Below are 60,948 nucleotides of genomic sequence, written 5' to 3'. Positions count from 1 at the left end.
TTGGAAATGTTGACCGTTCCAAGATGGCTGACACATCAACAAAACGAATGGAGCTGACAAATTTGACATTAATGTATACATTATCTATGCTTCCAAACTAAGTGTAGAAAATAATTTCCCATTTTCCATGTTTTACAATAATTGCCTTTTTTAGTAAATCCAGCTAGATGAAGCTTTGCAAGTATTAACAGTCCATAATGTTGTTTTGCTGGTTTTAGAGAAGAGAAGCTAAACCAACCAAAGCCTAGCTTGGCCAGGCTTGAATACTGTACCTGTTTACCTTGAGCTGATTGTTTATTCAGCATTTAGAGCTCTAGAATCCTCTGTTAAATAATGGAAACAGTTAATCTAACTCAGTTTTTTTGGTCAGTAAATTAAATGATAAATGCATCCTTTAAAGATTATTTATCATGGTTATGTTTAATATGCAGTGCTTTGAAGGCGTTGCCTGTTGTTTAAGCGCAGCCGGCTGTGTCACGGCCTTGTGCTCTTCTTAAAAGAATAATAACATTGCTTTTTCAGGAGATGTAACATTTGCAGAATGATGCCTGCATAAATTAAAAAAAAGGAAGAATAGTTACAACGGTGCGTTGCTGCCAAGTCAGAGTAATGATTTTAAAAAGCTAAATGCCCTCCGGTCAGTGCTCGCAGGATTTCATAATATTTTAAACTCAGTCGTCCGATATGAAAGCCAGTGTTAACTAATGACATTTGAATTAGCCGCTGTGATCGAGCACCATAATGGATTAAATAGGCCTGACATTTCAACACATGCGGCATATTTTACCCCTCATCTGTCACTGTTACACCACATGACCTCTGTGCTTTTAATCTGTCTCTCTCTTTTGATGTCCGGCTCATTTGAATGCTTTCTCTGCTCTCGCTGTCTTGCTGGTGGCTGGAGCCAAAGTCCTGGGATGGGAGACATTTTAATAGATTTTAGGAGGAATCTCACCATATTTTACACATTTCGGGAAAAAAGAAATACAACATTTATATAAAATAAGCTTTCTAATAACCAATTTGTAGGTTGATTCTGTAAAAGGCAAAAACAGGGGTACTGTCAAAATGTTGATCTTGTAGTACTTGTTGAATTGACTCTTATTTATGACCAAAGTAAAGAATAAACTATTGCATTAGAAAGATTTTCGCTGTTACAATAAAAATGCAAACATCTGGTGCAATATGAAAACGAGTTTGTTTAGAGAATGTGCGAATTCTCACAAAGACCAACAAGGCATTATTTTCTTTATACAGAGTATTTCTTTATGCAAAAACGTATGTGTGTGAATTTTGACCTTTGCATGTTTTGCGAGATTTCCTCCGATATATAGGAAGATAAAAGCATCTCGCATACGATAGGGTGTTTTGTTCTCATGCGGGGTCAGTCTTGTGTCAGATGGGGAGAACAGAATCAGCTTTCATCTGTGGTTCGGGGAGACAGGGAGGCCAACGGTCCCCTTCCTAGCCACTTTAGTCTGGGTACAGAGAGAGGCAGGGAAACAGGAGAGGTGGAGATCTGAAAGTTTCAACTCAAGCTGAATACTGATGAATCCTGGTTGTTATGATAGATGCAGACTGGGTGTCTCTTACAGTAGCAAACGGACACATTCATTACTATGTGAACTCTTCATGTTCTTTGCTATAATGACCAACTGGACATTATATTGATTATATATCAATTTGAACAACTTAAGAAAAAAAGAGTGTGTGAAACTGGACAATGAATATGCCACAACACCTAACCTATCAAAATATGGCATTACCGTCTGATTCCATCACCATACCATGTTAACAACACTTGGAAAGCTGACACAACAAGCACAAAGATACTGAATTATAATAATAATACATTACTACATTTAAGTATTCACGAGGAGACATACAACAAAGTAAAGTCTAATGTAAAACACAGAAATGGCTGTGAAAACAGAAGCAGCAGACTAATTCTTGTCGTCTAATTGTAACATACGGCGCTGACGCTTTAATGAAGGTTCTTATGGCTGCAATCAAAACATCCACATGAAATGTGATTTTAGTGCTAAAATGATTTTAATTAGGGAAATCAAGCTGTCCATAATTACAGGAGCAACACAGGTCTCACTCCTGTGTGTCAAGAGACCACAGGACACTTCATGTACGTCAGGATTTCATTAGCACAGACATGAACTCCGCTAAACACAAACAATACACCAAACTCTGTAGTGTATTTTCGGTGAACTTTTTAACAACACCTCATCACAAAGTGAACTCGCATCTTATGCTGTGTAACGCTCTGTAATACCATCAGTATTCTTACTATGATATTCATTTATATAGGACGTATAGGCCTGCTGTAGGCTACATAAGGCAACCCCCTCCCAATATATTTAGTTACATTTATGTCATGCAATATGCTACAGTTTATTTTATAATTCCATGTATAGACAGTTTTATCTTGACAAAATAAACAAATGTCACTGCGCATGCGCACTTTTGTGACCCCAACTGAATTTCCGGTACACATTCACAAACAATAGAGTGCCTGTAGATTATTTATAATAACAATCAAAAGAAGCCGAGAAGAATCGTTACTTGACTAAACTTGGGTAAAGTCTCTCCAATACTTTTAATTTATAATGATGTTATATATATGTCAATACGGTCTGTTTAAATGCGACCGAACTAAAAAAACTACTGGACCGAACTGGACCCATTCAACAAATTGTTTATTTATTCAAATGAACGTTCAACAAAATTCAACAAATCGTTTATTTAATACATTTATTATACGGTTAAATAATAATACAATTTAATATTTACATAAATTTAATAAAATAGTTATATTATTAGACACTAGCCAAACACAATCCGGAAGTTATACTGGGCGTCACGCGCGCGTCCATCTATTCCTTATTTCCGATTTTTTATTTTTACCAGTAATGTTTTATGTCTGTAGCTACTGTTGGGTTTTGTACTGTTTTTAAAGCTTTTATGGAAGTATTCAAAAATTGTTATAAAGTTTTAAGTTTGGGGCTTTACTGTAGTACTATTATTAAAAATACTTTGTACAACCTTGTCTGGCTTTTGGGGTTATTTGTTTATAAAAATATATTTATTTTCATATTAAATCTGTATTGTTTGTTTGTAGAGTTTATATTCTTTATTTGTTTTAAAACTCTTGAAAGTTGTCACGAATAATAAAAAAGTAACAATCACATGCGCGCACCCGAGGCTGAGCGCGAGTTAAACTCTCGTCTCCAACAGCAACACACCAGGTACCGCGAGAGGACGCGTTACTATAGCGACAAGCAAACAGTTTCCACAAGCGCTGTTTCGGGCGAGAAACGTGTTGAAGTAAGTGGCAATTCGGTACTTTAAAACCCTAACACAATTTAAAACATCATCACAACTTAATTATGTTTTAATTTAAGGCCTTTCTTCTCTGTTTCGTTTTAAAATAGCTCATTATAAAAGCCCTGCACGTTTGGAGTCTGGAAGGATAACAACCAAATGCACTGACAGCGAGAGCAAAACATATTTAAAGTTTCTATTCTATCCGTAATATTAAATAGATTTAAGTTTATTGTGTTTGTTCAGAGTCCAAGTGAAATGCAGTTAGCATCTAACGTTAACTAGAAATGCAAAAACGGTATGTAACGTTATATTTAATGAATATTTTTATGGGTTGCAAGGTTATACAGAGACGAGCTCAGTGCAAATGTCTATGAATACATTACAAGGTTATCACAGAAGGTGCATTATACAGAATGAGACATACTATATGGCTGATGAACATAACAGTGCGAATAGAATCATGAGGAAAAATGTCCAAGCGATAAAATCTGAACAAGTTTGTTAATATTTACTTTATTTCGTGTACACTATTTATTTGCCTGATGTTGACTTCATTGCCCTACATCTACTGTGTTGAAGAGTCAGTTGCATGTGTCCTGCTGTGTATACTGTGTGTGTGTCACTCACAACTCTATTTCCTCAGTACACTTGGGTGGAAATTACAGCCTGTGAAGCTTATACAGTCCGATCCGAGGGCACCATGAATTTAAACAACTTTGTGATTCTTCCCAGCAAGCCGAAGTCAATGAAGTTAAATGTCAGGTTTGCACAGTCGCTTCCCTTCGGTTCATTTTCACGGTCCAGATTTTACCCATTATTATCATGTCAGATGTAGTCTTTGCACATGTAGGAACTCCAAATGGTCATAACATTCTGTAATGCACAAAAAACCACTGGCAAAGTAATCAGATTTATTTCTTATATTAAAATAGTGTTCTTGTACTTTTGAATCATTGAGATTGGTACACTGCATGACCAAAACTATGTAAACATATTATAATTTATGGTTTTGGCTAGTTCGGGTGTATCCATTACAGAAAATTAAGCTACAAGTGCATAAAGTCAAGCTTAATCAATCCTTCGACAAACATTTTATTTTAGAATAGGGTGTACATTTTCTGTTCCAGCATGACAATGCATTTGTGGTATGAAAAAACCTTTGTGATGAATTTGAACTGGAACCCATTACTCAAAATCGTACGCCTAAAAGACATGTTCAACAAGCTGCTGTGACATGATTTGAGTTTTACGATATCCAGATGCATTTTGCCATGTAGGGTGTCAAAGAGACTGAATCAGGTTTGTGCATTTTTCCTCAGGAACCTTCGGGAACTCCGTATGGAGAAGGTGCAGTTGGATAAACAAACCAGAGACATGGAGATCAAACTGGAGGAGCTGAGAGAGCGCATGAGCCAGGAAAAAGAGGAGAGAGAGTGAGTAAAACACGTGGAGATGAGACAGCTTGTAGAGTGAACGAATGAGCAAGTCGATGAATAAGAGGTTTGAAATAAACATAGACATGTCAACAATGAAACAGTTATGAATTAAATAAAAAAGTATAAAACGTGGGTCAGTTTTACGAATCTGTACATCACACAGAGTGTGTAGCATGCAGGCTGGTCTGGAGGAGATCTGTGGAAGGGTTTGGTTTCTGTGCGATCTTCCGTGATGGAATCTGCTTAGCCATCGAGCCGAAGGAAATTGAGTCATCTCGGCTCCAGTCTCTCCGCTCCGCCATGCTTGTCTTCCCATTTCTCCCAAACAAATTAAGATTAAGTGGAACCCTACGCCAAAATGAGGAAGCAAGGAAATTACTTTCCTGTCAAAATAAAAGAATCAGAAAAATTAACATCAGTAGTTATTAATTTGACATCTCTCTCTCCTCTCAGCAAGGGTCCTTCTCTAATACCTCATTATTAATGCTAAAATGTGACCTGTGTAGGTCAACCTTATGAATTTAGAGTGGCGGAATTTAGGGCTTTGTATCAGCTCATAACTCATAGTGGAGAAGGAAACACTGTGGTAAAATGGTCGATACAGTGAATCGTTATATTGCCACGTGGTTCCGAGCCAATTTAATTGGCCATGATGAATAATGTTGGAAAACCTTAAGTAAAATATCAACTTGTCTGTGACGTTGAAGAATGTTTCTGGTCAATATACGTACATGTTAAGGTCTTAAATATTTGCACTTTTAGAAAGCAACAACTGGAAGCGGTAAGACACTTAAATACATGGCAGGCAATAATTAAAAAATTAGTGATGCCAGTAATGCACATTCAGTTCATCCAGCTAGAAAAGTATTTTCACTTTACAGAACAATAATTACACAAATAATTCTTTAAAGAGATAACAAGCTTAACAAGTTCTGGAACATTGGCCTAGGATTGTAAAACACAATCTACATGATTTTTTTATAACTACATTTTATACTTTATAACTATAACAACTTTTTTTATAGACACCGAGATTCGAAATCATGGTTTTAATCGACGTCATGCATCAAATGCTTTTAACTCGTATGGAACCCGATGGAAAGGCGGAAAGCCAGCCGGAGACAGTACGATAAAGCCATTGTTATGAGTTCTTCTCGGGAACTGACACCGCCAATTATACCCCCATATATCAATAACACGCAGCCCATCGCAATAATCTGATGAATGCAACGGCGATGCAGCAGGCCTCAATGCCTCTGAGATCCAAAGTCGCATCCTCATCCTTTCTGCCATGCACAGGCACTGTCATATTAAGAGATGTTAGCGTTCCTATATCTAAATTATCATTGGCTCCATACGGAAGTTTTTAAACAAAACTGTTTTAGATGAGCTTTTACCAGAGGTCATTAATCAAAGCAGAAGTTCTGTCTAGGGCGCAGTGCCGGGAATGCTTGATGTTATCTTACTCCTGCGCCGAACCTTCTCTGTTTATCACAGCGCAGGCGAAGCATCGAAGGGCAACAGGTGAATTTATACCAGCAGATGAGAGCTGATAGACTCTGGCCTTCAGTGTGCTCAGTGGGCGTCCGAGATGCCTTCGTTAAAAGTGGGCCGCTGGCACAAACTTGGTGTGTGCCGAAGTGTATTTTTTATTGTTGTTTGCGTCTGGTGAAATGACCTGCATAAGTTTTGCTCCATTCTTTAAACTTTGGTCTGCTTGCTGATTAAAAGAATCTTGATTCGGGTAAATTTAATGGCAAATGTTTGAGTTCATAATATTAAGTTGAATATTGACTAAAATCCGAGCTTAGTTTGTGTGATTGAGATCTCTCCTGAAACTCTAAGGGAGACATTTGTGAGATTTCTGACTCTTTCTATGACATATATGAGATGCAGGAGATTTAAAGGGACAGTTCCCTTTCATCATTTACTCATCCTCATGCCATTTCAAACCTGTACGACTTTCTTTCATCTGGAGAACACAAAATAAGATATTTTGAAGAACATTACTAACCAAACAACATTATCCTAAACTAAAATCTCCAGCATCAAAAAAACTCCCGAACTGGCTGATCTTGTGTAGTTTTCATCACTCCAAAATTGAATCTAACACAAGGTTAAGTGTGCAGTCATGTGACCTCTCACCCGTGCTGTTGTCTCCACACAATAGACAATCTGACAGGTGATAAGTGCCTGTCTTGTTGGTTGACACTCCATGTGTACTTGATGGTTATCCGCTGGTTGTTAGTAGCACTGCCACGTTTCCCTATAGCGCTGACAGGCAGAGTCGAGCGCGGTTAATCCTCATCCCAAACGCCCATCTCCATCAGACTGATAAAGGCCAGAACATGAACAGCGCTTAATGAGAGTGGACAGCGTGCAGAGGGAGCGTCCTGTCTTCCTGCAGGCCCCCTTCCAAATTCTCTCTCTGACTTCCTTCGGCTGCATAATATAAGATGGGTTTTAGTGGAGCTGGTGAGCTGTGTAGATGTGTGTTTTTAATTATTAGCGGTGCTTGCTAAGGCAAACATCACTGGTTAAGTGAATCTACAGTATCATACTTAAAGGGATAGATCATTTACACAACCTCAAACCTGGTTGACTTTCTTTCTTCTGCAGAACATAAAAGAAGATATATTTCGAAGGACGTTAAGAACCAGACAACAATGACCCCCATAGACTTACATTGTATGAACAAAATCACAGCTACATTTCTCAAAATATCTTCTTTTGTGTTTCACAAAAGAGTCAAATACAGGACTTGAACCACATGAGGGTAAATAAAAAATGACAGAATTTTTTATCTGTGAGTGAACTGTTACTTTAAAGGCAGAGGAAAAATATGAGTGAAAGACTCAAATGAGCATGTGAAACACGCATGTTATCAGGGTTGCTGTAATTCTGACATAATGGTGTAAAATGTCAAATGACCTTCAGTCATGCAGTGAGTACACACTTTTTTTTTCATTTTAGATAACAGAAATGTCTGGCACAAACATGCAGGAAAGACCATTATAAGAGCATGGTTACCGTGTCAAATAAAATCATATTCCACAGGCGCATAATATACATTTCCATTCTTTGAACATACTGAGCTTTGCGGCTCCATGGCAACATGACAAGCCGTCCTAACCAAACAGCCTCCTCCGCAATCATGATGTGAATTATTTACGCTGTTGATTTGATGTGGCAACCAAAACAACAAATCAGAAAACAGACTTCCGTCTCTGCGCGTGTATGAATTATGCAGGACAAACGCTGTAATGTACTGTTTGTGTTTGTTTTCCACACCATGATATGTGCATAATTGAAAGTTATCAGTCAGTTGTTCTTGTCTCGCGTCACTTAGGAAATTAATAGGATACCTCTTCTCAAAATTTGAGGTTTAATTATTGTCCAGCGTTCCAATGCTTTGAAATTCTCTCACAGGAAAACTGGCAGAGCTCGTTGGCGGTCCTCGCAGCCCGGAGTTCTCGGCCCCGGGTTTCACGATGCCAAGACTAACAAGGAGAACGCAGCTCACACAGTGAGTCTTTTTTCAACAAACATCATCTTTACTGCTGGCACATTAATAAAGTAAGTCCGTCTATCTTTTGGAGATATCTTTTGTGAGTCAGACTCAGCGCACCCTCGTTCATACCAGAGATGGTCTAAAACCTTGGACACGCCATCTAAAATTAAGTGCAAAAACGATTCCCTGCCGGATTTGGTGATAATGTGGTGTTTGAAATATGTTGTTTTGGCCAGCTCTCTCCAGGCAAGATGAAGATTAGAGTGCTGAAGGATGAGCCCTTGCCAGGTGGGTGGACTTCTGAGATGTGTTTCGCTCGTCTCTTTTTGAAGCCTTTGTTTTGCTTCCAAATTTATTACGTCCCCACTGCACACCCTATTTGTTCAGTCTGAAAGCTTGTTTCAGGATAGTTCTCTGCAAAGTCAGAATCGTGTGTAACTTTCTTTTAGACTTGAGTGAGCTGACTACCTTGACTAGAGCTAGGCACCGTGTATGTGATTATGTTTTTGTTAGGAATTTAAATGGATAGTTCACCCAAAAATGAAAATTCTGTTATCATTTACTCGCCCTCTTGTCATTTCAAACCTGTATGATTTTCTTTGCTGTGTGTGTTGTGTGTTGATTTGTATATTAACACAGTCGTACAGAAGCAGACGGTAGCAGAACCAGCTGTCAAGACACAAGACACGATCCGGAAGCTCAGACTGAGGGGTAGAGTCTGTGGACAGTGTGAAGTTCAGCTGGCTGGATTGGTGAGTCCTCATATGTTCCCCCATACGAAACATAGACTGATTTCACTCCTCTGCCATGTTGCAATTGGAATCCGAGCCAGAGGTGTGAAGAAAACCAAAAGGACAGATAGACTACAATGGTATGGACGATCATCTGTGTCTGTGGCATGAACATACAAATGATGCGTTTAAAAACAACGTTATAGTGGCTATGTGTGCACACTATAAATCCAAATGTTCAAAATAATCAAACAGATTAAGTAATGGAAACTTAATTTCATAAGAAATACTGCTTACTTAAATATTTAAAGTTCCTGAAACACTTTTTTACTTTTGAATAAAGTATAATGATTATTTTTGATTAACTTGAAATTTTGACTAAAACTCAAAAAATTGATTTGCTCTTTGTTCAATTTACTTAATTTAAACACGTTAATTCAACACAACTGGTCAAGAAGGATTTCTGATTCCCAGCATGCTATGCGTCAGACTGCATTAGGAGAGTAAATTTTTTTATTTTTTATTTTATATGTTTTTAGTAAAGTTGATGACTTGTTAGTGTTTAATGTTCACTTCTCTTAGATATTTAGAAGAGTTTGACATATTTTTTCAGTTTTGTGGTAACCATTGTTTAGGAGAGTGTTGCATGTTCTTAGGCTCTGCGAAGCTACATTTTACCTGTAATATGTGTTATGTTAACAGTGAGCAGTAACTGTACTAATGCCAGTACTGAGATCGGTCTTTCATTTTGGATTGCATAAATCAAGGTGTTTGGTTTATGCATATTATGTAAAATAAAGAAACTGAAAGAATTTAGTTAACTTATAAATTTAATTTTGGTGTACTTATTTGCTGAAGTTCTGTCTATTTCACATAATGGATCATTTAAATATTTAAGCCGCACTTGCTAAGATTTGGTAAAAACTTTAACTTGACAGTAATTGAAATTTGAAAGTACTGCTTACTTAAACCAAGAACCTCTAGAACTCAAAAAAATATTATTTCAAATATTTGAGTATTGCCAACTTATCCAGGTTCACAGTGCACGAATAAAACCCGCCTATGGAAGTTTAAACAGTCACTAATATGTTGGTACGGGTTAAATGGTCAAGTAAAGCAGCTCGTGTGACATGCATTCTACGCTTATATTGACACATTTAAGATCATACTGTAAATCTTTTTAATAACTATAGTTTGGTTGTCCAAACCATTGCGGCCTATCAATCCTTCAGGTCTTCCCACCTCTACCTCGCTTTCGATTTCAACATTGGGAGGGCGTGAATTCAGTCTATTGTAGTAAATTTACTCATAACACGCGGCTTGTACGGCACGCCAATGGACCATGCACGACCTAAAGCCTATCGTGTACATAAACGACAAGAGCTGTCTCAAAATATCCACATCCAGTCTGCCCGGCCGCATATGATTCCAAAGAGTCAGAGAGTGCAGGTTTTTATCAGGCACATTTGCAAATTCCCAGACATCTGCTTTGAGCACTTCAGAAAGAGAACCGATAACCGGATTTACCAAAGTTTGTTAGATTCATGCCATCATGCTTTAAAAGATATTTAGAATTTACTCCGAGGAACTTAGTAGCAAGGAAACTAGATATCCACAAGCAGAATTGGATATTCACTTGGTTTTTGAGTGTTTGGGAAATTATCTTTATTTCTTACCTCTGGACATTTCGTAGACATGTTCTGTCGACTCTCTCAAGTAGATGGTTACAACCAGATCAATATAATAAACACGCAGCGTAGTCAATTGCGTTTTAAAAAGCAGAATGAGGTGTTTGCATTGAAATGTTTGTGTGATGTGCAATCCTTCACAATCTAGCGCTTAGAAGCGGCCTGCAAGGTGGGAATTGCGTTCAACACTAATTTTGTTGGTGCATTTGAACCTCAGTCTGATTTACATATTATTTTAGTGTATTGGGAGCTAAAACATGTAAACACATTGTTGTTTTGGTGGGTACAAAGCACTTTTAGTGAATTTTCCCTTTAGTCAAAATGTACAACATCTTTGGCCTGTCTCAAAGCATGTTTTCACTGCAAATTTAAAAAGAATTATTGCGTGATTCATGATGGGCAGAGGTAGACTAAACCATTCCTAAATACAGCGTGATTCTAGAGGTCATGTAGCCCTCTTCGCAAATCAGTTTATGGCGAATGCCACAGCAATGTGCCGGGGTAATTTATTTCAACGGTGGTGGGCTGAAACGAGACCTATTTTTATGTGGCCATTAAAGGTGCCAGTAATGGACACAGCTGTAGATTCACAGAGCAGCACTGTATTTCCTTTTTTCTTTATTCACCGAGTGTGTGTGTTTGTGCGGGTGTATTAAAGGGAACCCTGTCACCCGTGGGAGATTTGATGCTTTCGTGCGCTCCTCGGGTGTGTGCGACGAGGGATAACTCTTGGGCACTCGAGTGCTTTGAGATCTAACGTCTCCAGGGAAAATGTACCTGTGGAGTTTGCACGGTGGCATTTGGCTGTCAAGGACAACGTGTGTGTTTCAGTGGATGTATGGATGTGTAGAACCGAGGGTTCCTAAGGGTTCCCTTTGTACTCACAAACAAACACACACACGTACACACAAAACCCTAAAGGCACATTGGAGCAACTGCAGGAACTAATCTCAGACCGAAATCTTTGGCGGTCTGTGTTCAGAATGGAATACTAGTTCTACTAGTTAATGCATACTGTGCACTATTCAACGAATACTAGCTAATGTTTTTATATTATAGTATGCCAAAAATGCATTATGCAATGACAGACATTCTGAACGGTCTTCGTACTTTGTGGTTTTACTCCATGTCTTTTAGCTTTAAATCAACTGTATGTACAGTATGTTCCCTATAGGTTTTTGTAATTTGCATATTTTAATAGAAATACGGTCCTAAAATATTCATGGTTTTCAGTATATCCCACACAAATGTGAGGTTTTATTACAAATTTTCTCACTAGATGAAAACTAAACTTGTTAAGCAATTTCATTTTTTTTATCCTAAAGAGGTCAAGAACATGCTGTTGTAGGATATTAAAAATACCATTGAATAATGGGATACTCAGGTATAACATACGAAAATATAGTAAAAATTATGTATACTGTGATGCTTGATGTTAGAATAGTATGAGTTTGTTAGTATGCTGTTCCAAACATTGCCCGAATTTGTCTTTCAAAGCTTAAAATATCATCACATACAAAGATGTTCAGATGTCCATCAAACGGCTCTCCTATAGTCCATCACACAAAATAATAAGCTCCCTTATGATTCAGACAACCCAATCTTTCATTTTATTATGCACCGTGTTGTGCATGTTAAAAAGAGAAATGTTCAATGTTCTTAAATATGTGATGCTCATATTAAAGTTATTGTAAGGGTACCTTGCCTGGAGTGTTCTGTGTTTAATTGTTCATGTCTGTTTCAGATGTGTTCTGAATGCGGAGAGGATTACTGCGTCGGATGCTTCGTCAGATTCCACCAGAAGGGGGCACTGCAGCGCCATCGAATGATACCTATACAGGTAAGGATGTGTTTTTTCTAAACCTCCGTCCATCCCACACAAACATACATAACCACGCATACACAACTGCACAACTACAACAGAGAGCAAACGCCGCTACACACCAGATTCCATTTCTCAGCACGCCGAATGGCCGATCACCATTAGCGACAATCTGCTCACTGTAACCCAACTCTGATTACACGCACCTGTTCTCGGGTTAGAGAGCAGACACACACAAACACACACACACACACACACGCGGAGGACAACAGATGTGTGTTCACACCCACAGTCGCACCTATCATCTGGAGTTTGTTTTAGAAACTCGAGTGGCCCCGTGGTGAGGTGTGTGATTGAAGCTTTTATCAGATGGTCAATAACATCCATCATCGCACCGGATCAGACCATCAGAGCCGTTCCTGTTCTGATACAACAGATTCTTAGCATAAAGCTGTAAGGATGCTTTCCCTTCTCAAAAGGCAGCTTTACACGTGAGCTTTAAATGTAGCTAAGCAAATATTGAACGAATGCAGTGCTTATTTCTTGATGAATATTTGTTAGGTTGTCCTTAAGACATATTTATGGTCAACTCGATTTTTTTGTTTCTTGGAAAATAAATCTTGCCAAAACCTGTCAGTTCAGCGCTAGGGTGTCAGGTGTGGGTGGTTGTCAGGGTGTTATGCAGTTAGTTGGATGCTCTTGGTGGTTGCTAGGTGATTGCTTAATGCCCCCCGTGTCCGTCACATTCTGGTCTATGGCCAGAGTCGGATACACAACTCTTCTCAACAAACCATATTTCAAGGGGTATCATACATGTCTTTATGATTTGCACCGTAGGGAAAACCTCCCACTTGCAGAAGTACTACCCTAGAAAACGAATGTATAATAGTATATTCTTATTTCTTTTTTATGCAGATGTGTGCTCAATAAATAAGCTTTATGTGATTTTAATATACACTTGCATAATTAGTATCAAATTAAAGGTTAATGTTGTTTTGTGATTTCTGCGCAGCAACCGGCATGAACGTGTGCTTGGATTTTATATACAGTAGTCTTCTAAGATAAGAGAAAGTCATATAAAACATCCATAACAAGTCCAATAAACCTCAGCTCATAGCTCTCTGGTGTTAAACTGTTCATATGCCTGCTAAGAGCTGTTATCAGTCTGTGTTACTGTGTGATTGAGGTACAAATCACCTCATTACAACTTCCATTGCAAACTCACCCTTAGTTCACCCAAAAATAAAGATTCTCTCTTATCGTTTATTCACCCTAATGTTGTTCAAAACCTGTGTTTGACCAAGACATTTTGAGAAATGTCTTGGTGGTTTTGTGTTCAAAATACCTTCTTTGATGTTCTGCAGAAGAAAAAAAATCATACAGGTATAGAAGGACTTTTGATTTTGAGGTGAATTTTCCCTTTAATCCTTTAAAGAGCATCTGTACGAGCACGTTTGAATGTCCGCATCCGTGTTTTTGTAGACCACTCTCTTGTTACTGCACAGTCAACGTTTGCTGGCAGGGTGTGACGTGAAGATGACCTCACGTGTGACCCACGCAAACTCCCTGCATCTGTCTTCATGTTTACATCCTACCATGCAGCATCGCCCCTGTGCTCCGCCGCATGCTGGAAGATGTTAAAGTAGTTACACTAACGCAAGGAAACAAGCCCAGATGAAATAGAAACAGAAAGAACTCGAAGGCTCTTGTCCAATTCTTACGATCTGCAGTCTGCTTCTGCCTGCATGTCCAGCTGCAGCAGAACTGATGCAACTTTAGTGAATGATCGACATTACTTTTTAACTTTGATTGTCCTTGTACTGCAACACATCTTACAGTTGATGTTAACAGAATTTAAAGAGATAACATACATTAAATTGTTAAATAGTATGTTTTTCCATGTTTGTTTGTACATCACAGTATTATGTCAAATCTGCATTTCTCTCTTTTTTACACTAAGCTTGCAGCAGTGCATTGTGGGATAGCCTTCCCCGGGAAATGATCCTGCCCGTAGCGTCTTTCACACTGACAGTGAACTCGGCTGCCTTTCCGAACAGCCTTGAAGTTTCAACTGATTTATTAAAATGCGCTATACAGCTCATGTTTAAGAAGGGAGCAGAAGAGAGAAATCCGAGACAGAGCGAGCAAAAACAATCCGACGCAACTTTGCGCTCTGCATTAAGGGAATACACAGGGTTGGCAGGATACAAGAATCGCATTTATAACTCACTCGGCTTAGATGCAGCTCCGCACGTCCTAATCCTGTTTAATTTGCCTCAATGGGGTGATAAAAAGAGAACAAATATAAATATTACTGTCCTCCGGGTTTTTTTCTTTGCAGTCTGGATTTGTCTGATGACTTTCGTCTGTTATAGATTCCCACACACTTCTTTACTCTTTAATAGTTTTCTATTGTTTTCTTGTTGTCGTAAAACGTTAACCGGCGATAAGAGTCGATTAATGATTTAATTGCGGTAATGTGGAGTCTGGCTTGAGCATGTGATGAAAGTGTATTCACGAGATTGTTTTATCTGCTGGGGTACGAGAGAGCGTCTCATGTCATTCAGCACACATCCCCACCGTAATGGCCAATAACAATGTTATCTTAAGCACACGATGACATAGAGAGGAATTAGTCGAATGCCTACCGGTTATTGGGTGAATTACGTGATTTAATCACACTTTTCTCCGGGGCTGTTATTCATGTTCACTTTTTATTGTCGAGCTTTGATCATGTTTGCTGTATTGAGAGAAAAGAGCAATTGCCTGGTATGAATGTGATAAAATTAGAGGAAGAGAAAAATGTTTTTACTCCGATCATTTTCATAGCTCAGCAGACTCCACAGAGATCTCGATTACAGTATTTGTGGTTTGAGTGTTTATTTTGTGTTTGATATTTCTCCTTAAAGTCCTCTGGAGAAATAACAATTGACACAAAATATTGTTTTAATTATTATTTTTTGTTTATTAAAGAATATGACGAGACATTTTTCAGATTGACTTCATATTATAAATCATTATATACTTAATTATATACTAAAATTATATTATACATTTTAGTGCCTTGAAAATGTCTCAATAAAGAGACATCTTTTGAGATTTTATTTGAAAACTTTCAGAAAGTTTGTAATATGTTAAAATGCAAAGATGTCATGATAGGGTCTATAATGAATACATTTGTATATTTCTGCTCAGTTTTGTTTAGCTTTTAGAAACAGAAGACTCAAACATATTGTCTCTGGGTATTAACAGCATGACACAGAAGCTCTTAATCGAACTGAACTGGTTTTGAACCCGGAACAATTATGAATGTTTTAACTCTACGTGATATTGAATCATTAACAGGATGAATTTGTGCACTTAGAAACATAAAAAGGTCAGATTGAACTCTACAGTACTTCCCATGCTGCGAGCAGGCACAGCTCCAGACCCCTGTCACCACTCGAGATGTGTTGGGCCGCGTCCAGGAGCAGGTACGACACCAGCAGCGCCAACTCACCCCCGACACCGTCCCCAAATCTGCCCAAGAAAGAGAGACGCCAGAGCAAATCAAGATAAAACAGCCCGATGAACAAACACACCGCACACAAGTGAGTAACTGTACTCTCATCAGGTGTATAAATAAATCATCTTCAACGTTCACAGTAAAAATGTAATTATGACCGATTTCAGTTTGCTAGATATGAAAAGTTTGGATGTTTATTGAGAGAAATGTTCTGCACTGTGTGCCTGCCCAACTGTGGTTTCTCAAAGCATGGCCGATTTCATTTATCCGTCTTTCTCACTCGCTCATGCCCACATGTTTTCTGTATCACCGCCTCAGGTGTTGTTTGTAAATGACGGAGTTGACGTTGACGATGAGGAGGGCGGCAAGGTAGAAGACAGCTCTCTGTTGAGAGGGTACTTTGATGAAGAAGAGTCAGCCAGGTTCTTCCAGGAAGCTCTAAAGGAATGGAGAGAGAAAGGGCGGACAGGAGACGCTTTCAGAGCAGGACCAGCAGCAGCACGACCAGGTAACACACACCTCTGTTGAGTGAGTGTGTGTGGATGTGTTTCAGTCCAAGTACTGTAATTTAAATGCATGATATCAGGTGCATGTGAGCTGTGACATGTATTTTTTTGCCAAGCTGTCAGAACACACGCACAATCTTTCCCGAAAGGCAAGCTCGAGTGAGACTTTGAGTGATGTAACACACTGAGAGCGCTCTCGCTGATTGGTTGCCAGGTAACTACATGCTGGCATCACAAACATGTGATCATCATGTGTGCTTCCAGCTGTGCACGGTTTCCAGTAACGCCTCCGTGATTGGATAACACAGTATGTGATGAGTTTCATTCTGAGATCCTTGAATGATGGTCCTGGTTCAGTGAGTTGAGTCAATGAAGGATTTTAATAAAGAATATGGAATATGGAATTGATGGTAAATAAGAGCGTATGTCATGCCTTGACTCAGCATGGGGTGAATCTCATGAAACAGTAATGAACACACCTGTCATTTCCCCCTCGGATTGTGGAAGAAATAAGACATTTGTTTTGCATAATGAAAATTAATCCTGATTCATACAGGCTATTACAAAAGCTGTACATTTGGCCAAAGGCCTTCCCTTTAATTTACCTGCTGTGTTATGACCCCCAAGATGACCGTTCATATACCCAGAGGAAAATGTTATTGGTAACCGTTTGCTCTTTCACAGCTCAAGAGATTCAATTGGGTTCTCTTTTGTGTTTCATTTGATATCTTTTTTCTCAAGTTAAGAACTGAAACAAATGAGAGTTGATAAATCCATGAAGAGTAGAGGCTTGAAATTAATGTTGATTGTAATAATCTGGATTTGGGTAAATTTGATGAGAGATGTTTGTGTCGATATTGAGATCTTCAATAATACTGAGTTTTGATCGATTAGGGATGCACAATAAATTATCTGCCATGTCGGTATCGGCCGATAAATTGTCATTTTTAGTGTTATCGGCCGATAATAAAATTTAGGCCGATAAATTGTAACCGATAAATGAGGAATCATTTTCTCTGGTTAAACCACTTCAGCTGCAGGCTGCTCACAGTTAAAATCCAAAACATTGTTAATGTAGGTACAGTGTGTAGATATTTATAAAAGTGTAAATAATCAAATTATTAAAGCCAATTGCTGTCTGAATGCTTTCTCTTTTGACACCAGTTAGACATGTGGCTATTAAGAACACTTTTCTGGGTTGCTCTGGAAGAACATCTATAATTAGATTTATTAAATAAACATACCAGAAAACTTGTCCACTTTTTGTCTTTTGTTTCGGTCTCAGAAAATGTCATATTAATATTAAGAGTCTATATATCGGCTAATAAATCGATTATCGGCTTCCAGTGTTAAAAAATTATCGGTTAACGGTTTTGGCCAAAATGTAAATATCTGTGCATCCCTAGACTTGATGAATCTGAACTCAGTTTGAGACATCGTTGACATCTTTTATGAAACTCCAATGACAGACATTTGTGAGGCTTCTGGTTCTTTTTCTCGGGAGAAATATGTGAGACACGGGAGACTAAAGCAAATTTTCCATTTGCTCTCCATTTACTGACATAACCTCATCATCTATAAATTTTCATACTCTTAGGTTTACATGAAGCAGAATAACAAGAGTTCTTATAAAACGAGAGGTCGTAAAATACAGAAAGGCAATTATAAACCATTTGTTGAAGCAGTTAAGTATGCACTTGTATTTGTTGAGTGATATTGACATTGCAGCAAAGTTCTTGAATATCATGTATTGTATGAAGATTTTCCAGTCTGTAAATCTCTCTCTTTTGTTTTGTGCATGGTCTTCAGGCGATCCATGCGACAGCAGAGCTGTATGGCTTGTGATAATCACTGCTGTGTTATGGGGGTTTCAAACGCACTGAAGTCTAACCGCTCTTTATACCCTCGATACAGAGAGAAAGAACACTCAAAACAGACAAGACAGAATTATGTCAACATTAAAGTCTGCTCTAGACAGCTTATTACTTTTAATATAAATTCTTTAGTGGTTTGCTTGAAGTGTGAAATCTTGCATATATGCATTAACCAAAGTGAGTGACTCCTGCACCAAAACAAACCTTCTAAATTTAAATTGACCAATTTATACAATGTGACATTCTGCTCTGAATCTCTTCACACACAACTGACTGATCTCTGTCTGTTTCTCTCAATCTCCCATAGTGTCTGCAATGGAAACACAGACAGAGAAGAAGGATCGGCAGTTTATCCATCTGGAGTTCAAGGAGGACACTCTGAGCTACATGGAGAAACTCCTTCTCAAACAATCCCGCAGGTTAACCCTTTACATTCTAAACCAAACATAATGCACATCGAGAGAGCATTGCAAGGCTCATTTACCTCCTCGGGCCCAAATTAAAGTCCATTTAAGATCAATTAATGACTAATGCTTGCTAATTGCAAAAGCCTCACCTTTTAGGGGCATCACAGTAGATTAGCTGGAATTTATTTTGCCAATCTGCTCTCGAGCAGTTTCAGGGTTTTTGTGTTTGGCTTTGAGATATGCTACTTGAAAACTTTGGTTCCAAAGTCATGAGCTGCCTTCATAGGGGTCATAGATTTGAAGTAAAAGGCTTCCAAGATACCTTATTGGCCAAAATTGAAGGCAGAATAGCATTGATCTTTCACTGGATAGTCAATGCCATTATGCATCGCAGTGACGACGATGGAAAAAGTGACAATGGAGTAGTTCAATGTGATTAAAAATATATTTTTTTTACTGATACTTGAGCATTAAATTAGGCACCTATGAGATTTCTTTTCAACAAAACCAGTCTTATGGGTACATTTTTCGAAATTGAGATTTTTACGTAATTTGAATTAGGTTTGAAAGAATGAATAAGATTTCTATTGATGTATGAGTTGGTAGAATAGGACAATATCTGGCTGAGATACAACTGTTTAAAACTCAGGAATTTGAGAGCGCAAATAAGTGAAATATTGAAAAAGTTGCCTATAAAGTTGTTAATCAGGGGCAGTGTAGCAGGCCATCCACTCACAAAAATAAAGCTTTTATATATTTAAGGTAGGACATTTACAAAATATCTTCTTGGAACATGATCTGTAATTAATATCCTGATGATTTTTGGCATAAAAGAAAAATCGATAATATTGACCCATACAATGTATTTATGTATTTTACTAAAAATGTTCCTGCGCTACTTAAGAGGGTCGCAAATTGGAAAAGCTTTAAACATTTAAAAAATCGTGCTTATTGTATGCTTAAAATAGTGTGACACTTTAGTCAAAGACATGCGTAGATGAATATAGATGAATTGCCCCAGGGAGATGCTTATGCAACAAGGCATATGACTACACGATTGTTCTCCAAAAGTTCAAAATTCTCACATAAATAAAAAAGTACTAACATTCGCAGAAACTGTTCATTAGTCTTTATGAGTATTATGGTTTCCATGGCAGCGATGGTATTTTAGGTCGGCCATTTAAGAAGAGTCTAATTGTGAATCCGTCAAATTGTCTTTCTTTAAATCGTGTGTGAAAAACCACCGAAAATGAAGCTCGATTTTAGACGTGCGTGTGTGTGTTTTGGATTTGTGGGAGGGATGGCAGACGTGCGGCCCCGGGCTTCAGCTTGTATTCTGAAGGAATGGAGTGTGTGATAGGGGTGTCTAATCCTCTCAAACACACAATGTGGAAAGCAGGTTTTCCTGATGAGGCAGCAATGTTTGGTTTCTGGGAGAGAGAGAGAAGAGCAAAATTAAGGAGAGAAAGAGAGGGTTTGTTTTTGGGTAGACGCGGGTTTGAGAGCTTTTCTGTCAATGCGTCTATGGTACATTAGCAGTGAGAAAAGGAAAAGGGTTTAGAGGACTAAACCTAAACCTGTGGGTCAGGGGAATCAGGCTGAGCGGGGATTTCCTTTCAAACAGCAAGTCTGGGTTATCCACTCCATTCTCACTCTTTTGTTTTCTGTTGGCATGACATGATGAAGCTTTCTCTCTGTGTATTGACAGATGATGTATGCATTGTTTCAAAGGTCACCATGAAACAGCTCTCACGACTCATAATGTATCGGATGCAATAAAAATCAATTTAATGTAGGAATTAATGTATGGATGGTACAATAAGTGACTAGCTACCTGACTGTGGTAACATTCTGCGCTATTTTCAAATGCAACTCATGTTTAAGCTACATCATGATGCAGTATTATTTCATTGTTTTATACTAATAAATTGGTGTCTCTGTAAAGTATTTCTGCTCAACTTTTTGTTAAAACACGACCTTAAAGCAGACTCTTTTTACTGAGCTTCCTTAGTCCATTTTTTTATAATAAGTTACGATATGGTTAACTTTCTTTTTTCTGTCTTGAATTGCTGAATGTTTATTTCTTTAGAATAACATGCATCGATGAATTGTGCACAATAATAAGACATTTATTATGGAAGTAAATAAGGATTAATTTTGATGCTTCATGCTGAGCTTAGTTATGGAAAAGGAACATGAATAATAAGGCCTTATTTTCTGTGTGGGATTTTGAATTTTCTTTCAGAGGCCTAATTGAACATTTTGAGTCACAGTCTGACACCCGCCGTCGGCCGGATCCGACCACACCTCCATCCGCAGAGACAGATGAACAGAGTCAAAAACTGACAGGTGTGTTCCTTCTCGCACGCATACAGACACGCATGCACACACTGGTTTTCAAGGTGGGAAATTCCTTAGACCATAAACCTAATAATCATAAAACTTTATAAATATCATTCTGTATGATTTATAAGCTTTTATAAAAAATGTCTACAAAATGTATTGGTATTACTATCTTTGTTGGGACATTAGGCCCACTCACAGTGATACATACCAGCACACACACACACACACCAGTTCATATCAGTCCTTAAACTGTATATTGATTATAGTCATTTACACCTCGTGTCAAAATCTTGACCTTCCTTTTTTGACCTGCTCGATAAACAAGTTTCAGGGTGCCAGACCAGGGATTGTTGATCAATTTAGACCCAGATCTGTAATGTGATAAACATATTTCTTGACATTTCTTGAATAAGAGAATAATAAATGGCCAGCACTAATAAGTCTTAATAAAAGTCTTGGTCATTTCTGACTCGTTCACTAGATCTCTTTAAAAGAATATAAAAACATTTAAAGTTCGGAAGCCCACAGGGGTCATTCATTAATGTTTTTCTGTCTTTTATTGCAATAACCCTACAGTGTTCGATTTTAGAAAACAATACAAAAATAAAGACGATCTATAATCTCAAAATGACATCAAAATCATTCATAGATCTCTCTCTCTTTCTCAAACTTTTGACTGTGTACCAGCCAGCAGGTGCCATTCACAAAGGAACATACACGTGCAGACTCACAAAAGTTTGAGAAATGAACTCTTTTGAGTGAATGGTGTGAGAGGCGCTCTTCTCTCAGAGCTCTGATCCATCACCGCGTTCCTGAAGGGTAATCACAGAGCTCTTATTACACCGGGAGGGTGATGCTCTGACGGAACATTCTCACAGCTGATTGAGAGAAGCTTCCAGGAGCCGGCGGGCACAGCCCTTGATCACAGCTGTCAGGGAACTGACCACCTTCAGCCTTTCCAGAAAAGACCCATGACGAGGGGCGTCTCTCTTCATGTGTACCAGCCCTTGTCACTCTTTTCTGAAGCCCACCTTCATGATCCACACGTACAGTCCGCTTTCTGTCGGGCACATGTGAGGGTGTGTTTCTGATGCCTCGTCTGATTTGTTCTGCAGGATTTTGATTACCCACAACCATTCTGTCAACGGCTCCTAAATACAACATGAAATGGGTCTTTCTGTGTCAAGTCAACCAGAGGTCGATAATCTTTCTTTTTAAAGTGCTCGAATGATGAAAAAAGACCAAAATATTAAATGTCATGGTTGAATGTTTGTAGAGTATCTATTATTTAGAAGGGGGTCAAAATGACAGTTTGCACCTAAAAAGGCCATTCCAATTTACGGGGGGTTAAAAATGACTTCCAGCTCCATTTTTTTATTTTTTCAAAGAGACCGGTAGGGCTGATAATAGAATTGGTTGATTTTATCAGTGTCTGTTGCATTACATGAGAAAAAATGAGAAAAAGGTACTTTTTGTGATACAGTTTCCAAAGTTTGCATGTCTGTAACTCAAGAAGGGGATCTCATTTTGGCTCCATGTGCAAATGGTCCTCTTTGTTCCAACACAACCAACATTTGGTTGATTTGACACAGAATAACCCAAATGCAATGTGACTTTAACCCGTGATGTATTTCTGAAAGAAATTCATATTGAGTTCAGTCGGACATAATGTACAGGGGGAGTTTATTTTGTCCAGGGAAATTCATTTGGATCTGTGCAACTATTGATTAATGTTAACGATTAATATAATATAATATAATATAATGCACAATATTCCATCTAAAACATTAATTTAATTAGCAAATAATGATTTCCCAGTAATCGATTCAACAAAAACAAGTGGTGACATTGGATAGGTCAAGATGTGGTCTCGGGTGAATGTGACCGTTTTGGCTCCGTGTCACAAAGCTTTCTGGTTGTTAGCTGCGTGCCGCAGTCCTCTACAATCCAGAAACTCACATTACGTTTTTTTCCCTACGATCAATGGGTGAAATGGAGTCCAGCACCTCATTTCTTTCCCTGTTGAATATCACGCTTCACTCTGAAACGTCACATTAGGGAAATACAATAGGTTGCGAAAGCCATTTAACGTTGGCTAACAAATCTTCATGTGTTTTTAGTCGAAGATCTGTCACTTTGTATTATGACTGAAGAGGCACATTCACAACAGTTAGGCATTACTGATTATTGCGCTGGTTATGCTTCAGTGTTTAACTGGGAATATAAATCTGTTTTACTGCCGCTCAGATCATCTGTTCATTTATTGGTCTCTCTGATTTGCAGCGGAGAGGATGGAATTACGAAAGTACTTCACTTCTCTCTTCGCAGTCGCTCTCGCTGAGGATGCTGGGAAAGCGAGCGGCCCTGTGGAATCCTGCTTGCGCATCGTAGATTTAGATGAGGTAATTGTGAATCTGTCTCTTAATGTACGAATGGACTGTGGCCAATGATCGACTCTGTATTCCGCTACATCTCTCCTGTCAGATTTTATTGTTAGTTTGATTTTGGGTGTTGAGGTTTAATTTGGGTGTCTTTCATTTTTCAAGATGGAAACAGATGATGCAGCAAACAGACCCTTTGGAGTGGAGGAGAAAAATGAAAGCAATATGTAAGAAATGCAAGACTTTTTGAAAGGAACCGACAGAAAATGTAATGTCACCTTGAACCGAGAGCTCACTTGTAACTGATGTGGCTGTTTTTACATGAATGCAGCGTCATGGTGACATTAATGCCTACTGTATATCAATCACAACACAACTTAAAGTACGCCTGTTAACCATGGCACAGATCTTTACACTGACGTTTTAGTTTTGAAGATTGAGTCAATTTAGAACGACAGTTCACCCAAAAATGACAATTCTGTCATCATTTTCTCACCATCATGTTGTTCCAAATCTGTATTAAGTTATTTTGTGCTGATGAACACAGAGAAAGATATTCGGAAGAATGCATGTTACCAAATAGATCTTGGCCACCATTGACTATCATAGTAGGAACAATTACTTTTGTCAAATTTCTTTGTTCTGTTGATCAAAAAAATAAGATATTTTGAAGAATGTAGGAAAGCAAACAGTTCTAGGGCACTTTTGACTACTATTGTAAGTTTTTCCTACTACAGTAGTCAATGTTGACCAAGAACTGTTTGGTAAGCATTCTTCCGAATAGCTTTCTCTGTGTTCATTAGAACAACTATATATTTTTTAAAGGTTTATTTTTGGCGTTTTTGCCAAATGGACAGACAGTAATTGTAGAGAGGACAGGAAGCGAAGTGGATGAAAGAGTGGGGTTGGGGTCGGGGAAAGGACCACGAGCCAGGATTCGAACTTGGGTCGCCCGGGACACACCGGCGCCATATGTCGGAGCAAGAACCACTGGACCATCAGCTCCGACAGAACAAATACATTTTAACTGATTTGAACAACTCGAGGGTGAATAACTTATGACAGAATTTTCATTTTTGGGTGAAATGTCCCTTTAAAATATGATCATCTAATGTCAACAAAATGTTCAGTATTTTTAAAAAATATTATTAACATTGTATGCATGTCTGTTTTTTTCCAGGAGGTTTGCATTCGTTCGAAATAAAGATTCATCTCTTTCCCTCCAAAATGAAGTTGGAGGATTTTCCATGACATCTTCCACATCATCTTTGTCCCAGATGAGCATAGGTTACCCTTTGCCGAGGTCAGAAAGCTCTCCTTCATTGAACACGAGACTTCGAGGAACGCATCACTCCACAGCTATGGCAGCGAGCTCAGAATCATTCCTAAAAGTGCCAAGGGAGAGTCAGAATATTGAATATTCCTCTGAAGACATGCCATTCACCGCACTCACTGACACTCTGAAATCATGGACACAATCTTCTACGGCACAACAGAACAAGTCCTTAAATCTTGTGCCACCTTCATCTCCTTTGTCTCCCAGAACCGGGTTGAATCCAACCCTCCCAGACATCATTTCCTCTCCTGCCAGCATTCCATCTGTCATTTCTACTCAAAGTCAATCGCCTGCATTTCTCGTCTCTGAACAAAGTCCAAGACCTCCAGATTCTCCGTCCTCAAGGTCAAGATTGGCTTCGTCCCCAGTGAAGCCGATGAACAGAAGACATTCAACATCACATTCTGATCAGAAATTAATTCCACCCCCAAGACGTGTCACAGCTTCTGCATGCACTCCATCACCATCATCACCTGCCCATGACTCAATCAAGTTGCCTATAATGGAGATTAGTTCACATACGGATGGGAATAATACACCCCCGCCCTCCAGATGGTTAAAGGGCGCACGGAGATCGCCTCAAACCTCGACACTTTCCTTAGAGTTCAGCATGTCGGGTCAGTAGGATAGCACATAAAGCAATTTGTTTGTGTTCTTTGTCTTGGCCAATTAGAAACCGAATAGATATTCCAACATTGAGAAATGACAATAAACATTTCTTGGTGACCAAGTGCGAACCCACAGCCACAACCTTTCATTCAAACAGCGGTTGTTTTCCCATTATTTGCTGACTAGCAGAATGATGGAAACTTCAAGCTGTGTAGGATAAGCATTATTAATGCAGGAGGCCGGGAGGAGAGAGAAGCTCCGCCAGACCATGTCCAAGCTGCTCGCTGCGAACCGTTTGATAAGGCACATGTTTGCATCCTCACAGCACGACTCCAACTCCTCCCTGCCTCAATGTTCTCTCTCCTGTCCTCATGTTTTCTTCTCTTTGTCTGCTTTATTACCATTTTTCTGCTTGTCACTGCTCAGATTCAGAAGAAGATGTGACAGGTGAGAATATCTGCCAGGTGCCCAGCGAGGAAGACTCCTCCGATGAAGAACTGAGATGTATCAATGATTTAGAAGTGAAGAGGAACACTGCCTGTCCCGCCGTGACCGCAAATTCTCTCTTCGCTCTCCGGCGTCGTGAGAATACAGAAGCGGGTCTGTTAACAGAATCTTCCCAGGTGACCGGATGCCTGTGGGGCACAACTTTACTTTTCAGAACTTTATTTTACATATAGACCACGCAGTATGCAGAAGGGTATAAACATGCAAATGTTTTTATAACCTTACGTGCATATATACTAAAATAAAAAGCGACAACTTTTAAATCAAATTCCCACAAGAACATTTTTAAGCTCCAAAACACGTTAGGTTTGACATCGGTTCAGATGACTCGGTAGTTAACTCAAAACGTAACTGACTAATGTTAGCCGTTAAATCATCTGATTTGCATAATGCTTTACAGTCCTCAAAAGCTGTAATTCCGAGTCATCATGGGGATTTCTGCACGTAGGCTGGCAGCAGGCAGTACAGCCATTAATATGATTCTAGAAAATGGAGCTTTCCCATACTCTGTAGGAAATATAGCATAGGGAGAGGAGAGAAAGTAAGAAAACTTAAAAAATGAGAATTCCATATTGAATACTCTTGCAGGAAACTCTAGGATACCAAAGACTTAATCAATCAGACATTACTCGTCAATAATTTAATTGCAGATTTCATGCTGTGTAAGAGCTAATAGCAGGAGCGACCCGGACTACTCTCAGATCCACACAGCTGATGAAGGACGCAGGAGACGGAGCTGTCAGAGCGACCCTGAATGGACTATCAGAGTTCAATAATCTAACAGAAAGGAAGAGAGCGAGAGAGAATTATATTAAACACCTGAAATTAAATGTCTGATTGGAGAGCTGCCTTATCTTTTCTCTTTTGTGTGGCCATCAGAAAATGGTGTCCTTAATTACCATTCGACTTGATTTTTTTATTCTCTTCCTCATTTCCTATATAAAGGACACCAGCCGGGAACCAATCAGACATAATTGTATCTTATTTCCTTTCAGGGTGAAAATGTATAATTTCTTTAAAAGCGTTTCTGTCTGGCCTTTGTTACGTGCGAATTTGACGAGTAGAATTTGACCTTTATTTTAAAGTGCACTAGAGAAAAGGCAGCCCTCATTCACTACCCCGTTATTGACAAATAAGAGTCATGAAAGGAAAAGAGTCTAGAGTATGTCGGCGCATATACAATTTTCTTAACAAATGAAATCTTTCTGTTTTGTAGAAGATCGTGTTTTGCGGTCTCATGGCAACAAAACAGCATGCGTGCGGGTTATACCATATTACACAATATTTTCAAACAAGACTCATTCTTTAAAAAATTTAACTGACTCCTGTATTTCTCAACTTTTCCTAAGATTTGTAGATATTTATTCAACTTTATACAATTAAAATGTATTCAATAGAATGAAACACACAGTATCTGTGTTGCATTTTGATCTCTTTTTTAAGAATTAAACGCAAACATTGACCGGATTGTAACCGGATTATGTTTCCTCTTTCCGCAGGCTCTTCGTTCTATAGCCCAGCGACGGGACGTCCAGCCCCAACGTGACCAAGGCCTTGAGGGGTTCTTCACTTCGGGACTGAAGACTGGAGATGTGCTCAGACCGACTTCATCTCAGACCCCCAGAGAAAGACCGAGCAGCACGAAGTGTTCTCTGGGTGTGTACACAAACAAGATATGAGTTCCATTCTGGCAAAACAAAGTCATGTATCTGTGATTGCGGAGGATTAGGCTGGAAGATTACATTGTTTGGCCTAAAGGTTCGCCACGAGTTGCACTCAATTTAAAGCGCCTGTGGTGAAATATATTTTTGTAGTGATTGCAGAGGGGAAGGATTTGGTTTCGAGCTCTGGAAACAGTTGAAAGCACCTCTTCCTGGGTTTTATGCATCGGGTGGCAGTCGTTTAATGTTGAATTTTCTCCCCTGTTGTTTTCACGTCACGTGTAGCCAGACAGCTGACGGTCCACATAAAGTTTAAAGCCACCCACTTAACCAGGAAGCATCTGTCTGATGGAAATGTCAATTGACTAGTCGCAACTTGTTTTTAATCTGACGTTTGGAGGCGGTATGGATATCTGAAATTGTATATAAAGCATGACGGAATATTCAGGTGTGACAGATGTCTGAAACATATTTTAAAGATGCTGAGCCCATGACCATGACCCTAGTACCGCCGTTCTTTATCACTTGGGCTATAGAATAAAATGAATGTCATTCTCGTGAAACCAGAATGCATGTGAGAAAAGGCGGTCCATGGGCGTGCCATCAGAGACCGAGATTAATGAGCCTCATTGTGTGAGAGAAGTTTTTCTACTGCGACTGCAAGATTGACTGTAGCCCAGAGTGATCTTGCAAACGGCACATTATTCTCTATAAAACTCACAGCAGGTCATCCCCCTGTTCACCGTTATATAAGCGTGCAGAATATAAATCTTCTTGAGAATGACTGGAGTTAGGTAGAGTTCTCCTCTTTGGGCATAGATCAGAGGTTAACAACTTCTTCCTGAACTCTGATGCCCAAAGCAGAACCGGCTTCTGAAACCAACTTCTGGAAACATAAATGTGAATATTGGTGAAACATCTACTGCAACAACAAGCGTTTGCTATTTAGATCGTGTGGGGTCAATTCCAGTACATTTTTATGCATTTGGCAAACACTTTTATCCAAAGCGACTTGCCCCCAATTGTACTTTTTTAATCTGTTTGTGTATTCCCTGGAAATCAAACCCATGACCTTCACACCGCTAATGTGGTGCTCTCAGGTAACCCACAAACTGATAAAACGTACATAAAAAGTAAATGATCGGTGCACTCAAAAATGTTTGTTGTTGGAGTAACTTCATTTTATTATGACACCTTTTTTCAAACAATTGAAATGATTTATTGTAAGATTTACTTTTTCGCACAATTCACCTAATTTAAGTTCATCAACTTAATTTTTTTGTAATTTCAGCTGAATGTGATTCATTTGTGTTGAACCAAATAAATCTGAATTCTTCAGTGATGTAAGGAAATTAAATCTTACTGCATGATCATTTGCAGAGTACAAATTTGCTTATTTGCAAAAATGGGATAAATGTGCTCATCCCCAACCTAAGTAAAACCTTTACCCTTCACCACTATGGTAGCCCCTTAAAAATCACAGACATCAGAAAATCTTAGTAAATCTTAAAATAATAAGTATAATAACTCAAATATGTTAGATCAAACTATATTGATTAAGTTAAACAAACAACCCCCAACAACCATTTTTTTGAGTGTAAGTCTGCCAAATGGATAAATAAAAATATAATAATACCTCCTTATGGTTTGATTTTATAAACAAGACAGGGATGCTGTCGCGGGCACAAATATATGAGCGTGCTTTAATGAAAACCATATAGAGCATCTCTCTAAGCAGTACATTTGTTCAGCGCGTGTTATTTAGATACCTAATTACTCCATACTTAGATGGATTGGCCATTGAAGAGAGCCGCTGGCTCAAAGATGAGTGTAAATTATGCCTCACACTTTCATTTATTTGCTGGTATTATCCTTTAGCTCTTCAGATTTAATGCGATACCTTGCCGAGGCCATTAGACTGAGTGTAAACACTAATATTTCTCTTTAAACAGCTCGATTTAAAGTGTCATGACACCCTCCCTTGTCCCTACCCACGATGAGTTCTTACCACACTTTCTGGAAATGTAAAAGTCTGCACAGGAACGGAGGGTGGAGGAACAACAGCGTGTGTCTGAATAAGTCAGTTTTATTTCGCTTTAATTGAGTCACAGCGTCAGGTTCTCATGAAGGAGTGATGCGAATTTCAGATTGTATATTTATAATACACTGTTTTGGAAGCTCACAAAACAAATCCACAGAGGTCATTTTGTATCTGATTAGTGCAGAAATCAATTCCGAGTCATTGTTTTGAGATATGAAGTGGATGTGAATGTAAATGCTTTTTATGACTTATTCTGCAACGTTGATCCACAAATACAAGCAATTTGATGGGTTAACTCTCACATTAGGATAGATGAAGTTTGTTATCCAGTTCATGTCGCACATTAACATTTCAAAGTTGTTGTTGTTATTGATGGAAATCTTGTTGTTCTGTCAGATCGCAGGGGATGCGGTGTGAACGAACATTCGCAGGTCGTTTTTCAGCATGGCATCTACGCACTGTTTTGTAAAATCCAAATATAATATAGCGTTGAAATCAAGACAAAAATAACCTCAAAATGATCTTACTCCTAACATTCAAAATAATGGATGCTGGAGTCATCTTCCATTGTATGCAGATTTGTTAGCATCTCAAAATGTGCTTGATTGTTTTATGACCTTTCTTTTAATAAATAAAGTCATTTTGATACAAATCCAGATGAAGCAGTTGTAAATACTTATCAAGAGTCTTGTTTGGTCCATTTGGCGTCAAGTGAAGACAGAGGAAAAATAAGCCCAAATGAAATTCCCATCTCTCTGCCATCTCTGTTTTTATTGGCTTATACGTCTCTGTCTGTGCATCCGCAGTCCCGGACGGGCAGTGACCAAGCCAGCGGCCATTCGCTTAGAAAGAGGCTTAATTACAGCTGGCTACGCCGCTAGAAACCACAAATGTTTAACCTTCAAACACTCAATGTTTGAATGTCTGACTGCTGGTGTTAGTGGTGAGATTCAGGGTGTGTGTTGGACTGGCGTTCAGGGCTCAAGGCTGGTAATTATATATCTGTTTCCAACCCCATTAAGAGTGAGACATGAGCTATCACCACTGTGCCCATGAGCAAGACACTTAACCTCAGGTTACAGTACAAGGTGTAACCTAAAAGTGTTCTGTCATTTAATGGAAATAAATGAGTGAATCTCACCATAAGGCACCATCAGGATTTTTTTCAGTGTGAAGCTCCATCTCATTGTCATTTCTTTATAAAAAAATCGGTTTCATCACTGTATTCCTTTTTTTTCAATCTCATTGCAGTACAAGATTTTTGGAGACCCAGCAGCAGTCTTCGACATAACGCGGAGGAAGGGTTAGTGAATGTGCCTGTGAACAGTCGACCAATCAGAAGTCCCGTTCATCCGGTCACTGCAAATCATGGTGCATCACAGAGGCATCAAGGTAATTCAATCTTTATCTATAGTTCACCCTTCTTTTGTGTTCTGCTGAATATAGAAAATCACACAGGTTTGAAACGACACGTGGCAATTTTCATCTTTGGGTGAACTGTCTCTTTAAGACGCCTGACATCTCTCAGTTTGTTAAGACATTTTCTGTGTGCTTTCCAGCTTAATCCAGATTTATAAGGCTGAATGTGTGCTTAAAATGTCACCCCAGAGCCCGTATGATGTCATATCTTTGGCGTGACTAAACGGTCGCTTACCAGACATCTCTACCACCCCGCTGGACTCGCCGTTACGACCAAGCAAACATCAATAACGTGTCTGCAGAAGAATCATGCGAACGTGATTTATCGGCCGAAGCCCGTAATTAAGGCCGAGCTGGTTTCCCAGCGTTTTGCGGCGGAGGTTTCATAAAGAGATTACCGTGTTGCAGTGAGCATGCAAGCGGAGGGATGGCAGCCAACGCCGTGCTCCTCAAACGCTCAGCTCAGCTAAGCTAGCTCGCTGGCTTTATCAGCCTCTCTCTCTCAATAGCTCAACGTCTTTTCCTCTTTGTCTCTCTGGTCATCACTCGCAGGTCTGCAGAGGAGGGAAAAATAATCTGTTTAACAGCATGACAGCTCCGATTTCCGCTGGTGCAAATCAAATCGTCAGATATCTCTGCTTGCTCTCTTTTCTGTCGCTCTCGCTCGCCTTCCTTCTCTCTATAGCTCATGAAACCCTGTCAGGTTAGACATGCCAGATTGAACCTTGTGCCTCGGGGGATCCTCAAAGCCGACGGCCCCTGATCCCAAACCTGGAGGAGCCATATCAGCTAATGCATGCTCGCTCCTGTTACGCCACCTCTGCTAAACACTACCTGAGGATCGATTTGTTGCTTCTGTGTTGCTCTTTCAGAGCCCAGAAGACTTCAATAAAACATCTTTTCTCATATAATTATCATAGGAGAATATGCAGTGCTAGCATTTATTATTTTGACACGAAAGAGACCACAGAGGACAAGAATGAGAATCAGAAGATCTGATTTTCTTCTGGTTTCTCTGCAGCGCTGTAACATATCCTCTATGGTGTTTTTTTCTCTGCTACATGAAGATATCTCCAGCAGAAGTTCCTCTCGCGTCCAGAGCGCCAGCTCTCGTCGGCCCAGCTCATCTGTGCGGCCCCTGTCCCGTGCAGCCCAAGAGATCCTGGACGTCCAGACCGTAGAGAAGCCTGAAGTTCAGAACTCTGATGAGGAAGAGGAGGACTGTCTGGCTTTGGCCTGCCTGGAGGAAGAGTTCAGAAACATGAGCTGCACACCATGTGACCGGAATAAATACAACAACCCAAATGACTTCGATTGATCGATTTTAGTGCGTTTAAATCTGTTTTAAAATTAATGTTTATGAACGACATAGTTTGAATTTATGAGATTACATTGACAAGATCTAAAACTTGAAACGGTCTAAAACTATTTAGATCTATCTAGTTTAAATGGAATTATTTTAATTAAAATGTGTACAAAAGGTGCATATTGCTTTGATTTTGAGTAATAATTAATAAAAGGTATTCTCACATCTACAAATATTTGTATGCTAATCATATCACATTTTCACAGGCTAAAAGCATCCGTGCACATGTGTAAAAAACACTTCATATCATCACTGTATTTAGAAATGAAGCTATTGATTTAATGGTGGGTCTTTGGGTTTATTTTTAAAGGAGGGGGTGGGATTGGGATATGACCCAGGTCCACATTTACAGCACAGCTAAAGCTCTTGATGTTTGTTAGTGACTTGCTTATGAATCATTTTCTTTATTGTACCTGTTATCTTAATGTGTTTAATCAATATACATTTTTTTACTCTCAGAACATCGCTAACAACTTAACAAAGCCACACGGGCAGCAACACACACCACATGCCGGGTACCTGCTACCCTGGCAACTCACTCATTAGATCTGTTATTAAAGTGAGCTCATTAACGTTCAGACTGCATACTCATTAAAAAAGCCTCTTTAACCCAAATCATTGAATCATTTGCTAATTTCAGCATTCATACACATTCACACAACTGCACGCACTGCTCGAAAGCACACAAATAAAATCCAGCAAGATATATATATAAATGCTGCAATACTATATATAACCCAAGAACATTTGAATTGAGTCCAATATTTATTAGATTCTTTGCTGAGCTTACTGCATTGCATTCTGGGATAGATGCAGCGATGACTTCGAACGTGTCCAAAATAAGCAGTGCTAGGAAGTATCAAATATTTCTGGTTGCCATTTTGTCAATTTTGCCTTGTTAGGCAGCTCTCTGTGGGAAGCTTTATTCTTATCCCTCTCTCACCATCTCAAGATTCCTTCTGCCTCTATCTCCATCAGACACAATCTTCTTAAAATTCAAGATTGCTACAAGCTTTTGTTAACACGTCCGTTGCAAAACCTTCAGCCATGACAGCTTCCTTTAAGCAACACTGTGAGTGTTACTGTGTGTTGACGGTACATGTTGGTCCTCCAGCAGTGCTGCTGTACCTTTCCTGACAACATTGTGTGTCTAATGTAATGGTAGCGTGTCTAAAGGCTTTGGCATATTTTTGATAAAATGTTTGTGTCTTCCGTGGCTCAAGCATCGCCTGCAAAACGGTGTTATCTCTGTGTGTTCTACATGTGTTTGCGTGCTATGTGTGTGTTTGTGCATTACACTATGAAATCTCAGCTGAAGGCCGACTGCTGCTTGTATGTTGTGGTAATAGGATTATAAGGGCTACAGTACATTGAGAGTGTGTGTGTGTTTGTGTATGTGTGTGTGTCTGTTCACATTTTCAGCTGTGAGCTCAACACATACACTGCCACACAAAATACATCTTTACAGTTATATGTAAGTCAGTCTCTTTCTTTTTCTATGTGCAAAGTTTTTTCAGAAACAAGTGTCTTGTGAATTTTAATACGCATATCAGCCTGCAGCTCATGTTTTATTCATGTCGGGCAGCTGAGAGCATGTGTGAATCTTTCAAAAACGGTCAAGAAATGTCAGAGTGTGTTTAACCCCAAAATAAAAATGATGTATATTTTTTACATATATTTATATTTAGTTTGCATGTCTGTAATATCTGTACGAAGTATGATCCAGGAATGAAGACGAACTGTATTTTGCATGTCTACGAGAACATGAGAATAAATGTTAGATCCCAGGAGCTTATTCTTCGGTGTCTCTGCTCTCTCTTTGATGTTGTCTCTCTGTGATGAGGTCACACGGATGAAGAGAAGAGGCCGAGCGTTCTGCCATGTCCTCTATTCTCAAACACACACAGACCTGTTGAGCGGCCTGAATATCGTTTTGACTCGGGTCACGAAGCAGCCACATCCCGGCAACCACGAAGAAACACGTTTAAAACAACCAAAAGACCTCAGATTCCAGACTCACATGGCTTAACATTTCACTTAACATTTTGTGATATTCACAGACTGAAAAAGAACCGATCTGTCCTTACAGCCACATTCTTGACAAGTGCACACGCTTGTCTGCAAAACAAAGTGCAGATGAATAGAGGACAAACAACAGGGTACAAATGAAGGTTTGACAAAAGCAAAGAGAGATAAACCCCTTAAGGAGAGAGAGAGAAACAGAGAGAATGTCACTATTGGTCACATAAGGGTTCCCACTGGAGGTAAGAGAATGAAACCAAAACACGCTCATTTAAGAGAACATTAGGCCAGCGGAGAGATGATTTTTTCCCACTTGAATTTAGTAAGGCTTTCTCTCCAGTGACCATATTCAATACATTATTGAAAGTAACTGTGACCGGTGGTTTCTGAAAATAAATCCCATTAAATTCTCTACAGGCATTGTCCAGATAGCCTTAAACCAAACCAGTTCAACATCACATGTGAAAAACGTATTTGTTGAAAAGCACTGTCAAACTTATTACTATCTAAAACGGAGAAAATTACCCATAAGACATTATCAAGTGAAACTTCAACCAAAAAAACCAGAGAAAGATATTTGGAAGAATGCTTATAACTAAACAGATCTCAACACCCATTGACTCAAATACAGAAGTAGGAAAAATGACTTACTCAAAAGAAGACATTTTGAAGAATGTGGGACATCAAACAGTTCTTGGGCACTTTTGACAACCATTGTTATTTTTCCTACTATGGTAGTCAATGGAAGTTGAGATCTGTTTGGTTACAAGCATTCTTCCAAATATATGTCTCTGTGTTCATCAGAACAAAGAAATGTATTCAAGTTTGGAACAACTCAAAGGTGAGTAAATGATGACAGAATTTTCCTTTTTGGGTGAAGTATCCCTTTAATTTTGCCTTCTGCGGCATCTTGTTTTGCCTTCTCATAAGGGCAGTAAATCGCTTTCCCGCTCATTCTCATTCACAACTCCTTCCTGGTGGAACATTCTTCCGAACTCGGTCCAGTCAACCACATCTCGCACAACATAAAAAACAGGTGGTCTTGCTTTTGTTGAAACTAGTAACTTTGTATTACCCCCCTGTTGTATTATCACTCCTGTATGACATATCGCTTATTGCTTCCTGAAATCTTTGTAGGTCGCTTTGGATGAAAGCGTTTGCTAAATGACTAAATGAAAATGTAATATGTAAAGGTTCTTATAATAAAATGCCAGCAAAACCAGTGGAAGTGCCATTAACCTGGTCAAACTTGTTCTCCCTTGACAGTTTACTCTTGCAACTGTGGATTTGAGTTCTCTGAAAATAATGACTTTTATGGTTCTCACCCTTCGCTGGGTACGTGTTCTCAGAGCAGACGCAAGAGATGCAGCCCATGACCTGCTCCATTGACTTCTATCAGAGAAGGGTTTGCAGGAGCGCTGGTTGTGAGGAATACACACTATTACATTTTTAAAACACTACCATTGTGTTTTTACCGTAGTCTCATTTCTCGATCTCATTGCATTGTGGGAAATTGGTCTCTGGCCCACCGCATTTTATTTGCAACACGACATGCAGAACCAACAGGTACCACGATGACCACATGATCCAAAATGTTTAGATTAAATGTTTACAGTAGCTCTTTGTTGTCCGGCATCTGATTGTTTTTTTCAGTGGGTGACAATAAATCTGGAAAATGAAATGTCCTGAAGCAATGTTTCGTTGTTTCGTTTCGTTCAAACATACTGTATCTCCAGGAAAAATGGACCTTGATCACACGTGAAGCGAATATTTGGTGTTTGGAGGATTGTACTGTAATGATATTTTTCACTTTTTGGAGAAAAGATGGATAAGCCTCGGACTTGCGAACGCAAGTTATTCAGTCAATTAACTGAAAAATGGATTTCTCAAATACAGCTCACAGATCACGATATAAAAATCCTTGAATTAATTACATTTTTGATATTCAAACTGCTGCTTGAGCAGAGATGTGCTCCAAAGTCACTTCTCATTTCTGTGATAACCAAGGAGGAAGTTTTTTTCTCAGAGAAACTTGATGAGTGCGATTAATCTTTCAGCACTTTTCAATTAAGATGAAATAATTAGAGAAAATGAATTAAAGCTATCCGTCATAATAATCTGTCGCAATTTTATAGAAATTCTACCTTCTCTATCCGCAGATCCACAGATGTCTATGAATAAGGGTTGTTGTGTATTTGTTTCATGTGTTTTGCTGGTTCAGGCCTGTTATTGTGGCAGATGTATGAGTCACGCATACAGACCTCTTTCACCTTGTGCATAATCTACTGGAGAACACCATCCAGACAGGACCGTGCATATCAAGGGTTTTGTTGAGGTTTACATGAAGGCACATTATAGCGTTTGGTCACAAATTGTATTTGATCCAAATAAGTCTATTTAGCTGTTTTTCTCTTTTAACTTTCAGTCCAAGTATAATATTCTTAAATAAAAAAACAGACGTTTACCTGTCCATCCAATCTTGATTGATGTGTGTCCTTGAAGAACAGCCCCATTCCTTTAGATATTTACATTTAGTCATTTATCTTTTACCCAAAGCGACTTACAAATGAGGTAAACAAAGGAAGCAGTTGGGATAATCCCTTGATGTGACTGACATGAATCAATCATCTCCCAAATGTTTTAAATTTATTTATTTATTGATACAATTGTATTATTTTGACTATTTTTATTAATTCAGTTACATTAACCTGACAAGCTCAAATTATTTATTTTAATTAGCCTATAAATATATTAAAGAAGATGTGAATTAATTATTATATAACATTGATAAACCAATATTGCAATAAAAGACTACCATGTCATAATGTTAAAGCGATTATTTATCAACACATTTTTTAGAGTCGGTTCTTCTGAACCAAACCTGACTGAATGACTCGTTCACACGGAACGAATCAGTTCAAGCGATTTTCATATGAAGCGAAGTTTGCGGAAATTAATCGATCGGATATTCACCTGCAGATTTCCACACGGTCTTTTAGCATTGGCTATTTATCGGTTTATTTATATTTTATGCAAAGGATAATTAAAGATTCAACCCTGTTTGCGTTGTAAGTCCAAGTGCGATTAGGCAATTTTGACGGGTACAGTTTTCATGAATTCTCAGAACACCTGGCAAGACAGCAGTTTACTTGAGCGTTTTTATTGGGCAGATTTTACCGGACTAAGATGGCGGAGATGTTAACAGGATTCAGTCAATGAATCATAACTGTAGTGTTTGACTATGACCATTTTTACATGGTCAGGCAGTTAAATGCCTGAATGTTGTTAGATAAGAGACACGTCTTCTGGAGCGTCTTTGTGCATCTTTATGTGGAACAATCTTTGTATTTTTCTGATCTACTGTGGTCAAAAATACAGTTTTTCGTCACCCTTAAATCCCTCTGAATTTCAGTTTATTTTCATTTTAACGTTTGCGCTATTGTAATGGGAAGTTGTATTTTGTTGTTAGTATATGTTAGCATTTATTAAAACCTCAGGGGTTCACATTTAAAGTCGCAAGGTTCCAAATGCTTTCAGCAAACTTGGATAAGAACACGAATGATTTAACAGGGAATCTATTTGTGCTGCACAGCTGGTTTGGTCCTGTGAACAAGCCAAACATCCATTAATCTCGGGCCCGGTTCAGCCACTCGTGTTTTTTTCATTAGAGCATGCACATTCACTGCAAGGTCAGGTAGGGGATTTATTTAGCTGAGATGTTGACCGCCAATAGTTGTGTCTCATTGTCCTCCAATCAGGTGTTCTAGGAAGGAAGAGCTAATGGACGAGGGTGTGTGACGTTTGGCATTCCCTTTAGACTGAAGTAACTGAAGTGTGCCAGCGTAATGGGCCCTGAAGACAGAGGGCAGCTAACGGGTGCCTTTCATGACAGTGAAGAACAAGTTTGAAAAGGAAACTCAAGAAAGAGCAGAACTATGTGTGTCAGCCCATAGCTGCCATCAAACTCACTTGAGAATAAAGCATGGGGCGTCACATACTGTACACGTGTCACAGCATTTTTACTTGTATCTTGTATATAATGTATATATAATGTATATATATACATGTATATAATTGCGTGTATAAAGTGTATACATGTGTATACAGGATTTGAGGTTCAAAAACGTTGTATTTCCACATACCGTGCATGTTTGTATCTCTCCTTTGCCCCGCCTCTCTGAAATGTGCAGATTTTAACAAAGCTCATCACTCTGAAAAGCGAGATGTGCTATCATTGGCCAGTTAACCAGTGTGTAGTGATTGGTCGAATACTGCAAGCGTGTGGCGGAAATGTAACACCTCTTACCATATTTGGAACATCAGGTTCCAAAGCAATTATACTGACAGGTACACCCACCTTACTTGTCTATACATTTGGGCGGCCTTAGTCAAAGCTTTCCTGTAGCTCAGTGCTAAGAGCATTGTTGAAATTATATGTGTCTAATACATGCATGGGCAACTTATAACAAGAATTTTCACCATATAACTCCTTAAATGGCATAAGCAAGCATGTTTTTATAATTGGTGAAGCTATTAGAGTCACAGACATACAGTACTGCCCGAAGGAGAGCTGTACGTTTCCATTATTTTTCTTGACCTAACCATAATTAGTCAGATGGACTTATCTCCTGCCAAGAAGATGTCTGACTTATTAACCCTCCATTCCCCCGTTCCTTTCACTTGGCTGCCGCCAGCGCAGTAACTTGGACTCTGCCAATGTATATAAGAGAGGTAGAATTGGTTAAACACATCAGGGCTGGAATCAATTTTAGTGACGTATTGATTTGTCTCTAAGGGATGTAGATCCAGCCGTGGTATTTTATCTATGTGCTTTGACGTCCTTCGACGTTATGTCAGGAAAAAAAACAATAAAATGAACATTTATTTGTCTTAGGACGCACAATCATGAAGTTTTTTTTCTTACCTTGAAACATAACTGTTGCTTTTCTAAAATAAATTTTCATGATAATAAAGAACTTTTATAGTGATGATGTTTAGAGTGATGATATATATATATCGCCCAGGCCTAGTGGAGAGATCGTCCTCGCTGCTTAAAGCTATAGTTTGTAAAATATGCCGCTAGAGGGCGCATGATGAAAACAACAACAATGACACTGTGAAGGAATGTGGAATGATGGGGTCTGTTGTCTTCAACTCCACTGCTGATGCCCATCAATCAGATGGGAACGAGAAATAATGTAAGCAGATGAGACAAAGTAATAAAGTTTATAAATGCTGCGTATAACTGTGGTCCATAAATCAGTGACTTCCCAAAACTACTTCCGTATTTGTCCACAACACTTGAGGTTTCTACGTCAGAAAAGGCGGTAGCAAAGTGTAACCCCATGTAACTGTTTACAAAGCCGATTTTTTTTCACGATTTGGGCAATTCCGTGAAGATGGCAAGAAAATGTTTATTTCCCTTTTTTTGGTGTATTTTTTTTCATAGACTGATATTTTTTGATGTTTAGACTTTGTTTGTCAACAAGGGTTCAATAAAATTTAAACTGATGGTTCAATATAATCGTAATAAATTCATTCTCTGAGCATTTTTATGTCACGTCCATAACACAAAATGTCAAGTCCACTCCATAACGCTGGAATTGCCCATTTACAAGTAGTTGGACACATTTGAGATATTGTAAGTACACAGCTGAACAAAATATATAACACTGGCCTAGTGGTTTATGGATATTTTATTGCAAAATTGTTGCAAACTATACCTTTATTGTTCCACTCCGTGCCGAGCCATGCCAGCCAGTAAGTAAATGGTTTCATTCTGGAAAGAGACTTACCTACAACGCCTCTGCGCGCATTCATTAGCAAGATTCAGCATGGTTAGACAACCTTTGCCGAAAATTCTAAGCCGAGAACATTTTGTAATCGTGCCGTGTCGAACCAGGCTTACGTGGAAACATAACTGTAACCGTTTCAGACTGTGCTTACAACCGTTCGGCACGATGGTTGAATAGCGCTCATAGACACCAAACTTGAGTGTGTTATTCCCAAAGAGCAGGCCGCAGCTTGTGAAGTTTCACACCATTATTATTAGCGATTTTACTGCATCCACTCACAAAAATAAAGTTTGGATATATTTACGGTAGGAAATTTCCAAATATCTTCATGGAACCTGAATCTTTACTTAATATCTTAATGATTTTTGGCATTAAAGAAAGATTTATAATTTTGATCCATACAGTGTTTTGGATATTCCTGTGCTACCTAAGACTGGTTTTCTGGTCCAGGGTCACAAATAAAAAAATGCTATAGCTCTCCAATGCACATCGACGTTTATTTAATTGCAATATATTGTGCAGTGATTTGCAGAAATTACATAATATATAACTAGACTCGGCCTAATAGTTCGAGGTTAGTTAGAACTGCTGGGGTGAATTGGTTTGAGGTGTAAAACAAGCCCATTGTGGTTAAGATCACAGTGTGTTAGTGTGTGAAAGAATTAGCATAAGATGAATTGCTTATTTGAACATACAAAATAATTTTCAACATTTCTTGATTAAGAGATGCCAAAGGGCCTTAACACGTCTGCCTTTTTCAGTATGACCACCGGGTAATTGACAATTAACCCCTCTCACATAAGCCTACTCATTCTGGCACTTCTCAACCTCATGACCCATACACCTGCTTCCTCTTACCTACTTGCCCTTGTGGACCAATCAGAATGCCTTTGGGGGTCACAGTGGGTGGACGGGTGCATGTGTGAGCGTCATGTGTGGGCCAGGGCTAATTTGGTTCGACATGGATATAACATTGCCTGGACATAAGAAGGTTAAAAGGTCTTGGATATGTTGATTCATAGATGGATTCTTACTTTAATCTTTATTTACCTCAATTTCAGGGCGCTTTATTGGCATGACAAAATGTACATTCGTATTGCCAAAGCATCTGCGTACAATTATGCAAGTCTCTCTCTCTCTCTCTCTCTCTCTCTCTCTCTCTCTCTATATCTATCTATCTATCTATCTATCTATCTATCTATCTATCTATCTATCTATCTATCTATCTATCTATCTATCTATCTATCTATCTCTCTCTCTCTCTCTCTCTCTCTCTCTCTCTCTATCTCTATCTATCTATCTATCTATCTATCTATCTATCTATCTATCTATCTATCTATCTATCTCTCTCTCTCTCTCTCTCTCTATCTCTATCTCTATCTCTCTATCTCTATCTCTATCTCTATCTCTATCTCTATCTCTATCTCTCTCTCTCTCTCTATCTCTATCTCTATCTCTATCTCTATCTCTATCTCTATCTCTCTCTCTATCTCTATCTCTATCTCTATCTCTCTCTCTCTCTCTCTCTCTCTCTCTCTCCCTCTCTCTCTCTCTCTCTCTCTCTCTATCTCTATCTCTCGCTCTCTCTCTTTCTCTATATCTCTCTATCTCTCTCTTTTTCTCTCACTCTCATATTCATTAATTCATTTTTTATGGTAATCAAAACAAAATTGTTGACATGTGATATGTCGAATGATCACTTTGAACTTTTTATTTAGACTTTTATTTGTTTTGTTTTATGATAAAACATTTGACATCAGCTTCATGAAAGTTTATATTGAATGTTTTATATCGTTCCTTCTCTATTTCCTCTCACTCGACTCAAGTGTGTCTCCAGCTGTTATTACAGGGTGGTGCTTTGATCTGAGCGTAGAGTATTACAGAAGGATAATATCTTTAGAGAGAGATTCTATGCTGCTGGCTACTTTGACCTTTTTGGACAAAAATGCATTTCCAGATAAAAAAATATATAACGAAGAAAGAAAATAGACACCGGTCTTTGAAGCTGTGGAAGTCTGATTGACCTTCCTCTGAACTAACAATCGACATTGTACAAAGAAACAGTGATTAAGCTTTAAAAATGAAAAAGCTTTTAAAGGTATAGTGTATGAAATTTAGCGGCATCTAGTGTTGAGGTTACGACTTGCAACCAAGATCACCCCTCCCTTTCGAAACACTACGGAGAACTAAGTCACATTTTCGCTTCTTTGCCGATGGAGATAACGTATTGACGAAACGCTTCCATTTAGCTACTGTAGAAACCACGTGGTGAAATCCATGAAAGATAGAAACAGTTCAATCTAAGGTATTAAAAACAACGCTTCATTATGTAAGGTAGAGCAGCATGATTTAAAAAAAAGAAATGATTTGCTCACAAATAATAATCACGATTTCTCAGTCTTATTTTATTTCACTATATCACTCTTAAATGTTTTTATGTTTATTATACTTCACAGCCAATTATTAAAATCTGCTGCTAATAAACTTATTCAATGTTGTATTTCAAAGCACGTTATCATATAAACTCAGGGCTAGGCTTGGTATAATTACCCGTATTAATATAAATATTATATTGGATTTCTGTCTGTAGATCCTCCAAAACGTTGCTCACTGGACCTTTGAAATTTCAGTGTTCAGTGTGTTTTTCTTTGTTGTGGTGTTATTTAGTTTGAAAAGCATTTCTGTCATAAGTGGCATGATCACAAACTTCTGTACAGGTGAATGAATATCTGTCAGTCTTTTGACTTGCTCAATAATATAATGTTTGCTCTTAAAAGGGTCTTCAATCAGAGGAATGATCATTTAAACCAAACAACCATTGCAGCCAAGAAATGGTAATGGAAGAAAGCAACAAAAACGGTAAAGTAAATACATTTTAAAATAAGTCTTGTGTTTATTGTTTTAATGGATACACCCTTAAAAACATAATTCTTGTTCCTAAACTAATAAAAAAGCAGTGACACCGTGACCTTCAGAGAGGTTTCATGCTGTGACAGAGGCTTATCTTAACATTTCCGAGCTGACAGCAAAGTTTGATTTAGTTTTAATGTTGCGTTCATATTTAAAAGACGCAGGTGATAACAGCGTGTGAGCATCTCCCATGTTTGCTGCCTATCTGTTTACTCTGGGACGTGAAGCCAAAATAATAGAAAAGCTTTTGCAAATAAATGAGTCATGATTTGCCTTTGATAACCGTTTCTGTGAAATCAGTTACCCCTACTGAATTTCGCTCTTTTTTTGAAGAGAAGTTGTATGTTGTTGACACAACCGAAATGGGCCAAAGTGGTCATTGCTGTATGTCTATGCCCTCTTTGGTTTGCACAGTGTTTCAAGCGTTTCTGTTTCTTTGTCTCAAGGCTTCATTAATCTGACAGAAGATGAAGAATCAAGCGCAGTGTAGACAACACATTTCATTTCAGGCCCAGCGAGAGGCCATGATCTCTACTTGACTCCGAGCTGTTGGGTTTGCCCCCTGACTTCGTTGATTCTTTTTCCAGAATACAGATGCCGCTTCTAATGAGACCCTGGAATATTGAACTGCAACCACCAGAGAGAATCTCAACCTTCTTCCACTTTATCTCCTTCTTTTTACCCTCCACTCCTCCTCAAAACAAAGAACTTTCAGAAAACTTTGGTCTTTTTAAAAGTACTTCTGTGCAAACACAAAGGCACCTGAATGTGTGAAGAGAAACTAGAAAAGATGATGTTTTGAAAGGAGCGCAAATGTTTGAAAGATAAAGATGAGGGTTTAAAATAGATTGAGAGAGATATATCTGTCCTAATTTTCTGTCGTTGTCTATTTTTCTTTCTTTCATGCTGAATGTAATTATCCTCTGACATAACCCGACATGCTATTTTTGGTGTTTGAAAGGTACTAGCGAAATGTTAACTTTTGATGTCGCAGCTCATTAAAAGTACTTTTGCAGGATTCTCTTAATAGTATTTGTTGTTAAATCAGTTTGTTCCTTCAAAGTGCAGAGATTGTGATAAAACTAAACTAAAACTACTGCTGTGTACAAAATGTCCTTTAATAAAACATAATTTATTCTACAGACTCAAAAAGTGCTGGCTTGTCTTGAGTAAAATATAGACAAACTCAACCTTTGGCTTAAACTAACCCAGAGTGTGTCCATATTTAGTTTAGTTTAGTTTGTTCATTTATAAAGCACAATTTGAAAACAACAGAAGTTGTAACCAAAGTTCTGTATATTTAAACATGTTTTAAACAAAAATTAAAGTATCACCCTGGATCAAAACCAAAGATACATATGTAAAGATATAAACACCCTCAATACAAATATTTTTTTAGGGAAGATTTGAATATGGAAACAGAAGAGGAAGATGTAATATTGAGAGGAAGACTTTTCCAAAGTCTGTGAGTAGCCACCAAGAAAGCCTTGAACGTTTGTAACTTGAACGAGGCACAAAAAGAAGAAGTTGATTAGAAGAGCTTAGAGATCTTGAAACATTGTGAGGAAAAAGAAGAACACGGATATATATATATGCAAATAATAAATTCACTGAGGGGCAAGCCCATGTAAAGCATTAATAAACAAAAAGCATGATTTTAAAATCAACACGCGAGTTGACCAGTGACCACTGGAGAAGCAAGAACAGGAGTAATGTGCAGATTTTTTTTAGTTCCAGTCAAAAATGTCCATATTTGGGTTGGGGTTTGTCTATGTTTGGTTGTTCCTCCCATGGCTTCGTGGCAGAAACCTTTTCATTCAGATCTGATTTGTGCATTGTTATAAACCTGTGAGCAGGAAATACAAATAAACAAACTTTAAAACAACATAGTGGTTTAAAAGAAACATGTGGAAGCAGTGTGAAAACTGTGGACTTGGCAACCCTGTTGAAGTCTCTCATCTCCAGCAGCACAAAGATATCCATTGGGTCAACTGAACCAGTGTTATTTATGTAATTGTTACTATATGAGAATCAAAATTGTTTGTGGAGAACACTGTACTGTTGCATCAGAGATCAGCAGAAAGTGTGAAACGATATAATTGGATTCAAGCATAGATTTAACCCTGTACAACGGAGTAAATTCTCTGAATGACTTTTTAATCATGCATCTCAAGGCAACATGCAAAGAAGCAAAGGCTCAGAAATTAACCAGGACTTAAGGGCACAAATGCCACTATTGCACATGTTTCTCTGACTTTAGGCTCTTTAACTCCCAGTATACTTGATATTCTGCTCTAGGTGTATCTGGATTTGGTGCATCTGCAGACTCTGAAGTGACCTGTTGATGCCAGATATGTACTTGCTTTCTATGATGTGAGTGTTGTGATAATGACAGGGTTGTGATGTACAAATAAATAAGTTAAACCAGAACCGGAAAACAAGGAACATTAAAGGGATAGTTCACACAAAAATGACAATTTTACATAATTTATGTACTAACCCACCCTCAGGTTGTTCCAAACCTGTATAAATTACTTTGTTCTGATGAACATGGAGAAAGATATTTGGAAGAATGTAAGTAACCAAACATATCTCATTCCCATTCACTGGCACAGGGAAAAGAAATGCAATGGGAGTCAATGGGGGATGAGATCTGTTTGGATACTGACATTCGTCTTTACATGTTTAACAACATTTGTTATTGGTTAAGTGGGTCAAAAAGTAACTTGTTTACTCTGTGTTCTGAGCACTTTATCTTACAATTTTGAACTGGCAGATGATTCAGCAGGTGAGTTCGTAAAGATCAATAAAGTCACATACCTCGTTTTTTACTGAAAATGTTAAAATGTCGTTAAAAACACGAAACTTCCGGATGGTCATCTTCCATTTCTCTATATTTCTGAATGTCCTGCCGCTCTTTGGCGTCGATTGTCAGTTTTTGAGAGTCGAGTGCTCTCAACGAAATTCCCATTCGGCTCTTGGTCCAAAATCCATCAGAAGGCAGTGGACTACAAGAGGCTTGAAGGAGGGCAGAAATCTAATTAAAAACTCCAGGGGCTGCAGAGGAAGGTTGTGTAGTAACAAAAAGAGGAACTTGAATTGAGTCCAGTTAATTGAATCTAAAGAAGTCCGCCATTTTCTGCCGCTCAGACGTTCCGGGAGATCGGCTCTAAAGGACCCTTCTTTCTCCACTCATTCCTTTCCAATCCAGCGCTTCTCAGGGATCAAATCAATTTGGTCCAGGGCCCACCGTTGAGTGCCCTTCTGTAACATACACAGAGCTGTTTAGTAAGGGGTCAGCGCTGTCATCCCGAGTGGGTGTAAAGCCAATGTTTGGTTAAGCCGACAGGAACTATAAAAATTAAAAGGTGTCATTAATCACCTTCACTAAGGGGGCCAGTACATACCAAACCCCGATGTGTTTTTCACCCAGCGATGCAAAACACTCACAGCGGTACTTTGATGATGTAATTTCGAGTAACAGACTTTACTTGAAATGTTTTAGGTTAAATTAGATTGCCTGGTCTGAACATGAGGTTTGATTCCACCCTCTGCCCCCGCAGGACTCTTGTCACATAGTTTTTTGACGTCGGTACCGCAGTGCTCTTGCATTGACGTGAGCACCACAGTCAGCTTTCCACCCCGCTTTACTTGGTGCAGCTGATGACACGCTTCACTTTTAAGTGTTTTCCTTTGGATTTGCCATTGAAGTTTTACACAAGATGAGTGGCACTTGGGGACAAAAACGGACAAAAACACACAGTTCTACTTTGGTTTACAGATACGATGATGTCACATTTGATGCAAAAAATATTTTTTTATCTATTTAATCTCATTTGAAATACAATGAGAATGAAAAACTCATCAGTCAGTTTTGTTTTAACCATGGCGTAGTTTTATAGATTATGACTTTTTTTAACAGATAGGAAACAAAGAGTTAGGGCGAATGGAGTTTTTATCAAACACAACAAACATTTCCATAGGTTCACCACAAGGCTGTGTATTATCTCCCATTCTGTTTATACTCTACACAAATGATTATAGGAGTTTACACGATAACAGTTATCCGGTGAACTATGCAGATGACACGATGCTCCTTTCTTTGCTTTTCTATCCAGACCATGAACATGTGAGTGTTATGCACTTGTGCTTTTTGTTGTCCTTCTGTTGTTCCAATTGCTTCCATTGTTTACCCGATTTTTAAGGCGCTTTGGATAAAAGCATCTGATAAATGACTAAATGTTAATGTATTATGAACAGCAAGTGCAGAAAAGATGGCTCATAGAATAATGGGAGACAGGACCAATCCTTTGCATCATCTTTCTGAGAGGATGCCCATGGATGACGACATGGGAAATTAGAAATTAGATTAAATGCTGGTTGTGTATGTGAAGCACAACGACAGTTTGAATTAAATTGCCCCAAGGGGATTAATAGAGCTATAAACTTTACTTAAAAATGTTGAGTTACGAAAGCTTTTATCATTTGATTTCGACACACAAACTTGCATCGCATATTTGACATGAAGTAGCTTTCATGCTGTGGCCTCAAAACCTTCAACATAGTCCATCTGCAACATCTTCTCTATTAAATGCACCCCTTCGCCCGTGCACATACATCTCGCTCTGCACGGCAGCTCATATTGCATGAAGACAACGTGCTTTACCCCTTTCGGTCATCCGTCCATCTCTGCAGGAAAGAAGCATGCACTACATTACCTCTGTGGCTCATCGATTGACTTTTACTCGTAAAGTGCTATCGACTGAACAGCTCAGACCTTATAGTCGTGCACCAGCGGGGTTCTCCGTCCAAACCGTCACAAAGCCCGACCCAACCTTTGATCCTTAACACCCACTCGCTGCGTTTCACCTCTCATCGCAATTATACAGAATCTGGAAAACCTCAGCTTTGGGCCGCTTTGAGCAAGCGATCCGCTGCGGAGAGATCGAGTGCTTTAAAACACAGCCGTCCACCTGAGGAACCAGACAGCTTGGAGGCACAGAGGAGAGATTTTAATTAAGAGACCTCATTCAGACTGGGAACGGTGCCAAGAAAGGGCCATGCCATGTGTGCAACCAGAGCCCATAGAAGCTCGACTCGCTGTATATGCATGTTTGAGAGAGAGAGAGAGAATTGAGAGTTGCAGTGGTTTAGTGATGCCCGGCAGTGATATTAGATGAGAGGACTATTAGTCAGTGTTACAGCGAGGCGCTTTTGTGATTAGCCCAATCAAAAATCAGTTGACGGGTCAACGAGACGTTGGGCGATCACTCACATTCATCAGTGGGCTTCGAAAAGGGCTGTTAATCAATACTGGTTTTAATCAAATCCATTTCAAGATTCGTTATTCATTCTAATAAATCTGCTTTTGTTCATATTTGCAGAAAAAAAATCTCTGATGAAAGCGGTTCAGAAGATTAAAAAAGATACGGTGTGAGTAAATGATGAAACTTTCCCATTCAGCAACAAACAGGTAAACTTCAGATAAAAAAATGTCAAAAACTGTTAAACTTCTAAGAAAAGTTGTGCCATTTGTGCCCTCTTTAGCTGTATTTGAGCACAAGAACCCGTCTTGTGTTAACGGATGTTTTCGTGGCCGTGTTGTGCGTTGTGGTGAGTGTGCAGGTCCGGAGGCAGGATTAAATGTGTTCGTAGGTTAACAGACATTCTTTTCCCTGTCTGTTGTTCTTGCAAATCTTTCAAACTGAACCTAATGTACGCAGACACAAGAAAGCTACAATCTACACATACTGTACGATAACCATTCATACACGCTGATACTGTACATTATTGAACATTATGAGCCCGTCTCTGTCTTTGTTTATCAGGAGGTATTCCGAAAAGCTTTCTCAACAGAAAACACTTCAGAGCACCTTCGGTAGCTCCCTTTGTCCTTCAAAAGTCTGCTGTTTACGTTTGATAACGTAAACCGGTCTCTAAGGGTCTAGGGCCTACATAGACAGCATTTTAATGCATCAAAGACGTGCACATGAATGCTTTATTACGTTTAGTGACATGACATAAAATAGTGATTTGATTTGATGCATGTTTTTTGCTGAATTCATCCTATTTATAAACTTTGTACATGAAAGATTAAATGATTAAAGTGTCTGTTGTTACATTGAACTTGACTCCAATAAATACATTTTCAATATGTGTGATGCTTTATTGATGCTCATTTTGGCCTATTGTTTTTCTATCCCAACATCTTTGCACAACATGTCGGCTCAAAGATTGTATTCTTCCACCTCTCTTACGAAGATCACAAAGTATTATCTTATTTTACATTTTTTGATAAAATATTTTATTTTAAAGAGTACATAACTACATTGGTTTATGGTCCTACTTTGGTTTATGGAGTGTCCAATAACAAGTTTATGTACATAGAAGGTGTAAAAACATATTATTCTTACCTAACTTCTTGACTAACTCTCAAATGATTAGTTACGTGACTCATCCGTCAAATCCCCTCCTTTCCGCTAGTCTAGTCTGATGTGATTGGTCAGATGGTCTAGTCTGATGTGATTGGTCAGACGGTAAAGTCTCCTGTGATTGGTCTACCGCGAATGAGGCTCACAAGCTACAGTGTTTGGGGGAGAAGAGTGAAGTTTTCGCGGGCAGTCCCTAAACCTAAACGGGACTATATGTAGTGACGTAAATCCGCGACGGTTCACGAATCGCACAAGGGACGACTCGTGTGCGTGATTCAGAATCGACTCCTTTTTTCCAAGCCAATAACTTTGTTTATTCACCTTCGGATTTACAACTTGGCAGACTGCTTACTTTCAAACACGCCAACATTACACACTGCATGATTTTCATGATCTCATGTTATATACTCGTGAATAGATTACAGATGGTCAATGTTTGTCTGGTTAGGGTTTATTTTGCCTGTTAAGAACAGTGCGATAAAACAGTGGTTTATGTGAAAAAATGCTATGTGGATGCATTAACGCACATTTAATTGTTTCAATCACTCTCTTGTCCAGACTTAATTTAGTAAATGACTCTTGCAGTTCAAGCAGGAAGAAAATCTAGCAACATTGAATATAAGAGAAGAGGAAAAAGTCATAATTCAGATGTCCAGACAGGCAGAAACCGAAAGGGAAGCTCTCAACTGAACCAGCGGACTGTTAAAGTCACAGCAAGCCCAGCCGTGCAGGTAATAGACGGACATTTCAGTTATGGTCCCATAAGCACTTTGCTCGCCTTTCAGCTTAAAGAAATCAAATGTGTCATCTGGGAGGCAGGAAAAATGTGTGTTGAAGTGCATTGGGATTTCCTTTGATATGCCATCGCTGCTTTTGTTTAACCTCGCCTAACATTTCTGTTCTGTCTCATCGCAAAATGCATCTTCCTGAATGTTTCGGCTGTCTTCCGCAGCGCTTTCAACCCCAACCCGAATTTATTCCCTCTAAATGCTTTAACGGAAAATGTCCCAACGTTCCCAGCCATAGACATTCATATATTGTTTTATTGTTCTCCGTCGGTTTCATTTCCCGAAGCTTGTGCTTGCCAAACGTTCATTTAATAAATACAGGTTGCCACTCTTTCTTCTAGGCAATTCTGAGTCGCACCTGAGCCCTTTAGTTCAGATAACCAAACTCATTATCTGCTGTTACGTGGACGTCAGTTAACAGCTAGCGCTTTCCCTTCTGTTGTCTTGAAGCCCTTCTGACCTCTCAGATGTGTATCGTGCGAACACAGCTAGACGCTCATTCGATTTTTTGAGGAGAAGAATTGGCCCTGCCGATTTTCCTGTCAGTAGGATGCGGTATTACGGATAAATCCTACACAGAGAAAGTTTCAAGTCAATATCAGCACAATGGGGCGGTTGACACAGATGGTGTCTGAAACTGTAGGCAGCTGTCTTTATGCCCGGACATTCAATGACTTAACAGGCCTCATTTTCTGTACGACAGCAGCTTTGAAAAAACCTGGGATTACAAAGCACCATGTTGCATCCAATGATATAAACCAGGTAAATATGACTATTGTGCTTATAATAAAATGATTTTTTCCCAACTTATTTCAGGCAACAGTTTTACACACGTGCATAGAATTGTGGGATATCATAAGCAGTAAAAGATTCATCCTTGCTGTCTTCAAAAACTGACTTGATATAAATAACCTTATAGCCAGTGTGGCTTGCTCATCATCATGTCTTTGCACAAACAGTCCGAAATTTCTGTATGAGTGTTTTCGTATTTGGTGCTCGTTTATGTGATGGCATGCCATCCACTCACAAAAATAAAGTTTTTACAAATTTAAGGTAGGAATTTTACAAAATATCTTCATGGAACATGATCTTTACTTAATATTATAATGTTTTTTGGCATAACGAAAAATCTATAATTTTGACCCAAACTTTGTATTTTTGCCTTTTACTAAAGATGTTCCCGTGGTACTTGAGTCTGGTTTTGTGATCCAGGGTCACATTTGTTCAAGTGTGCTCTGAGTGCAAAAACACATTTGGGGGTTACATTTGAACTCCTTCAGGCTTGTTGTTGCCATGATTTGAATTAATCTGTATAGTTGCATATAAAAAAAACTTCACATACACTTTATTAAAAATGTAATATATGTTCCATATCCAGAATGTCAAAAGGTGACACGTGTCCTCTATCTTGGGAATGTGGAGGAAACTACTTAGAGATGAATTATGAATCACTTTTTAGTATATAAAATGACTAGACTGACATCTCCATCTCACCTCTTGCTTTACAGGCGCATGTTGATTGCAAACCGCTACAGTTTCCTGTATCGTGATCCATGAAATATGCAACACCTGGAATAGAGCTCGGCTATTAAAGAGCAAACACAACTTCTCCCATCGACTTCTGGAATGATAAACGCAGAGTTTTGAGTGTGGCTGAACACCTGGCTGATGGAGGAGCGGGAGGATGTGAACTGGTGATGGGTAAATGAAGAGCGGAGGAGATGTTCAGGGTTTATACTGATCTCATGACGGGCTTCACGGGGTCATAAAAATGGAAAATATAAGGCATTATTGCCTTAAATCTCTGTAAATTCATTAAAAATTATTATCAAAAACAACTGGAAAAGTGATTTAAACAAGGTGATGGAAATAAATTGGTCATGCAAATGTGTTATGATGACCTCATATGCTCTGACCATTATAAGGCAAGAAAGAGAGAGATAACCAATGCTTCCAATATTCTGAAAACATTTATTTAATTGATGAAGTCTCATGGTCAAATAACCAGTCATCAGGTTATCACACTTGACCCAAACTCATTTTCAAAAGTCACCATAGAATCTAAATCACCTTTATCTGCCAAATATCCTCTTTTCATTCTCAGGCATCACTAAATGGAAAAAATCCGCCATGTAGCTAAAGTGCTTAATTTGTCCTCTTGTTCTTGAAAAGCATATCTCGTCCTTGGCAGATGCAGTTTCTAGCCTTGGCTAAATGATGATTTCTAGCCCGGGAAGGATGGCAGAATCTTCCGGCCTCATTAATGTCAGAACATCAGCAGTCCACTCTCAGATGGCCCGGGGGACTCCACCAAACGCCTTTAAACAAAGACGCCCGGCGGAAGAAAAAAAGTGTCGCTGAGCTCCCCCCTGCTTTTCTACCCTTTTATTCTTTACTAATGCACAAATTTCATGCTGTTAAACAGCCTCTGGTTGTGTAATTTCCTTCTGACTGAAAGAAGAACTAAAGAAGGAAGTGACTTGAATTCAGCTTGACCAGCAGGAGAGTCTGTGAAGCGAGAGCATCAAATATTGTATTCCTCTATTGCCAATTAATTAGGACCACAGGGAGCCAGACAGTAACTTACTGTAACCGTCAAACTAGACCCTATCAGACCTGCTGACGGGACGGCGCTCAAGTCGAGAGCTGAGCTTCAAATGAATGTTCAGATGCTTAATGCCATGAGTCAACAAATTAAGACGCTGCTAAATTACAGGCATGTCCAGCTCTTAAGATAATTACAGCATCTCTCTAACAACAGTCATCTGCACGAGACTAAACAGAGAGATTATAAGGTGTCGAGATGGACCACTTGTAACATAATGATTGTTAGCAATGTTTTTATTTGATAATGGTGATTTGAGTTCAGTAAACAGAATGTGTGAGATTTTTGTTGGCAGATAGCATTGCTGGTTTGGAATATTATTGGCGTGTAACCTTGGCAGATCGATTTGGACATTTTAGTCTTTTCCCATTATCAAGTACACTCCTAAAAAATAAAGCATTTTCACAGCAATCTCACAATGTAAAAATGTAATCAAGTTGAAATCTCAGTTTACTAGTTATGAATGGCTTTAATTTACAAAATATTGAAATTGCTTAAATTAATTTGATGACATCTGATATTGGCATATTTTACCGTGCCTTATTAATCGCACCATTTTTTGTTCTCCGAAGAACATGGTCAAATGTTTGTAAAACATCCAGTTGTGACCCCGTCTCTGAAACCCAGGCTAAAATCGAATAATCGAATTATGAGATTAGGATCGTCAAAGTAGTTATAGCCATAAAAATTACCAAAACAGATTTTACAGATTTTTTGTTGACATTAATGATTTTGTTAACACTGTTTTATTATTTTGAACAGAAAAGCTGAAAGTTAGCATCCTAAACATTGATTTAAATCTTTATATTTTCACCATTTTTTATTCATGAGGATGATTTTATGTAGAAAACATGTTTTCACAAATGCAACATCACGGGAAAAAACTTAACCATTGTACAAGGTGGATAATTTTGGCAAATTCGTATGAGTTCATAGGATCTCATTTGTGGATTTTAGTATGTTTTGCACAAGTGACGTTGGGTCAGCGACCAAACTTCGGTATGGCTTTTTTCAGTTTTTTTACGATTCACAATGTACAAATTTATACAAAATCAGCCACATCGTAAAATAGCTACGAATTCCTGTGAGATTCGGTTGGTTTTCACAGACTGGGTCACATTTCCTTCTTTTCTTCTATAGTTTTTCCACTTTGTTTTTGCAACACAAATGTTCAGTGGATGTTAAATGGAACCATACATCTCAACAAAGAACCTTTTAAAAATCTTTATTTTTAGATGTGTGGATTGGAGCTGTTTTTGTGTGAAACAGCTGCCCTAGGGTATTGCCAATGTTGGACACCATGGTAACAATTTACAATAAGGCGCTAATAGCTAACAAATAATCATAATAAACAATTTAGTTTTTCACCATTTTAGTTCATGGTGCAGTAACTTATGTTAACAGTGACAACGTTTGGTTTTTAATAATATATTAGTAAATGATGAAATTAACATGAACTAACATTAACAAATACTGTATTAGTTTTGTTCATTGTAAGGTCGTTTTAGCAAATGCATTAACTAATTGTTAGTGTTACCGTCACCTTTTATTAAACCTTAGAGAGCAGTCTTGTTGTCTATAGTCTAGATAGCCAGCATCCTCCTAAGAGGATGTTAATACTTAACGTCGTCTCACATATAGTCTGAAATTTTGTATGTTTGTATGTCTGAATGTTTGATGGATGCGAAAAATGCAGTATATCGAACCCGGTTCAAATTTTTTAATGACTGACTATATAGGCTAGATAGGTACGGCTGCTAGCAACCAACACTGAGTTTTTAACCTTAAATGTTAATGGCTTTAAAGGAAACGTTTGTAAGTCACACGTCATTGGCACCAGCTTCACTCATTTGGGTTAGATTTCATGTGCGTGTGTGTGTTTGTATACTGCAATGTCTGACAGTACTTTTTCACTCCATTGTGAGTTCGTGCAAACACAAAATCGCCGACGACTGCTGCTTTGGCTCCCTCCACCTAACTTATCGATCGATTGCACTTCAGCTTTGATGACTGTTGTTTGTTGGCTGAGAGATTAGCAAAGATTGAATTGATAACAGAAGTGACGGCTTAAATAAATCACTCAAGTCTCACGACCACATGGTGGACACAGGTGTCGTGTTCTCATAAATATGCAATCATGATGCTAAAATGTCAAACTAAAAGTGGTAGTTGACCCAAAAAAGAAAATTCTGTCATCATTTAGTTTCGTTTCAATCCTGTATGACTTTCTTTCTTCAGCAGAACACTGAAGATGATATTTTGAAGAATGTCGTTGACCGAACAACGGGATTCACTTCTATTGTATGGACGCACTTCCAATGCCAATGTTGGTGGGTACCGGCGTTGTTGTTTAGTTACCAACATTCTTCAAAATATCTTATTTTGTGTTCTGCAGAAGAAAGTTAGACACGTTTGAGTAAATGATGATAGAATGATTAATTTTGGGTGCACTACGTGTATCCCTTTACAGTAAATACACAAACTCTAATGACTAAATGTGGAAAAACAAATGCTCAATGAAGAATACAGAAGTTCATGTAGGCATGCTTTTTATCCTGTTTGGAGCTCGATGGCTTCTTGTTTACAAAACGTCTTCTTTTGTGGCAGTAAATGATGAAAGAAATTTAATTTAGGGCGATTGTAGTAAATGTTTTCTTCTTAAAAATGCATCGTTGCATTTTATTTCTGGGTTGATTTTAATCGTGTTTGTTGGTTTGTGTTATCTTAACAGAAGTCAAGTTTATTATTAAAAATGTACATTTTGTTTTTGCAGAAATGCATGCAAATGTTTTCCAGATTGGAACTAATTTTCTCATGAATAAACTCAAGCCAAGATTTTACACTTACTTTACAGTATTAACCAATAACCTTCATGAGCAAACCTTGATGTTCCCCCAGCTAAATTGCTCATCTGAGTGAAGAATAGAAGTCTAACGGACAAAGGAAAGTCAAGAATGAGAAGACGGCCTTAAAAAGGACCACATAATAGAAGGTACGCGGAATTTTCTTTCATCACCCATTTTTTACCGAACAAAGCGTGACCTTCAGCGTTTGCTGAAACCGGAGTCACACTTGGCGGGAGAAACCGTAAAAGGTGGAATATAAGTCAATTTCTTTGGCCTCGCTGACTTCCGTGGTGTTCTGTGACTCGGGTGTCTAAACACGGCACAGAGTCAATAGAAACTCCTTTCACCGAGATCCGACTGAGGACCATATTCACGCACATCCGGGAAGCCGTTAATTATAGCTTACAATGCCAAAGTACCGAGAGAGAGAGGAGCAGAAGGTCAAGTAGACTGAATTAATAAATCACACGGAGGACGAGGGAGACGGCAAAAGATGAAATTAAGACGTGGAATGTCCTTTATGAGTTTGCGAAGGTTCATGAAATGCCTACTGCTGAGATTATGGGCGACAGTATAATTTTCTCCATCTCTAAGAGCCATTCATCAGCGAGATGCTCTGTCACGCTCGTATCGACACAGTGTGACACGTGTGTGTGTGCCGCGACACTGGGCACAACGTCTAAAGATCTGTTTGCTGTCAGACAAACATATGAACAGCATTCACTTCCAGTCACACGCCAAACAGAACAGTGAATCATCCCGGCCTTGACTAATACTCTGTGACGGCTTAGAGCGGTTATCTCTGAACTTCAACCCCATCTCGACTGGCCTGCATTATATCAACGTCCTCTTGGGTCGTTGGGTGCTTAATAGAACCCCCTGCTAACTTTTAGCGTAGACGTGTGTCGGTTAGCGATACAGATGTTTAATGCTTTAAATCGATTACGCACCAAACGTGAGCCCCCTTTATTAGAGACATGCCATCATCCGTCACTAACAAATCAATGAATGACGTGCAGCCTCAGTTTCAGCCACTGGTGCCATTTTTCTAAAGTGCATTTATCTTAACTGATGCCTGGTGGATTAGCCACGAGCCGCTGTATTTGTGTCTGGCTTGATTCGTCCAGAATTGAACTGCATACAACTCATCTGCATTGTTTGAATGTGCTCATTTCATGGAGTTCTTTAGAGATAGATCGCCTCAGGTTATGGATGTTTTAAGTGATTTTACTCTATTGAGTTTTTGTGTCTATATATTCAGCGTGATGATGTGCATGTGTTTTATGTGTTCATTTGCGGATGTATAATTGAAAACCAATGATGCAAAATTTCAACCTGCGAGTATGTTCAAATCAAGCTATAGTACGAATGAATATACAGCTGCAGAAAAAAATAACAGCTTAAAAAATCTGTTTTAAAAAACAGTTTTTCTGAATTAACTACGTATAGGTATGTGTTTTGGTAAAATTGTCATTCTTTTTTTTTCTGTCAATTACTAACAATATTACTGAATTTCAAATGAAAATGTTGTTTCTATTTCAATTTCAGACTTCAAGTACTGCAAAGAAAACAAGTTCAGAATCTCTTTTTAGCAATACTACATTCATATTTCTATATGTATTTAGGAAAATTTCATTTTATATATATATATATATATATATATATATATGTTCACACATGCATATATATGTGTGTGTGTGTGTGTGTGTGTATATATATATATATATATATATATATATATATATACATGTACATACATATACATATACAGTACAAATACATATGCACATATATATATTTATATACACACATGTGTATATATATGTATGAATAAATGAAATATTAGAATAGATTTGTTTTTCCTGTGTCTGTATATACATTTAGATATATTTTGTTTGTACTGTTTATACAAAAAAACTTCAATTCTCACAGCTATGTAATTTCAAACATTTGTAACTTTTTCTTTTGCAGAACACAAAAGATTTTTTTTTAAAGAATGTTGATAACCAAACAACATTGGATCCCCCCGTTGACGTCCTTTTGTTTTCCAAAGAAAGAGTCATCATTTAGATTTTTGGGTGAACTATTCATTTAAAGAACATTGACTGACGTTGTTTGCCTCAGTGAAAAGATCAATCCTTGACCGCATTGGACAAAAGTTTTTCAATTAATTTGACTGTAAATGCTTCAGTGCTGCACCTTCGGCTGCGTTCACTGTTTATATCAGACATCTACACAGTGACCTAAATAACCGATTGGGTATGCGGCTTATCTTTTCGCTCAGATAGCCGGCAGTAACTCACATTTCCACCGAGACTTTATCCCACCATTCCTTTATTTTCCAATCAAGCTGCTGAAGAGGAATCCATCTGAAATTCCTGTCTGCAAATGACAGTATTAGCATCTTATCGATGCTGTTCTAAATGACTGCTCGCGCACATTCCCCTTGATTGATGATATCAAAGTCATGGAGAGGAAAGGAAATAAGTGAGCAAAATAGATCGAGAGAGGGGAGAAATCATTAGCTGGTTACTGACAGCAAGGCAAGGCTCTCCATCGATGGGTCCGAATGGTTTAATATCTTTCAACTGCTCTCTCTCAGTCTGCAATATATATTATCCTTCACATTTTTCATATGGCGTTTCTCAGCAACACTTCTGTTTAACTGCATTCAGTACACAACTATGATCACAGATGAAACCGCAGATTCTATAATGCCAGTGGAATGTGAAATTAGCAGATGCGAATGACTGTGAAAAATTTCTCCTTTACAAGTGTGAAACATAACATTTCATTGTTTTATTGAGATTCACGTGATTATTTTTCCATCAGTAGCCCACCCAACATGTCATTTTCAACAATTTTCCAATCCACCAACAATTCTCACACACACTGCCAACAAAATCAAACCGCACATACATTAAAGGGATAGTTAAAAGTCTGTCATCATTTACTCACCTTCGAGTCGTTCCAAATTTGTATAAATTTCTTTGTCCTGATGAACAGAGAGAAAGAGATTTGGAAGAATGCTTATAACCAAACAGATCCTGAACCCCATTGAATCCCATAGCAGGAAAATATAAAATGGTAGTAAAAAGTGCTTCAGAGCTGTATGATGTCCTACATTCTTCAAAATGTCTTCTTTAGAGTTCGACAGAATAAAAAAAAAGATAAAGTAACATTCCTACGATGGGAGTCAATGGGTGTGTGTTTGGTTATAAGCATCCTTCCAAATATCTTTCTCTGTGTTCATCAGAACAAAGAAATTTATACACATTTGGAACGACTCGAAATTTAGTAAATGATGACACAATTTTCATTTTTGGGTGAACTATCCCTTTAAGGTAAGTGTTCGTATAAAGTTAAAGGGATAGTTCATCCAACAATCTAAATTCTGTTATGGTTTACTTATCTTCATGTTGTACCTGAGTTTCTATGTAGTGCACAAAAAGAAGATAATTTGGGAAATGTTTCAGTGTCCATACAATGGAAGTCTTTGTTAAGTGCTTGGTTATCATTGTTCGTCTCTTGTGATCTGCTGAAGTCACAGGTTTGGAGTGACATGAGTATAAGTAAATATGAAATAATTTTCAATTTTGGATGAAATATCCCTTTACGAGTTGTTGACAGAATCGTATTTGTTGATATCAGTGTGCCAACAAGCATGTCGATTCAGAAACATTCTTGTTTGAAATACCAGATCAGACATTGAGATACTGAAATGTATCTCATTCAAGAAGGGAAGAACCAAGACAGAATAAAGAAGAAGCAACCGTAGGCACAGACAATGAGTAATGCCGAATCCCTTGTGACAGGCCGTAGATATTGACTGTCTCTCCACTAGGTAAGCATTGTTTAAGGCTAACTTAACACATTTGAATCCAGTGAATGAGTCTCTGCAGACCAGCCCTCTGTTGTTTGCTGAATTTGAACTTTCTTAATGGATGTGAAAGAACCTTTATCAGCCTGACATTGTGCAGGCAAAGCTTGCTGTTTTCACATTGCCCGTCTGCATTCCCCTCAAAGCACCTCAAAATTCATTTTTCTCAGGCAACCTTGACTGGATCTATTCTTTTGATTGGAGTTGTACAGTTAAGTCATAACATCAAATAATAACGAATTGCACAGAGATCACATTGATGTATGATGAAACACAGAAATCACAAAATTTCCCCCAGCGAGCACATCTCAATTCTCCAAGCTTCACGATGGCACGAGGAGCAGGTCGGTCCGTAATGAGAATCCATGATGCTGTGGTGTCGTTCACCCTCTCCGCTGAGATGACACACATGCCTGCTGGCGATCTCCGCCACCTGTCACATCAGAAATGAAGGCATATTTGAAGTCGCTCCATGTGAACAGACTTTTGTCTCTGTGTGGTTTCTGCCTATAGAGAAGGCTTTTAGATTCTGATCTACGGATGTATAGACAGATACGACTCAGCAGCCAGTAATCTACAGTCGGAGTCTATTAACTCTGACTTTGTGGAGAGTTGAGAGCCCTGCGGGGGGAGGTTTGATCGTGACACTTTGGCTCATCCGCTCTGAGGGCCGTGAACAGGTGTCGGCACATGGAGGAAAACTTGTGAGTAATTAAGAAGAGAGTCGGGTCTCCAAGAACGGAGCGAGACACCTTGTGCCTTACCTGTGCGATGCCCAGAGACAGATTTCTCTGAGAGCGAGTGATTGAGAACCACAGTGAAAATGTTGTACTCTTATTGTTCTTGTAATAGATTTTTTTTCATCTGCCACAACGGTGAACTCAAAAATCATGTGTTTTTCCACGAAAGCTCTTCAAATTGCAATCCTCTTGTATATTTATATGAGTAGGCATATATAATAAAAGCTAGCCATCGTGATTGACATCTTTAACTTTTGTTGACGAAATAAAAACTAAAAATTTAAAGGAAAGTTGCCATCATTTAATCCAAAAACCGTGAACAATAATCTTTATTTTTTCGTGTACGCTCATTGTAGATTCATGTTATGCCAGATCTTTTTAACCCGTGGCTTTATTTTTCACCCTCATTAATATTTGTTTATTTTTCTTCATTTCTTCTGTCCCAGTGA

At 38.6% G+C, this 60,948-nt stretch overlaps 1 protein-coding gene across 5 annotated transcripts; it reads left to right on the top strand.

Annotated features, from left to right (window-relative positions):
- Nucleotides 1-3,268: 3,268 nt before the first annotated feature.
- Nucleotides 3,269-44,114, top strand: zbbx (zinc finger, B-box domain containing). 5 transcript variants are annotated; one of them, XR_008908784.1, is made up of 20 exons: nt 3,269-3,336; nt 3,444-3,631; nt 3,980-4,098; nt 4,656-4,769; nt 8,202-8,298; nt 8,520-8,571; nt 8,923-9,035; nt 12,447-12,542; nt 15,941-16,114; nt 16,348-16,537; nt 18,717-18,828; nt 21,062-21,165; nt 23,446-23,564; nt 23,709-23,770; nt 24,724-25,496; nt 25,915-26,111; nt 27,495-27,651; nt 30,949-31,089; nt 43,077-43,158; nt 43,656-44,114. XR_008908784.1 is itself a non-coding variant. In XM_056765594.1 (19 exons), exons 2-19 carry the CDS (start codon nt 3,621-3,623, stop codon nt 32,432-32,434), a joined length of 2,793 nt encoding a protein of 930 aa, XP_056621572.1. In that variant the 5' UTR covers nt 3,269-3,336; nt 3,444-3,620; the 3' UTR covers nt 32,435-34,202. The 5 variants fall into 5 exon arrangements, 4 of the variants coding, with proteins under 4 accessions (XP_056621572.1, XP_056621570.1, XP_056621574.1 ...); XM_056765594.1 differs by lacking the exons at nt 43,077-43,158; nt 43,656-44,114 and adding an exon at nt 32,184-34,202 and having other exon boundaries at nt 4,069-4,098; XM_056765592.1 differs by lacking the exons at nt 43,077-43,158; nt 43,656-44,114 and adding an exon at nt 32,184-34,202.
- Nucleotides 44,115-60,948: the final 16,834 nt, after the last annotated feature.

The sequence above is a fragment of the Triplophysa dalaica genome, chromosome 14, assembly GCF_015846415.1.
Source record: "Triplophysa dalaica isolate WHDGS20190420 chromosome 14, ASM1584641v1, whole genome shotgun sequence".
NCBI lineage: Eukaryota > Metazoa > Chordata > Actinopteri > Cypriniformes > Nemacheilidae > Triplophysa > Triplophysa dalaica.
Note: the sequence above shows the minus strand (reverse complement) of the source record. Positions and strands in the feature narration are given on the sequence as shown.

What these genes read in the sequence shown, in the direction of transcription:
- zbbx (XM_056765592.1), top strand. Translation starts at nt 4,037, where the DNA reads ATGAATTTAAACAACTTTGTGATTCTTCCCAGCAAGCCGAAGTCAATG. An exon ending in TCAATGAAGTTAAATGTCAG is followed by an intron (nt 4,099 to 4,655) that starts GTTTGCACAGTC and finishes ATTTTTCCTCAG; the next exon opens with GAACCTTCGGGAACTCCGTA. An exon ending in TGCATCACAGAGGCATCAAG is followed by an intron (nt 31,090 to 32,183) that starts GTAATTCAATCT and finishes TGCTACATGAAG; the next exon opens with ATATCTCCAGCAGAAGTTCC.